This window comes from Raphanus sativus, chromosome 9 (assembly GCF_000801105.2).
Source record: "Raphanus sativus cultivar WK10039 chromosome 9, ASM80110v3, whole genome shotgun sequence".
Lineage (NCBI taxonomy): Eukaryota > Viridiplantae > Streptophyta > Magnoliopsida > Brassicales > Brassicaceae > Raphanus > Raphanus sativus.
The window spans coordinates 13,796,903-13,868,991 of NC_079519.1; the positions used below are offsets into that span (position 1 = coordinate 13,796,903).

A 72,089-nucleotide genomic window follows, 5' to 3' on the forward strand; every position below is an offset into this window, starting at 1 on the left:
ACATCTTCAAAACTTAGGCTTACCTCTCAGATGGAGACATGGAGTAGGCGAACTGATCTAGAGAACTGTTAGAATCTTAACACAAACAAACCAACGTCCAAGGATTTTTTTTTTAATAATTGAGAATCAGTAGGTTGCATTTGTTGATATCATCTACGACAGTCTAGACTGCTTTTTCTAGAAAAGGGATAGGGGTTCGTAAGATGAGATGTTTAAGATGAGATGTTTATTTACGAAGAATCAAAGGTAAGAAATCAATTATACAATAAGCAAAGATCAAAAGAGAAACCAAGCAATCATGAGAAAACGAAACTAGGTATGAAATCTCCAGGGTCCAGAAGAGTACCAAACTTGCTCTAAGCTAACAACCTGTCTGTCGATGAAATACATAAGATGTGAGAAGGAAATCCAGGCCTTAAAATTTTCTCTAAGTAAAAAAATAATTATTGGTAAGTAGAGACTAGAGTCTCAAAATAAGACATGACCAAGTGACCAGCAAAAGACGTGTTATACAAGATGCAGCTTTTAGAACTGTAGAGAACCCAGATGGTACGATCAAAATTTGAAATGATGACATAATCGTTGATCGTTGCTATCGGGATGATTCTTTTCCCTTTCCCTACGTTGAATTCTGGCGGAAAGCAAGACAAATCTATGGAATACATGGTTTCCCATGATCTCTTGTCTATGTCTAGACCCCATATCTTGAGAAAACAGTCCTTATCATCAACAAATCTCTTGAAGATGCATATACGATGGTTAAGAACACACATGCTTAATTCATGGCAGTATCTACACCCGATATCGGGAGGAATTGAATTGATTTGAAACGTCTCTGTGTGAAGATCAAAAGCTAGTAGTTTGGGATCCTCTTCAAATAATCTTGGCTCTTCCATGTAGGCAAAGCAATACATCACTCCATCCAAGTGTATGAGAGAATGACGATAGTGAACTCGACAATGAGGTGGATCTACGTATCTCCAAGTGTTAGAGTCAAGAGCAAAGACCATGCACCTAGTAGATTTATTCACCCGTTTGATATCACACTCGAAAAACCACACTAGCTTATACCTTAGACTCACACTATTCTCTCTTCCGATCCCTAGCAAAGTAAGAACCATATCCCCACCTGTTACAATAAACAAACCCTACTTTATAAACAAGCTTAATTATAAGAAGAACAAAACAATTGTTAAATCCTGTACCGTTAAAAGAGTAAGGAGGGGTTGGATCAGGGATTCTGCGGCGGCTAGTGGTGGCAGGATTGACAAGGTTAAATATACGTGAATAGGTATAGAGACAAATCAAACCGTCGCAAGGCTCAGAGATTTTGTATCCATCAAACCGGTTAAAAGCCCTAATGGGTAGACATGGAGAAACATGTACGATTCCACTTGCAGAAACCAACAGATTTTTTAAAGCGAGACCATTGTATCTTTTTTCTTCTGAAAATAAGACGATTCTCACTTGTCCTACTTGTAATGATTTCTGGTACCGATTGTGTTTCTCTATGAAATACTTTGATTCTATGGTTCTTTCCCATTCTGTCGATACGGCTTTGAATCTCGCCAGCGATTTCACCGGAAGCTTCACCAAAATTTCTTGTACAATCTCTTGAGGAACGTTTACACATCTTCTTTTCTCTCCCTTCATCTCTCCCTCTGACCCTAACTAAGGTCTCTCTTTTTCTTTTTCTTTTTCTTTTTACAAACTGAGTTAGGGTTACTCTTGTATTGGATATCTATCTCACATATATATACCATTTTAAATTTTTATGTCAACAAGAAAAGGCAAAAATAATTAAAAACTAGATTTTAACATTGGGTCAATTTGCTTAATATTCATAGCAACACCACATATGAAGAATATAGCCATGCATGAAAAGCTATGTCTATTTGGTACAAAACTAGACAACGCTCTCCTTCTCCGCGAGTGAGAGATAATTAACACAACGCTGGATATCATACTATACTATATTTGTTCAATATATAGTACAGAACAATTATTTTATAACACCAACCATTATGAAGTGGATGAAGAAAATAAAAAGGCTGAAAAAGATGAAGGGTTTGTAGAGAGTAAACTATACCCTAAACCTAAACTATATACCCTAAACCCAAAACAGAAATCCAAACCGTATACACTAAACCCTAAACCCAAACCATATATCCTAACCCAAACCCTAAACCCAAATCATATACCCAAACACTAAACCCTAAACCCAAACCATATACCCTAAACCCAAATCTTAAACCCTAAACCCAAACCCTAAACCCCAACTCTAAATCCAAATCGTATATCCTAAACCATAAACCATAAACCCAAACTCTGAACCCTAAACCCAAACCATATACCCTAAACCCAAACCATATACCCTAAACCCAAACTCTAAACCCAAACCATATACCCAAACCATATACCTTAAACCCAAACCCTAATCCTAAACCCTAAACCCAAACATTTATCCCTTTCGTGACTATGCTATACATATTATGGTATGGAATACTCGACACTTCCATAAACTTTGCATATATGAAATTCTCTAAAATTTCCAAAAAGAGATGATGAGTGGCGACAGTGTTGGAGAACAAAACAGTGTAACTGATCAAGTAGTGAGTAAGAAGAATCAGGAGGTAGAGAAGGAGATATAAATTACAAAAGAAGAGAAAAAGAAATTTATCAGACTATACTGTAAATTAAAATAGTATGGATTCAAAATTGCGATTATGAAATATTATATAAAATTTATAAAATATATGTTTGTTTTGAAATTTTTAAAATATATTATGTGTAGAAAAAAGACTTGTTTTTATTATATAAACAACAAAATTGTATAATTGTTTTTACAGAAATTGAAACCAATTAAGAATTGAAGGGGAAACCATATTTATAAAAAAAAAAAAAAAAAAAAAGAAACCCCCATTCAAGGGTAATATAGCAAATATTTCACAAATATCATAGCCTATGCTTTGCTATGTACATATGCTTCATTTAAATCATACAATGTATATGTGATCAAATTTCCCTTTAACATTTTTGTTAATTTTTTCAGTTTTGAAGTTCCTAACTTTTTTTTCGAATTTTAATATTTGAGCTTTGAAATCTATAGAGTGTGATGTCTTATAGATGGGATTTAGAGTTTTAGATTCGCCTCGGGTAGGATCATATATGTTCTGGTAATGTTGGGTTCGTATCGAGTTTTATTTGTTTCATTAAACTCAAAGTGAACTGAATTAAAAAAAAGTTTGGGTTTAATCAATACTATTAAAGTTGAAGTGTGCCCTATTGATAAAAGTTATGTCCACCTTTTAAATTTTATAACTTCTTTTTAAATTTTATAACTCCCTTTCAATATACTTCATTTAAATTCTATAACTGCCCATTACTAATCAATAAAGTAACTGCCCATTATGTTTTTATTTGTAGTGATATGTTAATAACTGCATCGATCCATATTTTATAACTGCATTGAACTGATTAAATAGAATATATTTTTATTTATAGTGATATGTTAATAACTGCATCGATCAATATTTTTATAATTGCATCAAACTCATTAACTGCATGAACTTTTTGTTCGCTTCCTAAGTTGAGAATATCCTTACAGTTACTTTTTTTTTCCGACAAAACTTAACTTTATTAAAAAAATCATAATATATGTATACAAGGTTGGAGTTAACCACTTAGGTGGATAAATTTTACAATTTTCAAAAATAGAATTTTCTGGTCCATGTTGAACAATTACATGGACAGCTTTATTTCCATTACGTTTAACAAACATAAATGTTGATGTAGAAAGCTTGTTTCTCAAGCTGGTGATTTCTTCGAAAAGATTCTGAATTGGTGAATCTGTAAGTTGTGCATTGATTGTTTTAACCAAGATTTCTGAATCCCCTTCAAAAATCATGTTACGGTATCCTCCTATCCAAACATTTTGCATTGCTACAAGTAAAGCCATTGCCTCTGCAACTAAACTAGAATTCGCAAACCCCAAATTAGCTGATCCCCACATATAAGGATGGCCATAACAATCCCGAATAATCCAGGCACCTCGTACTTGGTTTGAAATTAGATCATATGCTGCATCGTAATTGCACTTTAGAAAGCGTTGAGCTGGACGTTTCCATGATGATATAGCTGGGGAAGAAACACCTGCACTTGTATTGCTAATTGTAGTAGATGACAAACATAAGTGTGATATCCATTCTCTAACGTCGGCACATGCATTGTCAACTGTGACATTTGGAGATAGTATTTGCTTTCTAAAGAGGAGAAAAATTCTCTTTTTCCATATACGCCATAGTAACCAAGAAAGTAACAACCGTTGATAAAGTGAAAGAGAGTCGAGACCTTGAATTTGCAAAAGAAACCCAATTTTATTGTCCATAGAATCACTTGTGCATAATAGAACTGTAAAAGGTAGATTTGCACATCTCCAAACACTAATTGAATCTGGGCAAGTAAAAAAACAATGATCAATTGTCTCTTCTGCCAGACCACACCTCTGACAAATAGGATCTAAATGCATTCCACGTGAATTCAATCGAGTAGCTGTTCCTATAGCCTTTGACAAAAGACGCCACAGAAAATGTTTAAGTTTGGGCATTATATTTAGTTTCCAAACTTTATTCTTTAGAATAGGATCACCATAAGGAACCGGAGGAGCTTCTACCAAAAACTCTGGTGCATGCCGAGCAACCGTATATCCAGACGACACCGTATAGTTTCCATCTTGTGTATGACTCCAAATCAACCTATCTTCTTTATCTGTTTGGCTTAAATATATCCGTCGTACAAGACGTTGGTCCTCATCGCATAAATAGGATTGTAAAGCCATAGGATTTCAGTGTTTGTAGGGAGATGTTGTAATCAGATCACTGACACGTAAGTCACAGTTTACTGTTGTAGAGGCAGGTCGTGGTGAATTAACCGGTAACTAGTTATCTTTGAAGACTCGTATATCTTTGCCATTTCCCACAATATAAGTACATCCTTTCTTTAGAAGCTCGATACCAGCAAGCAGAGATGCCCATCCCTATGATTGACGACGACATCTTCTTCCTTCTAAAAGTTGTTTGTCTTTAAGATATCGGGCTTTATAAAGTTTGGAAAAAAGGCAATCTGGTTTGGAGTAGATTCGCCATGCTTGTTTGGCAAGCAAAGCATCATTAAATTTTGGTAAATCTTTAAATCCAAGCCCACCTTCTTTCTTTGTATACTGTAATTTTTTCCAAGCTACCCAAGGTAAACCTTTATTATCATTTTTTCCCCACTAGAATCTCATTAAGGTGGTATCTATCTCTTGAGTTGTAGCAACAGGGAGTTTAAAATGAGACATAGTGTAGATAGGGGTTGATACTCCAACTGATTTAATCAAAACTTCTTTACCAGCTGGGGAAAGAAACTTAGTACTCCAATGGGACGTTCTTTGTTTAACACGTCGAACTGCCGCACTAAACATTTCTTTTTTCTTTCGCCCAAATTGTTCTGGGAGACCAAAGTACTTCCCACCACCACCATGATTTGAAATTCCGAGAATTTGCTTCAAGGAATCTTGTTTAGAACATGGACCTTAGAACCGAATGTTATTACTGATTTATCTTGATTTATTTTTTGACCAGAACATTTTTCATAGATATCAAACACTTCTTTCAAAGCCTTGCAATTTTTTTGATTAGCAATGCAGAAAAAGAGAGAGTCATCCGCAAAAAATAGATGAGTAATAGATGGGGCTCCATTACCAATTTTAATACCATTTATGTTCTTGCGCCAAACTTGAACATCAATAAGATGACTTAGGATATCAGCACAGAGAATATATAGATATGGAGACAACGGATCCCCTTGACGTAACCCACATTGTGGGATAATATGTCCTTGAGGGATTCCATTAATAAGAACTGAATATTCGACAGTAGTGACCAGAGCCATTACCCAATGTATCCATTTTTCCGCAAAACCAAATGCTCGTAAGGTACATTCGAGGAAATTCCAATCGACCCGGTCATAAGCTTTAGTGATGTTCGTTTTCACCGCCATATATGTCTGAGACACCCTCTTCCGTGATTTCAGAGAATTCATCAGCTCATGGGCAATCAAAACGTTGTCATTGATTAGTCGTCCTGGAATAAATGCTGCTTGTGAATCCGAAACAATTTTGTCGAGCGATAATTTTAGCCGATGAACCAAGATCTTGCTTATGATTTTGTAAAGGACATCACATAAAGCAATTGGACGAAAATCAGACAGTGTTTTAGGACACTTATTTTTTGGAATCATACATATATTTGTATGATTTAGCCCTCGTGATAATTTTCCGGTAGCGAAAAAACTTTTTACCTCCACACAAATGGCTTCTCCTACGATATCCCAACAATCTTGATAAAATCATGCCGTTAGTCCATCCAGTCCTGGTGCTTTGTCAGCGCCTATATGACAGATTGCTGCATGAATTTCTTCATTTGAAATATCCCTAGTGATATCTTCATTTATCTCAGCTGTCACTGTTGGTTTGAGATCTTTAAAAACTGAAGGGAGAACCGTTGTGTTCCCCACACGATATACTTCTTTAAAAAAACATTCGGCATGTCTACCAATAGCCTCATCTCCTTTATATACGAAACCATTTACGTCTTGAACAGAATATATTTTGTTCCGAGAAAGTCTTGCATTAGTTGTGGCATGATAAAATTTAGTATTAAGATCACCACAACATAACCAAGTGTTTCGACTTTTGAGGTACCAGTAAGTTTCTTCATCACGATATGCTTGAGCTAGTTCTTTTTTAATCCTTGGAAATTGACTCCGAATTTGACCCATAGATGTTAAAACAAAGTCCAACTCATATTGTAAATCTTCTATTCGTTTAGCAGCGTTTAATCTATTTTTATGTTGACAAACTGACATTGCTTTTCTACACTGCAACTTTTTTACCAATTGAGATTTGTCGTCCACCACTTAAAGAATTCCATCCCGATTCCACATACGTTTTAAAATCTTTAACTTTGAATAAACGCTTATCAAAGCGGAATGGCTTCTGATAACGTTGATTAAGAAAAGAAACTGTAGTAACAACTGGACGGTGATCTGATCCTGATAGTTTTAGGAACTCTGCTTCTGATGCTGGATACAAAGACAACCATTCGGAATTTGCTACCACTCTATCAAGACAACACTTGATAACATGTGTGTTACGTGTACCCACCCAGGAAAATTTATCCCCAATGGAACGTAAATCTCGTAAGTCACAAGTTACATAAAGATCACGAAAGTCTTGAAAAGAAGATTCATCACGTACAACACCTCCATCTTTTTTTGTGTTATTTAGAATTTCATTAAAGTCCCCAACTAAAAGCCAAGGACCATTTCTAGAAACTCCAATTCTTTGTATTCTCTCCTATAATACATGTCGATATTGTTGTTTTGGGTCACCATAAACACAAGAAAAATAGAAATTTAAACCATTGTATTGAACATAAAGATCAATGAGTCTTGGTGATTCATACAACTTAGTAACAACAACATCTTTCTTCCAAAGGACTGCTAAACCCCCACTTCTGCCACGAGGAGGAACTAAACATGTGTAATCAAAACCTAAAGTTACAACAACATCTCTTACTACATCATTCTTATTCATAGTTTCTATAAGAAATAAGATATCTGGAGAAACTTTGAGACAAAGCTCCTTCAGACGATCTTTCGTCAGCGGCGCACAGAGTCCCTGACAATTCCAGGAGATGATCTTCATGGAAACAGTAGGGGTACCCCCCCCCCCCCCCCTCCACGAGGAGGAACTAAACATGTGTAATCAAAACCTAAAGTTACAACAACATCTCTTACTACATCATTCTTATTCATGGTTTCTATAAGAAATAAGATATCTAGAGAAACTTTGAGACAAAGCTCCTTCAGACGATCTTTCGTCAGCGACCCACAGAGGCCCTGACAATTCCAGGAGATGATCTTTATCCCCCCCCCGCGCCTCCGTCATAGTCATTACCAGAACATGAGTCAACCGACTCGATTCTCTCCTTCTTACAAACCGGAAACAGGTCCAACCGATTTGTTGGTGAATCTTCAGTATCCACCTTCACAAACTCCATACGTTTACGTTTTTAACGCAGAAGTCCTCCTCTTCCTTCACGTACTCATCAAAGCCGCTCATATACTCCTCCTCAGGGTCACGCAGTTCCATAGGATGGTCGTAAGTCTCATAAGGCTGAGTAACCGGCCAATCTGGTGACATAACAGTGAACTCGTTCTCTTTGACTTGAGTTTGAATGTGATCAAGACCTGGTATATGGACATGATCATCTGGGATATTAACCCGCACAAAAACAGAAAGCAGTGGTATCGTTTGCTTATGCTTAACCTCCATTGGCTCTTCCTGTGACATATATGTCTATAATCAAACAAGTATTAAAAGTAGAATAAGAGCCTTATCTAGGCTGTCTACGTCAAATGGAAAAATCAACCAAAAGTAGAATAAGAACCTCATCTAGGCTGTCTACATCAGATGGAAAAATCAACCAATTAATTTTAAGATTTTTGCCACATCAACTCAACCAAATTATCTTCTTCTTTGCGAATCGATAGAAAGGCTTTTGACATCACTGAAACTGCTTTCACCTTTCTTTATGTCTCTGTTTGTCTCACATTTAAAATGAGTTATCAAAATTCATCAGAAAATGAAACAAATCTCGGACGCCTAGATCTGGAAGCCATCAAGCATCTGAACCCAAAACTACGACAAAGGTTCACCGGGATGCCGCTACAAGTGAACGGCAATGACGGACGGCAGAGAAGAAGGGACAACAATCATTGAGATATGTAAGAGACCCTCTTATAAACTTAACAAGTAAAAATATCTTTATCATTTTTTTGTCTCTTATTCCTTCCCTTTCTACGTTTTTCATTTCGATTTGGCAGTAAAATATCAACTTTTGTGAGAGAATACTCCTAGAAAGGAGACAAAAATGAGAGGAATTGTAGCGACAGTTACGTGAATGCTAATGTTTTGAAGTCCAGAAAGTATCTTCAAAAACAAGGATATTCTCAACGACCAGGGTTGTATTGTAGCAACACTTACGTGAATGCTCAGTTCATATGTTAAGAAAAACTTTGACATGTTTGTAATTTTCTTCAGATACATTTGGAGTTTGATGTTGAACAAGTATTCATGTGATTTATGTTTTGTTTGTTATAAACTCGAGTTTAATACAGGTACAAGCAATTCTTAGGATTAGTGATCTCTCAATATTGGGAGAAAACCAGTTGTGAAACCAGAAGCAAGAAGAAAGGAGAAGAAGTATATTGTGGTAGAGGAAGGCACATATCTCCGTACGACCGTTCGGAGCATGGATTGTGGTTTACTTAGCTTCTACAGCCAGCAACAAGGAAAGGAACTAGCGAGAAGTGTGAGACTATGACGGAGTGGTGGGCTTATGGAGGATGTGATGAGTCGGCGGAACTCAACGGTATTGCTGTGGAGATGAAAACCATGGATCTCAAGCTTTATTATGAGCAGATCACATGGAGACCAGATAAAGGTACTCTTTATGAAAGAGAATCACCGCAGACAGTGTCGCTGATGTAAGTAAACATCTCTGTTTTTCATTAATATATCATAGATGCTTAAAGTAACTAATTAAGTTAATACATAAAAAGGTAAATGCTTAATGTGGACATGAGTTCTTTTTTTTTTTAATATAGTGTGGTGAAATATGTGCTTAATCATATCACATTGATTAAGTATATCAAGTGTCTACATACAAATATCTCTATATTCTTTGACCATCAAAGTCAAATTTCTTGGTGGATTGTCTTTTAGCGCTTGATGTTGCTGTTGCAATTTTCAGGTTTTAAGAGTTCTATGTGAAGTTCTATATTTCCAAAATGTGATGCAAGTTGGTTTTGGCTACGGTCTGCAATGGTAAGCTAAAGTTTACCATCAATTTTGTTTTCATCCTTTTGATGTAAAATATGTGCTGCTATGTTTTCTGAAAGCTGTAACAGGATATTTCTTCCTGCTGATGAATTTCTCCTTTAGTAGATTTCTGCTATGTTCTGAAAGTCGCTGAGGGTAACTAATGAGAGACCGGAAGAATTTTGAAACAATAAAATAACAAATTTAATGACGACTGCTGCTAAGTCGCTTTAGGTGTCTATGTATTATCTACATTCTCCTCCTTTAGCTTTATCTGCTTCTCGGTAACTTATAAGAAACTCAAAAAGCATTCGACGCCAATTTTGACAACTCCGACGTCAATAGCCTGCCACAAAACTTGGATCCCTCGATTTGCATGTCTGAATCCCTAAACAGATCCCATCAAAAGTCCTGATTTTTTTTTACCCTCTCTCTAATGTTCAAAAACTGTTTAATAAGATCTGATTTGATCAATGGATTCTACTTACAACATCTTTCTCATAGGTGTTTTGATGATTTTAACATTTAGTTGCTTAGTTTTTTTGTCTAAACTTGGTCAATAGCATATTCTTTGTGTTCATGAGCTAAAGCTCTTACCTTATTTGATAAATCTTTGTTCCTTGCATTCTTTTCAGTACGTGCATATGATGAAGGGAAATTCAATTTCGAGCTTGAGGTTTGAATGATAAGTGTCTGCATTGAGCTTTAATTTTGAGCACCAGTCAGACACTAACACACTTCTGTGCAAGGTCTTTATCAAGATATCAGTAAGAGAGGAATCAAAATAGAGAACAAGGCAGTATAATCTAGGATGCTGAAAAGTATCTTTCTGATGTTGTTCTCTTTCTTCTCTTAATATGTTAGCCAGATAATTCCGTGCTAATATCGTATGATGAGAACATTTATTTGGGGATAATAATTTATCTATGAGTATAGATATCTAATATGTATGTTTGATGACTTAACTATATTTAAATACAAGTAAGTCATATGGAAAGATTTCCAAATTCATTTAAATATCCTCTCTTGGTATATCATTCATAATCTACAAGGTGTATTTGTACTTCTCTCCACATCCTATAATAGCCCACAATTCAAGAGAGGATATTTAAATGAAATTTATATTTTTGTTTATAATTTTTTAACACTGATTTTATTTCATAATGTTGTGAAGTTTAGAAAAAAACAACAACCTCCCTAACAACACACACCTCATATAAGAGGATTGGGTGGAACAAGCTACCAAAAATAAAAAGAAGAAAAAGCAGAAAATAAAGGACACCAATAGGTGCCAAAACAAAACATGAACAAGAGAAACATGCTAGAGTGTTTGTCAGCCAGCGGGAAGCTGCTTCAGCCTGTCATGAAAATTAACGGCCTCTGTTCGGATAGTGGATTACTAGCCAGTGAGGAGTCCCAGTCGCCAGATAAGATTGGTAGCGATGGATCCGCGTAACGCTGATAGCAATGCTTGTAGCAACAGCATTCTTAGCAAGAGATACATGCCCTAAACTCCAATCATCATATGAGCTTAACTCCTTTCACCAGCATGAAAGAAGGAGGTTTTATGTCACATGTTTGTCATCAAATATCTAAGATTAGGGGATAAACTGTTAAGCATAAGTAGACTTTTCAAACAGTTTGGTTCTTCTATTTCCACAGTAGCAGCTTAAGAAGAAACCATCATTTTGGAAATCCATATCTAAAAAATTAATCCCACCAATTTTGAATTTTGATAGCATAACAGTAGCCATTAGCTTATTAAGCTAAGAGAAAAAAATTCTGAAACAATCGCGGTCGAAACAAATTGACACAGACAGTTGTTCCATAAGGATCCGGGAATAATGATAAAACTGTAGCTCCACCAAGAGCCAGCAATTCTCAAAATAACACCATACAGAACGAGAAGTGGACCATAACCGTTTACCGTCGCAAGGGATGGAGCTAGGGTCACCAAGCCCCACACGACACCACTAGAGACCAAGGCCGAGACTCGAGACCACCATCCAGCCCAAGCGTTACACAGCTCTATACCAAAAGAGCCATCTATTGTCACCTATCTGAAGAGACAACGAACTTTTCAGCCACAAAAATTATAGACGACGAGGTACAGACAATCACAGAACCCTAGAGCCCTCTACAGCGTGTCAACCAAATCTGGTTACGACAGGAGTTTCATATTCTTTTATTTTGTTTATGGTTTTAAGAAAAAAAAACAAAAAAATATAAAGAGTACAACAGCTTCTTTGACATGAACCATCAGCTTTCGTAAGACTTTCAGACTTTCAGTCATGCAACATACAAAATTTACACCAGTATCTGCTCTACAAACAACCAAGATCGTTAGGTTCACTGAAACTAATAGAGAACTATATTTTAGTGTGTGTAATTATCAGCATTTCAAGTTTTCAACAGCAAAAAGATTCAAAAGATAGATTGGAAACGCAGGATGCAGATACAACAAACAACATTTCAACCAAAATATCAGAATAATCAAAAATAGAAAATATATACAAATGTATAATTGTAATCTTGAAAATTTGAATGAAGTATAATTGTAATTTTGGCATTACAATCTAAAAATTATTTACAATTTAAAGTAAAATAAACATTTCGAAACATTCACTAAAATTTGTGATATATTATATATTTTTTGCAATTTTTAACCCGCCCGTAGGGCGGGCCAAACCCTAGTTACTTTAAAAAAGGAATAACCCGAAATACTGTTTCTGCAATGTCGAAACAGTATTACTTTAATTTATCCAAACTATCTCTTTACCAATGCAAAACCTGTCATAACCCGAAGTTTTATTGAATCGGTTTAGCATTGTTCTGTTTTATCTTCAATGCATCAACACTGAAGGTGGCAATCTCTCAGGTTTTTGCTTGTTGTTTGTGCAGGAACACGACTCAGCGTTCTACTGTACCAGAAGCAGAAACTTTAACCAATGTGAAAAACGCGGATTTGTTTTCGAAATTAAATATACTAGATGATTACCCGCACCTTGTGCGAATTAATTTAATTTTAGTGTTATTTTGTAGTTTAAATGTAAATTATTAAATTTGATACAAATTTTGAGTAAATTATTTAATTTCAGTATTTATATTGACTATTATGCATTAAATTCTACTCCTTTTTCACCCTTGCATTTATAAGTGTATATTTTGGATACAAAATTTATCACTACTAACAACCAATTGATGATTAGGAAACTTGAATTTGAAATTAAACACTTATTGTAGTTGTAAATTAAAAAGATCTCACCAGCAATAAAATATTAGAAACAATCACGGCTAAAAAAACATCAACAAAAATAACAGGGACTAATAAGCTTATATATATTATTAACAAATTAGATTTAAGAAACTGTGAGAGACCAAAAAACCAATAACTTATAGAACATACCTTTTTATTTGTTTAGATTATACTTAAATTATTTTATACTATTCAATATTTTATTCTTGTTTTATGTTTCTTTATATTTTTACTAAGTTTCCTATTTCTTTTATAGATTATATGTATAAGATTTAATATTTTGGTTTTAGTACATTGTTGTGATAATGTTTTGTGATTTTCAAGATCAAAAAATAATTTAATGTTCGACAATTACAAATGAAATTTTGATTTATTTTAGTTAGGAATGTGTTTTACCCACCCATGCGGACATAATCTTTTTAGGGGAATTATCAATACTTATTAATGTATGTCTTATTAATCTAAAAACCAGCATAATAAGTTATTCTTTCTGTTTTAAAATGATTAAATCGAACATCAAAGTATTTATATATGTCAAATATTTTTTATAAAAATACATACTTATTATTGTGTTATTTTTTAAAACATTCATATCTTAGAAATAGTTTAGAAAATATCTTTATATACACGTATTTTCTTGACTAAAATTTAATTATAATATTTTTGCATCTTAATTTTTTATTCTTTATAATAAAAAATTGTTTTGAGATAGCAACACAATATATATAAGAATAATCTTATTTTATTTTTTTGATAATTTTCTTTTATTATTTTAGAATCAATTATTTAATATTTAATATAACATATAATTTTATATGTTAAAATAAAATTTGTTTTTAATTATATATAAAATTCATTACAGGTATTTATTTAAATTAAAAATTAGCGAATCAGTTAGAAACTAATAATAAATAAATAACCTAGCTAAAAGTCGAAAATCTTAAAAAATATGAAAAATAAGGAAAATTAAATAAATTTTAATATAACATATAATTTAATATTATTAAAACTAAATTCGTTTTTGATATTTATAAAATTTATTAAGGGTTTTTGAAAATTAATAAATTAGTGACTTAGCTAAAAATAAATAGTAAATCAATGATTTTTGCTAAAACTTAATAAAAACATGACAAATAAGTAAAATCACCTAAAATTAGGGAGAATATGACAAATAAACAAAATCACATATCATTTAATATTATTAAAACTAAATTCGTTTTAATATTAATAAAATTTATTAAGGGTATTTTAAAATTAATAAATTATTGATTTAGCTAAAAATAAATAGTAAATCAATGATTCTTCTATAACCTAATTAAAACATGACAAATAAGCAAAATCACCTAAAATTAGGGAGGGTATGACAACTAAGCAAAAAATAAATTTAAAACATAAAAACCTAAAATCAAGGAGAAGTTGACAACTAACCAAAATAGTTAAAAATTAATAAGAATCTTGTGAAAGTTAAAATAATTATAATCATAATTACAATTAGAAATTTCGAGATTTTTATGTTATTTAAATTAATATATTAATTAGAAAGTTTATAATATTTATATTATTAAATTAATAGATTGATGATTTAATCTAAAAACTAATAAGAATATGACAAATAAGCAAAATTAGCTAAAATCATGGAGAATGCGATAAATCAGCAAAATCACTTCATAAATAATAGTATGGAAAGTTTATAATATTTATATTATTTAAATTAATAGATTGATGATTTAATCTAAAAACTAATAAGAATATGACAAATAAGCAAAATTAGCTAAAATCATGGAGAATGCGACAACTAAGCAAAATTACTTCATAAATAATATAAATAAATAATAATAGTATAGATAGTGAATATGTGTGTTGTATGTATAAGATAAAATATATAAATAGTTAATTAGAAAACTTTCTATTAAAAATAAAAGAGTTGTATAAAACACTTAAGGAAAAAACTAATAACAATAAAATTAATTTTCCTTTTCAAATGTCTAAATATAATCTTATTTTTTCTTATAGTTAGCTAAATTTTGTTTTAAATAATTTTGTGTTAAAAATTATAAACTAAAATAAATTCAATTATTTCATCCGATATGATTGTGACATGTGTCAATTGAAAGAAATTAGATTGTGGATGTGTCAATAAAAGCTGTCATTATGTGAAAATAATTTTGTTTCCTAAAATCCTAAATAAAATAGTTTTGTAACATGTTTCTTTCTCTTTTAATCTTAAACCAAATAAGATTGTTTTTGATTTTTTTAATCGTGACTAGAGATAATTGCAAAATTTTATTTAATTGTGATTTTTACTTAAATATTCAATGATAAATATGATATGAAAAATTATTTAATTAACATGAAAAATTGTAATAAATTTATTGCTATTGAAAAAGACGAATTTTGAAACTGGCAACTTTTAAAAACAGTTAACTGGAAATATTTGTTAGAAAATTTATTTTCTAAAATTGTAGAGAAAATATAGTCATAAAAGATTATGTAATATTAATTTCTTTTTCTAAAATCCGAAAAAAATCTGTAAAGGATATTTGATAGCTGTTTTAATTTTTTATTAAAAAAAAATCCTAAGAAAAAAGAAAATTTGTATCATATTATTAAGTCCTAACTAAAAGAGAATTGTAAAAAATTATTTGATAATAGTGTTAAGAGATTACTTGATGATGAACATGATACTAAAAATTATTTAATTAACAAAATAAGTGTAAAATTAGTATTGATACAAATTATAAAAATAGTAATTTCAAAACCATTTATTAATAACTAGAAATAATTATTTGATAGCGATCTGTTTTCTAAAATTCTAAAGAGAAGATAAATTGTAAAAGGTATATAACAGAAATTTTCCTTTTCTAAATCCTCAACAAAAAATGTTTTATTATTATCTTAGTATAGTTATTTTAATTAAGAAATAGTTTAATACATATCACAATATATATCTTCTATACCATTATTTGCGAAGTGATTGTTTCCAACAAAACTCTCACGTTAAAAATTAGAGCTGTTAATATCGATATTACCCTTAATGAATTTTTATATATAACTAAAACGAATTTATATTAATCATATTATTTTTTTAAAAAATAAATTAATTCTTATATATTTTGTTGTTATCTTAAAATAATTATTCAACAAATTTATAATAATAATATTTGTTTTAAAAATAAGACAATTTTTATATATTGTGTTTTTATCTTAAAGTAATTATTTTTATTATAAAATTTGGAAATTAAGATAGAAAATAATTTATCTATATTTATACTATTGTTTTCAAATTTATTATTTACTAAAACGAATTTATATCAATAATATTATTTTTTAAGTAAGATAATTCTTATATATTGTGCTGTTATCTTAAAATAATGTTTTTAATTAGAAAATTTCAAAAATAAGATATAAAAAATTTATAATTAAATATTAAAACAAATTTGTATAAAAAAATATTTTCTAAAATATTTTAATATGATATTGACTTCAAAATTTTAATACAATAATAAGCATATATATATATTAATGATAAATTTTATCATATATAAATAATTTAGTTGATTTAGAAATTTTTAATATATAAATAATAAATTGTAAGGATGGTTTTTGAATTAATAAAACATAAATTAATAAATATTCGTAAGAAAATTATGTCCGCATATGCGGGCCACATACCTAGTTTTAAATATATAACTGATATGTAACAATCATGTTAATTAACAATTTTGAAGAACCAAAATCAATATAATCTTTTTTCATTGTAATTTCATTAGGACTTTGAACTTATGTGTGCATACAGTTTTTTATTATAAAATAAATCTCACACAATATATGCAAAAACAATCATAAAATTATAATAAAATGATTTATTATTTTATGTTTTTAATTAAATTAAAACATCAAACAAATCTGTTGTAATGCAACGGGTTCATATCTTGTCCTATACTAAATTATGTAAAATCGTATTTTGCAAACAATTAAGCGAAACTTAATTGAACAAATCTCATATAATTGTGCATATCAACATAAACGTATTTGTATAGATAAACCAAAAGGAAATATCTATACAATTTAAAATTATATATAGTTTCATATAAAATTCATAATTTCACAAAAGAATCAGAAAGCAAAATAATATAGGTGTTTATTAAATAAAATTAATGCTTTTAATAAATGTATTTTGATGATATGGTTAGAGAAGTAAATAAAAATATTTTAAAACATGAACATATCATCTAATTCCTAAGAATAGCCCTTTAGGTTTTCTTTTTCACACAGAAACAACTTCAAAAAGAAAAATGACCTAAATTTATTTCATTAAAAGTAAATATACAATATTATATCTAGGGTTAACTAATGTAGACTTACGGTGTAAAGTTGAAAGTGTGTTTTATGATATGATTTTTTTTTTAAAAGAAATAAATAAATATTAAAAAATTTAAAATAGTTTTAAAAATCATCTTCAAATTGCATAAGGAAAATTTGAAAAAAAAAATCAAATAAAATATAAAAAGATTGAATTTGAAAACATATAATTCAATATTTTCTATTTTATCCTTTATTTAAATAATTATTTATATACAAAGCAAGGGATAGAATATTTTTTTCTCGTTGATGGAACTTTTTATTATTTTCCTTCTTGTTGATCTTTTGTGACAAAAAAATTAAAATAGTTATTTGATAGAATTGTCCAAGAATACATGCAACTTAATATATTCAGACAGTGAATAACTAAATCAATCTAAATTCTTATAATAAAAATATATGTCTAACTAAAACTAAACAATTTTTCTATTGAGTTATACATAATTTTCTGAAAGATATTCTACAAAATAAATAGAACAAACAAAGTGAAACTAATTTCATTTTTATTTTCCTGTAATTAGAATAAAAATTTTTATGGTTCAATTTAGAATAATAGATGCAATGTAATAAATTTAAAAATAATCAAACCAATAATACAGATTGTAAGAAAAAGTAGTTTAATATTTTAAAATAGTTTTCTATTTGTTTTTCATGAATGTAAATAATAAAACAATTAAAACTTATAAACCATCAAAACAAAAAATTTAATCACTTATTATATTTTTGTATTTTCAAATATTTAGTAATTTTATAACAGAGAAACATTCTTAAACAGTAAAGGGATAAGCTTAACATAGACATGTTATCTGTATATTACGGTGGTGAAGGGAGATAGCAAGAGAAAAAACTATTGGGAATGAGATGGTGAAGAAGAAGTTCTCACACAAACCGAATTAATTATCACATACCAAAAGAACACAAAAAAAGAAACATCACACGTTCTTGTTTCGTCAGAGCATCTACACTGATCAACCCAAACTTCCGAAAGCCACAATATTACTACATAACCATACCAAAATGACCGCTTCGGTTCGGCTTTAAAATCTTCCTTTCTCAGCTCTTGTTGTTATTATTAGTCTTAGGAGTTGCGTTGGGCTACGTAAGATGGAGGCGGTGGTGGCGGAATGACTGGAGGAAACATTCTCGGAACTCCGGAAGCTTCCGGCCAAGCTGATAACTCCGGAACAGGAGAAAATGCAGCCTCATAAGTTTTGTAATAGCGTTCAAAAGTGTAACAGTCGTCTACATACTGCAAGGGGTTGATTTTCAGCTTCTTGCAGACGGCTAGAGCGTGTAGACATGGGAACTTGTAGCTTTGAAAATCACCACACGTGCAGGTAGAGTCATTCAACTGAATGACCCATTTATCATTTTGTAATGGTGCTGAGACCTGAAACGCGTTATTGTCTAACGGAATTACAGCATAAGCAATAGAAGCTTTCCTGAACTCTTCAAGCTTATCCGTAACAGGTTTAGTGTACACATCGCCCCAATTAAGACCTGCACGGCTAAAAATAGAACAGTCGTCAAACCAGTCTCTCAGCTCATCAAACAGAAGCAGAACAGAACCTGTCACTACATGATCAGCCAGCTCAAAGCCTCTACAAAATGAAAATAGAGCTCCGGTATCTACCTCCATGTTTCCATATCTCCGACCACTGTCATGAGCCAGAGCCCACTGATTTTGAGGGATTTGGTCTAACCTTCTCCTAGCTTCTGGGTACAGATTTTTAATTCTCTCTATGTGAGTTTCAAATTCCTCCTCCTGACCTGTGGATCCAGCTTGCTTCACAAGACTCTCCAGTTGGTTGTAGCCTGGAAAATCGCGACATAATTGGGATGAGAACTGTTTCAGACAGAACCTGTGATAAGCCCAGGGTTCTTTCCACTTAGACCCGGGTTCGTTCACAACAGCGAGTATGTCCGGGTGGTGCCTTGATATGAGGCAGAGGCCTTTCCTTTGCGTTACCTTCTCTCTGATATTAGTCAGAAACCAGCGCCAACTATCTGACGACACTTCCTTGGTCACCGCAAAGGCAAGAGGGAAACAATTGTTGGCTGCATCTAAACCTAAGGCGATCATCAATTTCAACTGGTACTTACCACTCATTACTTTGGTGTCCACTACGATCAGAGGTCTACAGTGTTGAAACCCTTGGACGGACTGTTTAAATGCCCAAAACACTCCAGAGAAGGATGCAAACTTAGGATTAGGAAAAAGATCATATTTCCAATCCACGAGCAGTCCATTAGATGACTGAAAGGCAGACATTAACTTGGGCAAATCTTCAAAACTCTGATCCCAATCTCCAAATACTCTTTTAATAGCTTCCTCTTTAGCAGTCCGCACGTCCTTAGGTTCAAGCTCATACCCAATATTTGCTTTCCACCAATCGTTCAACTCTTCAACGGATAGAGTTGGATTTACCCTAACCACACGTTCAGTCTCATCTGCTTCCAACTCTGATTCAAACTTCTCTGGCTCGAGTGGACGACAAGTATGTGGGTGGACCAGTATACTTGACTATCTCAAAAAGACCGTGCTTTCCCATTTTAGCAGCCCCAAGTGACCACTTGCATTTCCACCTGACGCACTTAAACACACACTCGTCTCTTCCACTCTCTCCTGCCACACACTTTCGCATTCCTTTAATGGAACACCAATACACTGCCTTCTTCAGCTCACCAGCATCTTTGAAGCACAACCCCACACGCAAGTCATGATCTTCAAGCCACAAAGTAGAAGACAGACAAGGCTTTGAAACACCAGAACTGTACTCTTTATTCGAATCCTTCTGAGGATTGCTGTTATTATCTCCTCCTGCCACCTGCTGCGCCACAGTATCTGATCCTGAGCTTTTATATGTCAAGTCACCACCTGCTTCGTCTTCAGTCAACAACATGTTACTGCTATCCCTCTCTAAATCAATCCTCTGTCGTTTCGAGGAACAAGCAACAGGACCAACAGATTTCACTTTCAAATACAACTCCACATTTTGGATAGAAGGGTGTTTGCTTGGAACCTCAAGCATTGTCTCCAAACTATGGTTGTTCACCACGGGCAGAAGCAGATACTCAAGCTTCGACTGCCCAACAACAGAAGGATATCTACCAAATATTTTAACTTTGGATCTCTGTTTGTCAACATGTACTCCAGTTAGCACATACATCTCATCTAACAATCTGTTTAATGCAATCTTAGGGTGGACTATAATCTTCTTGGGAGTGGATCCTTCATAGTATACACCTTCCGGGCCATACTTGATGCAACCGTTCCAGTAACAGTACACCGGAACCTCTATTTCAGCCATATCTGCAACGAATTCAAAGTAACAACAAAAAAGAAGCATCACATCTGTAAAATAAAAGCAAGGATGGGATAAATCCCTAAAATGCAAGAAAATCAAAGTTTAAATATAAATAAATCCCTAAAATGCAAACCCCATAGTCTCTGATTTTTCGGGCCCTAAAATAAACAGAAACGATTCTTACTTCTAAAAATAACATCATGCAGCAACAGAAGCTCATAAATCAAGCAACATAAGAAAAACCCTAATAACATATGTCATGGAAGATGTCTAGTAGATACCTGAGAAAAAAAGGAGATACTCGTCTTGGTAGTCCCAAGTAAGCTTAGATGTTCAGAAATGGAAGTAATTTCAGTTGCGCTAAGGATTTCACAGGCGGATGCTCGGGGAGGCAGAGGAAACCCCTTTTTTTACAAAAGGAGGAATATGAAAAAAAAGACAGAACACCGATGAGCTGAAAAGGCCTGTTAATTTGCGAGTGACGAAAATATAGCCCACTAAACTTTTTTTTTTTTTTTTGAAACTCACTAAACTAAAGTAATGTTGTTCCCAACTATGGATGGCAATCAAGGACCTGTACCGCGGGCTTGGCCCGTAAAGGTTTGCTGCAGGGGGGGATTGAGCCTCTATTTGATAAGCCCTCAAAATTGTGGGCCTCGCGGGACGGGCTTAAAGCAGGACGGGTTCAAAATGGGATGGGCTCAATGCAGGACGGGCCGAAAGCAGGATGGGTTAAACCGCGGGAATTTGAAGACCCGTAATCCTAAGTCTCCATTTCCACTTTCACTTTCAAACCATAAAGAAATTTGAATGCTGAGAGATCTCGCTCGCTTTCATAAGTTGATCTAAAACTGAATTGTGGAGTCGTGCAATCTTTTCCTTCCAAAAGGAGTCTAGACTGGCTTGATAGATGAAAAAAAAGTGAATGGTCTTGAGAATATTTTGAGAGTACTTGTGGTGAAGCAGCCATAACCAAGCAACCAAGTTGTATCCAGTCACGTGCTGAGCTGATATAAAAACCTCTAGGTAAACAGGTAAGCAACAAAGCGAGTAGAAAAAGGCTAGAAGGGTCAACAAACCTCTAGGTAAACCGGTAAGCAACACCTCGCCTCAACAAACCCTTCAACAATGGATTCTCATTCAGCAAAATTGTCTTGGGACAAAGTACTGTGACTAAGCAAGAAGGAGGATTGAGTATTCCAAAATTATCTATATGGAACAGAGCCTGCAAACTAATGTTAATCTGGCTTCTTTTGTACAAAGCTATATGGGTAGCTTGGTTTATCAACGAAATCCTAAATGATAGATTGATAGGTAGCAGGAGGTATCTCAAAGCACCGCACAACCACGTGGCTAGCTATTTACTCTCAACAGAAACCCCACTAGAGACCGGATCAGAGGCTGGGGTCTCCAGGTAGATGCAGCTTGTCTCCTTTCTCGATCTATGATTATCTGGTCGTTCATCTGCAAGCGCTGTAACTGGATTCCTCATCGTTCTTGTATGTCCCAATCAACGGCGTCAGATGCTCAAAATCAAAGAAGAGAGTGTTTCTCCTTGCTTGGCAATGCACCACTTACACTTTCTGGAATAAACGCAATTTAATACTCCACCAAAGCGTTTTCAGATCGCCGGAACTGTTAACTTCCCTTGTAGATCAAACGGTTAGAAACAGAACATTGCGAGCTTGAGATCTCAGAATGACCGTCTCGCCTCAACAAACCCTTCAGCAATGGCTCGTCTCATCTTAAACCCACAATCTTCTCATGTGATGCCTCTCTTCTCCTTTCTTGCTGCTTCCTGATCCCCGGCTTCTCTTTTGATATCCTTTTGAATCTGTTTGAAGAAATTAAACAGCTCAAATTCCTGGTTCGACTAAGAATATGGTTCAAGAACTGGTTCTGTTTATGTTTTCTTTTTAAATGGGCTTCCAATAATACAAAGCCAAAAATGGGCCTCTACAAATTTTCCATAGAAAATCTTTCTTTTAAGAAAGAAAAGAAAAATATTTACACAAAACTACGTCAAAAAAATCATCAATACAGCCAATCCACACACATAAAGAGATATACAAATGTATAAAGCCATTTAGGATGAATGTCTAGATCGTGCTCTTGGTAATGAAGACTGATATGAAAAATTTCCATATTCAAAAGTTCAATATTTAAGAATGTGGGGTTCGGATCACCGGCCAGTGATGGTCGAAATTCTCTGCAAACCAACTAGAAAGATGAAATCCTTCAAATTTGATAAGCTATGGTTGGAATGTGAAGAAATCCAACAAGTTATCTTAGATGGCTGGAACTCTTCAAATTTCCCTTAAAATGCGAACATTATGGAAAGAATATCTAGTTGTCGAAAAGCATTGGGACAATGGAAGAGGGAAAGAGACCTAAATACGGCAAAGTTAATCGAAGATCTTAAGTCTAAAGTTGATAATCTACATTCAGATGACAATGCTACTACCGAAGAAATTAGAGAGGCTATCAAGGAACTAACTGCAGCTCTTAAGGCAGAAGAACAGTTTTGGAAGAAAAAAAATAGAATTCTATGGCTAATGGAAGGAGACTTGAATACCAAGTTATTTCATGCGATCACAAAACAAAGACGAGCGAGGAATAAAATCTCAAGCCTCTTAGACTCTACAGGGAATCTGGTGGAAGAGGAAGAAAAACTAGTAGCCGTTGCTACTGGATATTTTAGAGAACTGTTTCGGTCGTCCAATCCTGAGCTTATTGACGAGGCACTGGCAAATGTTTCTATGACGATAACTGATAGGTTGAACGAAGATCTAACAACTCCTGTTTCTGAATGGGAAGTTAAATCGGCTCTTTTCGCGATGCACCCAGAAAAAGTACCAGGATCAGATGGATTCACAGCCTATATATATGCAATGTTTGACATTTTAAAATGTTAGTTTTCTGTTTATTTTCTTTTCACTTTCTTTTAATTAACCCATCATATAATTAAATATATGACTCAAAATTTGATAACATTTTCATATACAAATAATTTTGACTTGGATTCACCAATTTACTATTAAAGATTTGGCATAGTTATTATTAAAGTTTATAATTTTAAAGGGCTATATGACTCTCTATATATAAATCAACTAGGTGATTTTTCCGTGCTCATGCACGGAGATAAATATTTATAAAGAAGATACATTATAATAATTTTTTTATTATTTTCAATTATTCTGTTATTTATATTGTAATCAATATGCATGTTTATTTTAAACAATATTTTGCTATCTTAGTTAGACGTATAATTTTTTATATAAAATATCTTGACTGTTTGGTTATTATTTGGATATATTAAATAACATTTAATTTTCCGATTCATCAAATTTTCTGATTCAGCTATAATATTTTTGTTATAGATATTATATTTTGATTAATTTCGTTATTTTCATGTATTTTTTATCTTAGATTTGTAAAATTTATTTTAGTAAGATTATGTACAATTTAATATATTTCGTTTTGAGAATCAAATAGTAAGAGTGTTGATCTATTCAAAGTTACATAAATATATATAACAATGATAGTCTTTTGAAACCATATATTTATAATTTATTCAAAATACTTAATTGTGATAGTTGGTTAATATATTTATAATATTATTTAAAATTTTCATATTTATTTAGTCATATGTTGATTAATTCTATAATTTATATGTATAAAATATTACTATAACTAAAAATATATTATTTTAATTTAATGTTTGACTTTGTATGATTGGTCTATTTACTCATTTTGTGAGTATATTGTGTTACATATAATCTGTAAAATTAAAGTATAACTATTTTAATCTAATTCAAGCAAATCACATCCAAGAGGGAATATTTTTCCGGGATGGGAAGAGGTATACGTCAAGGAGATCATTTGTCTCTTTTCATCTTTATTCTATGCACGGAAGCGTTCATTAGCCTTCTTAATCATGCAGAGAACCAAAGGAAGATAACAGGTATGCGCGTTACACGTGCGTGCCCTTCGGTATCCCACCTTCTCTTTGCTAATGATAGCTTTTTCTTCTGTAAGGTGGAGCCCCATGAATATGAAGAAGTGATGAAAGTGGTCAGGAAATATGGACATGCATCATGACAATGTCTTAATTTTGAGAAATCTTCTCTACTCTTTGGTAAGAGGATTGAAGCGGATGTTAGACAGCAGATTAAAAACACTCTTGGAATTCAAAATGAAGGTGGAATGAGGACATACTTAGGAATTCCAGAAGACATCAGGTTCCAAATGCAAACTTTTTGCATTTCTCAAAGATAAATTAATGCATAGAGTTATGTCAAAAGGAGGAAAAGAAGTCCTGATCAAATCTATCTTACTAACCCTTTCGACTTATGTCATGTCTAGCTTCTTACTCCTGATGTAGATATCCAAAAATCTTGCAAGTGTCATTGCACAATTTTGGTGGAGCTCAAATCCCCCCAAGAGAGGAATTCACTGGGCAAAATTGAAAAAAGTTTGCTTACCAAAAGAGGAGGGCGGGATTGGATTTGGTATGATCCATGAATTTAATTTGGCTTTACTGGTAAAACAACTATGGAGGCTGGTGCAATATCATGACTCTTTAGTGGCTCGAGTGTTAAGAGGAAGATACTACAGAACGAGTTCGCATTTGTGTGCAATCTCTGTTAACAGCTCGTCCTATGTGTGGACCAGCATATCGGAAGCACATAAGCTATTACTCCTGGGAATCAGACAAAAGATACACTCTGGATATGAGGTCAGGGTGTGGAAAGACCCCTGGATTCCAACATCGCCTGCTAGGCCGGCTCACCCTTCTCCTCCTGTCTGGAATCCAAATATGAGAGTTAGCGACCTTATTAACCAGGAAACGAAAGATTGGGATGTTGGATTATTGGAGGAATATATTACACCAGATGATATACCCTTTATAAGAAGTTTAGTCCGTAAGCTCAACTCATCGAAGAGACACATTTTGTTTGAACTTCACTAAGAGTGGTCAGTACACTGTTAAATCTGGATACTTGGTGGCTCAAAATTTATGGAACAAAAAGGAAGAGAAAGAGATATTAGAGGCAAGTATAACCAAGCTCTACAGCTTTGTTTGGAAAGTGAAAGCACCGAAGAAGATATGCCATCTTATGTGGCAATTTATAACACGACATGTGGCTGTAACGAGAAATCTGACACGCCGCAATATGAGATGCGATAATTACTACCCAAGATGTGTGGGAACCAGAAGAAACTGTTACCCATACCCTCTTTGAATGTCTCCCAACTATTCAAGTATGGGCCCTTTCAGCTACACTGTCTTCTCCTAACATATTTCCACTACCAAGCCTATATGCCAATATGGATTACCTCTTCTGGAGAAAAAATAAGATTGTTGAACCAGAACTGGATAGGGATCCTTATCCCTGGATAATCTGGTATATTTTGAAGGCTCGGAATGAAAAACTCTTTAACAGAATTGATAGGGATCCTCTGGAGCTGGTCCGATATACAGAGAGTGAGTGTCAAGCCTGGTTTAATGAAAATGAGTTGTTAGCTCCTGAGTCACAAGAATCTATTCACGACGAAGACCAGATTATAAGTCTTGATAATATATGTATGATAGATGGCTGAGGGATAGACACAGCATAGTACAGTGGATGCGGATTGGTTTGGAAAGATAACTTTGGGAAGATTCAGCTTATGGGGATGTGAAACGTAAGAAGACGAAAGACGGCTCTACATTCCGAAGTGGAAGCTCTGCGATGGGCTCTGGAAAGCATGTTACAACACTCTTCGTGATTTTGGGACGGATTGCAAGGATCTGATCACGATGATAAAGGAACCACAAGCCTGGCCAAGCTTTACAACGAAACTGGAGGCTAATGTTGCTGATTTGCTTCCCAGACTTAGGATATCTCATGTTCCCAGAAACCAAAATGTTATTTTTGATTCTTTAGCAAAGTCTGCGAGGACTTTTCATAGGGATCTTTGTTACGTTGGTTGTTCTATTCCGGTCTGGTTACCCAGACCACCTCAAGTTTGAGTAATAGAATAGCAGTTTGACGTAAAAAAAAAACTTAAATGGATATCCAAACCCAAACTGAATCCATATAAATCTGAACTGAGCCCGAACCAAAATATAATATAGAATGAAGCTTAATTTTCTAACACAAACATCTGAAACTCTAATAATTCTGAATTGAATCCGAGCAAATACTTGAACGCCCAACCTTAGATAAAATCCAGACACAAATTTGAAAAACGTTAAAGAAAAAAAACAGAATTAGTTAAATAAGAACGCAAAAAAAAAAAAAAGAACAACATATTTTCTGTTAAAATCACTTTAAATTATCATAAACAGTTTTAACAATTTATCATTGCAATTAAAATATGATTTGTTTTTTAATTTACCATTTAATTTCTTTGAAATATTACATTTTGTACCATTGCTGATTTACGTTCCAACAAAAAAATGTAGTAAAGATAAAATTGCAAAATATAATAAGTGAGAGTATGCATGGGCATTCAAGTCTTCGGATTGGTTAAGAGCCATTTTTCAGGTTCAGATACTTTAAGTCTTAAATATTTGAACTCAACTAGATATCTAAAAGTTTTTGGGTCTGAGTTCGGGTTGGTTCCTTTCAAGTTTAGGTTGGTTCAGGTCCATAATTCAAATACATATAAAAATAATATATAACTTTTGGGTAAGTAGCGGGTCCGTATCGGTTTATTAAGGACCCGGAAAAGATTCGAAGTACCCAAAAACCCGAGAAAATACCTAAAATCCGAAAATGCCAAAAATAAAACAAATACCCGAAAAATATTCAAATACTCAAAAGACCCAAAATTTTACCCAAAATCTTATTTGAGAACCAAAAAATACCCACAAAGTTTAATCCAAATAACCAAAATATATTTGAAGAAAATTGAAATTTAACATGAAAACCCGAAACTGTAACCGAAAACCCAAACCTGAAACTTAAAAGGATATTGGAATACTGAGAACATATTCGAAATACTCAAATATACCTAATATACACAAAAATTCGAGGTACTTAGGTTATCCGATCTGGTCTTAGCTAAGATGTGGACTTGAACCAAGATCACGGGTCCCAAAAATACCCAGCATGTTCTTTGCTCCGGATCCAAATCAAACTTATATTTTTGGGACAGTTTTGAATCCAGATAAAATGTCAAAATCTAAGAGAGAGTTGCATAAAAATTTACATAAATAATCTCAAATAATCTTATTCATAAATTATATAATTTCAAAAAAAATTTCTTCTTTGATATAATACAGTTTTATAACATAATAATGTATATCAAAATACTAATTCACATGAAAACAAATTATAGTAAGAAAATTCTCTACTTCGAAAGCGCAAATCAAAATCTAGTATATATCTAAATTATGAATATTATCGATGGACTCATAATGGCTTTACAAATCGTGTTATTTATTAAACAAGTTTCTGTTTTATTTTTGTTCTAAAAAAATAATACATGAAGGATATAATATTGGTGAACACTCTGATGTATTATTGTATCTAGAAAGATTTAAGTATTTAAACTATATTAAAGTGAAAATTCTTAAAGTTAGTTAAATATGCTGTTTGAAACTTTCATATAAATACGATGATTTTTCGATAAGTAATAAATTATCACACCTATGTTATGGTTATTCGCAATGAAAATTTTATGGAAACTGAAATATATTTTTAAAACAGAAAATTTCAAAATTTAGAATAGATATAACAACGTAGAGAATATACCATCATATTACAAAATTGTCCAATATGGTTATAACAAATGTTTCAAAATATCAATTAAACATTAAGAACAAGATTATCGATTTAATACACCAAAATAGGTTGAGATTTTGCTACTTTGTAATTAGGAGGCTATTTTATGTAGTTTAATGTGTTAGTGTTTTTAATTGCATAGTTTATTATTGTAGAAGCTTATTTTAAAATTATTACAGCTAATTTTAAAATAAAAATACTATAAATAAAAAGCAGTTGAAATAAAATTTTAAAGAAAAAGAAAACAAATGATAAAACATTTACAAATATAAGTACATAAAATATTTTTAAATGAATGTAATGATATACCACAATATATTATATATATATATATATCTTTTATGTATATGTTGGCACAAGAACAATTACGATTGTACACATTTTTAATACTATTTAAATATTTTATAATATACAAAAAATTCTACGCTTTTGAAATGTGAATAAAAGTTTAGTTTAAAATTTAATATAAAAAATATTTGCAAAATCATATCAAATGTTACCTTCTATAATTTTAAATGATGAAAATTCGTGATTACTATACGACTATTAATTATGGTGTATTAAATGCACAATCTATTTACAATCTAAAGTGTGCGAATGAGAGGAAAAAAAGAAAAAAAGAAAGAAAAAAAGAGTGTGAATGGGAACTAAATCAACAAATGATAAATACAAATTTATATCTGAATGTATATGAGAGAGAGTATGCAGGTGTTTGTTATTATTAGTTTTATTTAAAATTCAACAAATATTTTGATCAAAAAAAAAAATTCAACAAATATAGGGATTTCTCGTCAGTCCTATTAAACAGTAAACAAATATATAAGGGGGAAAAGAAAACAGGTTGTATTTTACAAGAAAACAGAACTGTTTGACCTTCCATCCCTAAGGCAAAAATATCTTCTTTAAAAAAAAAAGGCAATAAAGAAAACGACTTTATGCCTGAGAGCGCGAGAAGTGCATGATTCCCGGAGACACGAGCTCTTAAAACCAAATTATATTAAAAAAAAAACACGATCTTCTCCGAATCCATCTGATCGTGAATTCGTGATCGAAATAGTGTTGTGGAAACGGGGCGATGGATGATCGGAGCGACGACCATGATATAGAGGTGGAAGGAGGAGGAGGTCTCCACGCGTACGACAGGAAGATATCTGGTATCCTCGATGATGGATCTGTCGGATTCCAACAGCCTCTGCTCGCAAGGAATCGGAAGAACACTACTTCGCAGATGGCTATTGTCGGAGCCAATACTTGTCCCATCGAAAGCCTTGATTACGAGTATGTCTTTTGTTTGCAACATTTCTGCATCTATGAAGTCTTTGTTTTGGTGACACAGAGAAACTCAATGAGATAAGATTTTAGCGTTTTGGGTCCCCCCCATGGTCCTTTAAACCCAGTGTTGTTTTTTTTTTTTAATTATTCATTGGTCAAAGTCGAAGCTGAGGTTACTTTTTGCTTTTTTTTTTAAGGATATATCATCATGGTTATTTGATAAAGGTGCAAATATGTTGGATCAATATTTATTGTCTTGTCTTATTTGGTAGGATAGTTTGGTGTGTCTTGTTATCATGTTGATGATGTTGACTTGGCAGGATCTTTGAGAATGATCTTTTCAAGCAGGACTGGAGGTCTAGGAGGAAGATTGAGATACTTCAGTATACCATTCTCAAATGGGCGCTTGCTTTCCTTATCGGTTTAGCCACTGGCCTCGTTGGCTTTCTGAATAACCTTGCTGTTGAGAATATTGCTGGATTCAAACTCTTGCTCACCGGTAACCTCATGCTCAAGGAAAAGTATGTTCTATCCTCTTCTTTTTTTTTGTTTTTTTACATATTACTTTCAGTTGATGTTGTGTGTTTTAAAATTGAAAACTGCTGCAGATACTTTCAGGCATTCTTTGCATTTGCTGGTTGTAACTTGATATTGGCAACCGCTGCTGCTTCACTCTGTGCTTTTATTGCTCCCGCCGCGGCAGGATCTGGAATACCTGAGGTTAAAGCATATCTCAATGGTATAGATGCTTATTCAATATTAGCTCCGAGCACCCTCTTCGTTAAGGTAAGATCCAATCTTCCAAAGCAGTCTTTCCTCAAGCATTGGTTTCTAATTTGACAAATGGCAGATCTTTGGCTCTATATTTGGAGTTGCTGCTGGATTCGTAGTAGGAAAGGAAGGGCCGATGGTCCATACCGGTGCCTGCATTGCTAATTTACTTGGGCAAGGTGGTTCCAAAAGATATAGATTGACATGGAAGTGGCTCAGATTCTTCAAAAACGATCGAGACAGAAGAGACTTGATCACTTGCGGGGCTGCTGCTGGTGTTGCAGCTGCTTTCCGTGCTCCCGTTGGTGGAGTCCTTTTCGCCCTTGAAGAAGCCGCTTCATGGTGGAGGAGTGCCCTTCTTTGGAGGACCTTCTTCACAACCGCGGTTGTAGCAGTGGTGTTACGAACTTTGATTGAGCTCTGTCGATCTGGGAAATGTGGACTGTTCGGTAAAGGAGGCCTCATCATGTTCGACGTAAACTCTGGACCAGTGCTTTATAGCACACCAGATTTGCTAGCAGTTGTGTTCCTTGGAGTTGTTGGTGGTGTTCTTGGAAGCCTTTACAACTACCTCGTCGACAAAGTCCTCCGCACTTATGCCTTAATTAACGAGTAGGTGGTCACTTGTCAACAACATATCCGTGCCTGATCTGCTTTTAATGTAATTTCGGTTTAGGGTTTAGGGTTTAGGGTTTAGGGTTTAGGTTTTGATATATATATATTTTTTCTTAATGTAATTTCGGATTATGCAGGAGAGGTCCGGGATTTAAAGTAATGCTTGTAATGGCAGTTTCCATATTGAGCTCGTGCTGTGCATTTGGTCTTCCATGGATTTCACAGTGTACCCCTTGTCCTATTGGATCAGAGGGAAAGTGCCCAAGCGTAGGTCGATCCGGGATCTATAAGAGTTTCCAGTGTCCTCCAAACCATTACAATGACCTTTCCTCCCTACTTCTCAACACCAATGACGATGCAATCCGCAGTCTTTTCACATCAAGGTCTGAGAATGAGTTCCAAATCTCCACCCTTGCCATCTTCTTTGTCTTTGTATACTGCCTTGGCATCATAACATATGGCATAGCTATACCCTCTGGGCTTTTCATTCCCGTCATTCTCGCCGGAGCTTCTTACGGACGCCTAGTTGGTAGACTCCTTGGTCCTGTATCTCAGCTTGATGTTGGTCTTTTCTCTCTGCTTGGTGCTGCTTCCTTCCTTGGAGGCACAATGAGAATGACTGTCTCTCTATGTGTCATACTTCTCGAACTTACTAATAATCTCCTCATGCTCCCGTTGGTGATGCTTGTACTCTTAATCTCTAAAACTGTTGCCGATTGTTTCAACAAAGGGGTCTATGACCAGATTGTGACAATGAAAGGACTGCCTTACATGGAAGACCATGCAGAGCCCTACATGCGCAATTTGGTTGCAAAGGACGTTGTCGCTGGACCCTTGTTGTCCTTTTCACGTGTTGAGAAGGTTGGGGTTATATGGCAGGCTTTAAAGATGACCAGTCATAATGGCTTCCCCGTTATTGATGAGCCACCTTTCACCCAAGCTTCCGAGCTTTGTGGGCTCGCCTTGAGATCTCATCTCCTTGTGCTTCTCCAAGGCAAGAGATTCTCCAAGCAGAAAACGACTTTTGGTTCTCAAATTCTTCGGAGTTGCAAAGCTCGTGATTTTGCCAAAGCAGGGTTAGGGAAAGGGCTCAAGATTGAGGATTTGGTTCTAAGTGATGAGGAGATGGAGATGTATGTTGATCTCCATCCCATCACTAACACTTCTCCTTACACTGTGCTTGAGACTTTGTCTCTAGCTAAAGCGGCTATTCTTTTCCGGCAACTTGGTCTTCGCCACTTGTGTGTGGTGCCCAAAACACCAGGGGTTAGTCTCTCTCTCTCTCTCTTTCTCTTTGTTTACGTTTCTAACAGCATATTGTTCTTTTTTTTTGTATTGAAAAGAGACCTCCTATTGTTGGGATACTTACAAGGCATGATTTCATGCCGGAACATGTTCTGGGACTCTATCCACACATTGATCCTCTCAAGTGAAATATGGTTAGCCATTTATTAAGTATTCCTTGTTGCATTTGTTATCAACTTTTTCGTTTGTCTTATTAGAACTTTGATATTATGCAGGTGATAAGGAATGGAGAAAATGCTCCCTAGAGTTCCCCATTTTTATACTCGTTGTGATCAATGTGCATATCAAAACTAAAACCCCAGATAAACAATTGGATTTTCCATCAATCCCATATTTATATCATTTATTTCAATTATTTGTTCAGAAGAATATTGGGATACTAGGGGAAAGGGATTGTGCTAGGAATTAAGTTGGTTAAAATGTTTGGCTTGCTTTGCTTTCAGAGTTTCAAACCAAAATATTTCTTCAAAACAAAAATTACACATGTCTTTTCTGTTATAAAGTAAAAAGAGAAGAGATAAATTAGTGTGCATTATTCCATGAGTAATATATCTTTTATATAAAATTATAATACACTAGGTGTTTTACACGCACTTACATACATAATATTTTAAGGAATATTAATAAATAGATGCAATATCAATTTAAAAATCATTATATTATTCATGCCTTTGAAATATTTAATGATAATATGCAAACCAGTTTTACCAAGATGATGAAAACAGAGAAACCTATCAACACAAACTATCAAAAACATCAGAAATCAGAAAAAACTACAATACTGAAAGTAACATAAACACTTAGGGGGGTGTATTGAATTGTGGATTTTAAAGTGTTTTGGTTTTGTTTTAAAATCATCTATTATTCAACTAAGGATTTCTTGTTATGTACCGATATATATGATCGACATATTCTATTTCATCATTATCTACTTCTAGTTTGGTGTTTATCTTATAGTTAGGATAACTACATGTATCATGTATATATACGACTGTTTAGTCGATGATCAAAGTAAGCTTTCCCGTTCATTATTCAACATGTTATCAGCACGAGACTCTGAAATCCCGAGCTACCTCAAAAACCCTAATTGACGGCGGCACTTCAAACAGTTCGTTCTCTCAAATCGTACGGATCCAGAAGACGAGTAATATATAAAATTAAAGCTCTTGACGAGACGAATCCAACGCCGTCGGCCTCGCCTCTATCTGACTCCGGACGCGCCCTCACGCGCTATTCTAAGACGCGCCGTCAAATGACCTAAAACTCTGAAATTCTAAAACTCATCCGACGACTTCAAACCGTTCGTTCTCTCAAATCCGATCTCAAACGCTCCCTCAAGCTCCGTTCCAACCCGCGCCGTCAACTACCCTAAAACCCTAATCAAAAGCCTAAACCGCAGCCTCTCTCTATACTTTGTTACTTTCTGCGATTTACTTCATCTATCTATACTAACTTGTTTTGATTCGTTTTTGCTTAAGGTTTCTAAAGATACAAGAGGTTTTTGCTCAACCCCAAGACACGCGACCAGCTCCTGATCCGTTCCGGTCATGCAATTCGTGATCCGACTTGTTCCAGTTCTCGGTGGTCCAAATCTACACTTCAAAGTTCTAAAGGTAAACTTTGAAACCCTAAAAGAACTCATAATCGAACATGGTTGATTGATCAAGGAATGACCATTAAAATTTTGCAAAAGCCCAAATCAAACCCTAGCAAAGATTAATAGGTCCAAACCCTTCCATGAGTAAATCGAAACTCTTAAACCAAAAGTTCGATATGAGATTGTTTTACAATTAAAATCAAAACCACAATGGTTTCTGAATCTCAAAACCACCTTGATCTGAATGATCAAATCAAATCCTTAAACCTAGAAATCGATCAATCCCCTAAAACATAAACAAGATCGGTTTTCATCCAAAAACATCTAATTTTTTTTATGATTCCGACTTGAATATTGATCTGATTGTCTAGTTTGATTTTTTAAATGTTGTTCTTGATGTTTAGAACTGCTTAGGATTGAGAATTATACAAACCCTATTTTTTTATGAAATCCGATTGCAAATAGGTGTTTTTCGATTGAAATTGTTAAATTTTAGTCTACTTGCTAGATGATTTCCCTGATCAATGTCGAAATTGACTTGAATCATTAGGGATTGATAAAAAAAAAATTATAGAAATTTTCTAGATTGCTAGATTGAAAGAAAAATCGGATTGCATTGCATAAATTTAAAGGTTGAAAAAAACCAAAGCTGCATTGCTATATTGATTAAAATAAATCGGATTAGATTATATAATTTAGAGGTTGAAAGAAACCAAATCACATTGCATAACTAAAAGGTTGAAAGAAACCAAAATGCATTGTTTGAATCTGATTATAAGTCAAATAATAAGACTCTAAAATCTATATTTTCAGATGTCAAATTTGGATTATCCAGCCCTTAATCTCTCTGGAGATAATTATTTAAAATGGGCCATGAACACTGCAAGTGTCCTGAAGATAAGAGGACTTGACAGATGTATCATCAAAGGCGAGTATGCAACTGAAAATGAAAAATATGGGGCAGTAACAATTATTCGCCAACATCTCACTGAGGATCTCAGAGATCAGTATCTAAATATTGAGAACCCTGTAGACCTTTTGGACATAGTTAAAATCCAGATACACAATACTGTTATTACCAAATGCTAGGCATGAGTGGATAAATCTCAGATTTCAGAACTTTAAGTCCGTAGATGAATATAACTCAGCTCTAATCAAAATTGTTTCTAAATTGAAACTATGTGGTGAAGAGGTAACAGAGGAAGATTTACTGGAAAATACATTCCTCACAGCTGATCCAAAAGATCTATTGTTACAATATACCTATATATAAAAAAAAAAGGTTTCACCACTTATACGAATTTGATCTCGTATCTATTACAAGCTGAGAAGAATAATGAGATACTAAAGAAAACTAGTGAGATGAGACTTCCTGAAGCCAATAAGGCTGGAGAGAATAAGGATGAATCCAAAGAAGCCACGTCCAGAATAATAAAGGGAATTGTCGGCTTGATTTATGTTTTGATTTGTTTGTCATTTACAATTTTATTATAAGAGTTGTTTTAGTTTTATATTATCTTATTTGATTTGCTTGATAATTTTTTGATTGATAAATGACAAAATGAAAATTTAAAAATGAGTATAGTAATTAAAATCATCCGACCAAAGGCATTGCCTAAAGGGGCATGAATTATTCACCCAAATAAAAGACCAATTTGAGTTATAAAATTTTGAAAATGAATGGTTTCCACATTGAACCATTAAACAAAGGAAATAAAAAGTTCCTTCAAAATTATAAATAAAAATCGCCCAAGGCATAGAAAATGGTCGAGACTGTACTCCCGACTAATCTGAACTATGCTAAAAGATCAGTATGATAAAGGCAAAAGGCCTAGGTAACCAGATAGGTTGACCACGAAATTTTATACACTTTATGGCATGACTGGACTAGCCATCCAGGTCTTTAAAATTGATGCAAAGATTGATATCAAAAAAGGCACAAAAGAGTTATCCCATAGAATCTCACGTTGTGTAACATGTACACAAGGGAAACTCAATAGGCTATAATGTTCCAAGCATCTAAAAGATTTATAAGCATGTTCATGAGGGGGAGAAATGACACTCCCGTGGTACATGAACAACACTAAAAATCCGAGTGACATGGTCTATGACCATGATAGAACTTGGCCGAATTCTTTGTGATACAAAGATCACTAGCTAATGCTTGGGAACACATGGATTTACATGTAATAAAAATATGCATCAGGCCATATAAAGTGAGCATAGATATTTCCATCTAAGAATGATAAAGGGTCATGATCCAGACATAGACCATCCTAAGAGATTATGTTTAGACCACCACAATAATATGTGCCGTCTAGGATGGAACTTCATAAGAAGATGAGATAAAATTGGGAATATATGTTGGATATGAGAATGTCTTCCTCCCACGATTTTATAAGAGACCTTGAGCCAAAATATGGGTGATCAGATTAAGGCCAGGTTTACGGATTACATGATGAATCTGACTATCCAACATCAGGGGGAGAAAGAAATAAGCTGGTACAAGTATAAAGAGAAATGGAATGGTATTAACCATCCTTGTCTTGGCAAGATCCTCGGACCAGAGAATATGATTTAAGACGTCCAAAGAAAGATCATACAAAGATAGCTAAAAGAATGCCAGACAGATTAGACCCGAAAAGAAAAGAAAAAGAATGATTAAGTCATACCAGCTTAAGCACTACAAAATTAATGTCCTATAAGAGACATAATCAAGTTGCTATAAAGTCTAAAGATAGACCAATATGTTCCATAAGATAAGGAACCTCGGAAATAAAAAGAAAGGTGCATAGAAATGACATATCCGAGGTCATAAGAGAAACCAGACCAGACATTGAGATAAGGCTGCGCAGCTAAACATCTAAGATACCAGACCATGTAGTTTGGGACGCCAAACTGCAAGGTAAATGAAGGTTCTTAGTAAGAATGAAATCTCTAATCGATTAGTTCATGTCTGGAACACAATGGAACACTATAAAAGAAGTGTCGACACATAAAAGATAAAGATGCATAAGGAAATAGCACTTGAGTTTAAAAGATATAAGCGAGGATCAGAACCCACGAGAATACAAGAATGCATTCATAGACTAAAGGAAACCGTGGGGGTTCAAAGAAAGATTCAAAGAATCTATAAAAGAGATGGGTGTATTGGCCATATATAGAAACACCATCTGATAAGATAAAACTAGTGAAAAATAGGTCCTGTGTGGACATGGACTAAGGTGTTCATATTCCTATTTAAAGTATTCAAGGAATGGCTTGATTACACAAGGATACTCACAGAGACCAAAAAGGAACAGATTATAAGGAGATATACTTCTATGTGGTGGATGCTACTACAAATTCGAAAAGGTCTGGATATAAGTAAGAAAGAAATGTAGTAAGTAGCATATTGATCACTGGATAAAGAAATGATAAAAGTATCAAAAAGATGAGAAAAAAATTCTCGTAGAATAGTTTTGTTCCTAAGCTATTCATGGACCGAAAACAAAGCAGCTGCAAGTGATATGAAAGACTAAGAAAATACTTAGTACAATCAGTCCATAGATCCTTATAGAGGATATTATAATTCCTTGTGTTTATGTTTATATCAAACCAACCTAAAGAGAGGTTCAATGGTTCAATGATTTCAATGATATAAGTTATCGATTGATTTTGGACAGAATATGATGGGACTAGAAATCATAGCCGTGTATGAGTTGAGATCAGCACGCCACAATTAGATGGTGTAATGTGAGATGGTCGCAGGAGAAGGCAAAGAGAACCATTAATACTCGTGCCAAAGACCATCCGGCTCCATACTTCCCAATCGTCCATAAGAATAACCAAAAATAGTGTGGTGAATTGGTTCAGGCAAATTATAAACCATTGCTGCACAATTAGCCAAATAAATCCGAGTGTATACTTGTGAATTGATTGATGTATCATCATGAACCGACCAGATCGACCAGATCGACCAAGATCGACCAGCATATGTAATGCGCTAATGAAAATATCGACCAGCATATGGTAGTATCATAAAACGTGTGGTCAAGTACCAAATGAAGTATATGGGACTAATGAATGTCTATACATCAGTAAAGAAATAAAAGAACCAATCATCATAAGAGTGGTCGAGGTTTATGGTCCGACCAAGTTCCACCAAAGTATAAGGTGGACCACACCATATAATTGCAGTATCATATCCGGACCATATCTTTATATCAGGCTGCAATACCTTAGCCATATATGAGTATATTGGCGTGTGATGACAAGGTCTATGACTTAACATGTATGTTTTCGAAAACATAGCATTGTCTACGACAAAATGAAAGAAGTCATGAGACATCATCTAGAGATAGTGACCAGAAGAATGTCTGAGTCAATAATAAAATGAAAGTATCCACGGTATGGCAAAGCCATGAGACTAGAGGAACCGTGGGACATGAGAGGACCTGCAAGAAAGATTTAATCGCAGGATATAGGTACATCCAAGTACCGGTCGAGTACTATCCGAGTACTGATTGAGCATCATCCATCCGACCAGAACATGAAGACATTGTCGAGTGGTCAGCATCAAAGGAGCACGTCTTGACCATGTCCAAATGAAGTTCCAGAAGGCCGGCGAAATTACAAAGTATTACAAGAAGCTCATCGACCAGATAGGAATGCATCGTCCAAAGATCTTCAGTGATGCATTCATCAGGGGGAGTTCATGTGTTGTACTCTTTTTCCTTATCCATGGTTTTGTCCCACTGGGTTTTCCTGGAAATGTTTTAATGAGGCAACATCAAAAGCATGAATGAACCCTGAACCAGATGTGTCGATCAAGGGGGAATGTTATGTACCGATATATATGATCGACATATTCTATTTCATCATTATCTACTTCTATTTTGGTGTTTATCTTATAGTTAGGATAACTACATGTATCATGTATATATACGACTGTTTAGTCGATGATCAAAGTCAGCTTTCCCGTTCATTATTCAACATTTCTAATTTTTTTCTCAAATCATCTGTTATTGAATATGACATTTATCTAAAATCACCACAAATCACTTGTAATCCACTGTTATTCAATTAACAATTTATTAAAACTAAATCAAATCTACTGTTATTCAATGACAAACAATTCTAAAAAGAAAAAAACTAGAAAAAGGATTTGAAACACGCTTTTTATCAGTTTTAGGTAGAACTATATGTAACAAAAATCACACTTGTATACCTGTTATTTGGAAAAACCCAGAATTTTTTAATAATATAAAATCTGGCAGCGAAGAAAAAAAAAGGCCTAGCGCTGGTGATGCTTCCAGACGCTATTCCCCCCAGACTGCTCTGTTTCCACTCCATTCCGACGCCTAAGGAGCTTGAGCTCACCGGCTTCGGGACCTATCTCGCCTCTGCATATATGTTGTGTCTCCGACCTTTCATATGGATCTCCTCTCTGCTCCATTCTCTCTCTCTCTTCTCTGATGGGGAAAAGGTTCTACTTGACGTACATCACTCGTTCCGGACTCTGTTGCTCTGGAGAGCTCCCGTCAGACATGACTGAGGGCCGCCTCTGTTCACTGTGACCACCGCTGGAGCGTCTCATCCTCTTCAAAGTCCCAAATCTGCTATCCTCATTTCCCTCGCCGTCAAGGCCTTCACCGTACGTACGCCTCTCCTTCCTTTGCAAATTGCAACCCCTAGCCACTCGCCTAGCCATTGACGTTCTGACGACGAGATCCGCCAACTTGGCGGAGCACCCGAAACACCTCCTGTCCATCTCCTAGGAAGATCGATCTGCTCTGGTTTACTTTGTGGTGTCCCCTGCTGCCCATTCGACAGCCAACTCTCCACCTCTAGAAATTGCTCCATTCCGTCCAAGCCTCCTTTTGATGCAGCTCCTGGTACATGCGCTTTCATGTAAAGTTTGATAAAGCTTGGTGACAAGCGATCTTGGTTGGTCTTAGGCAAACTACAGATCCATCACGGAAATGTTGAATTCCAAAGTATCTGTCTGAATTTAACCATAGCTTACTCTTCAACACTTGTCAAGGTCACATCACGTACCCGTATTTACACAAGCAAATTTTCCTCTCTACATCTCTCAATCTCAGGGACGTCTCTGAACTTTTCTCTCACAAGCAGGACAGTGAAGATGAAGCTTCTGCCTCCTCGTCCATTCCTTAACAGGATTCTCTATAACGGAGCTTCTGTGAACATTATTTTTTTTGTTGTTCAGTGATATGTAATGACTGAATCAACTGCAGTTGAAACAAGTTGCATCATCACGTTCTTAAATATATGAATGATGCTTTATTGGAAGACGAAATAATTTTTGAATTCTTACTTCACGTTCTTTAATATATGTAACAAAATAGATTATTGATATCAAATGATTTAAAATACTCTGAAACTTTGGAAGAAATCCCACCCAAATCCTTTTTTTTCTTTTTCTAAATCCTAACCATACAAATGAGATTTATGAAAAATCTCTTCAAACTCCATTTTTTCACAAATCCATCCAAGCTTTTAAAATCCACAGTTCAATACACCCCCCTAAAGTTAACACAATCAGAAGAAGAATACCAAACCCATCATTCAGTTTCTACTGACGATACTAAGCCCGTCATTCATTTTCTCCTAATGATACTAAACTCATCATTCAGTTTTTTCTCCTTCCTCATAAAACAAGAAGTGACACAAACATAAATTCTAAGTATTATACCTTTAATTAAATCGGGTCTTCTTCCTTCCACTTTCTTTTACTTCCTCATCTAAGGCATCTTCTTATTTTCCTCATCCAAATCACATCTACCTACAAAATAAGAGAAGTTATTCAATAGTTTCATATATCAAAAATCAATTATAAATTAAGCACTAACCAATTACTTCAAAACCATAAAGCCAATTTCTAGCATATATCAGAGTTTAAACATTTGATGGGAAAAGCATGCTCCTGTACTTGCTGAACCCTACTTCCAACATTAAGAAATGACTCAGACGACACTGTTGTTATTGGGATGCATTGGATATCACATTCCATCTGAGACAACTCCTTAAACCGGTTTGAATTATCCTTCCATTAATACTTGATGACATCTAAACTTTTATTTGCAACCATAGCACCAGTTTACTCAAATACAAATTCAGTGCAGATTTCCGTGTTCATGCTTGTTGAGAGAAGAACGCATCGACGCCCTGCAAAAAGATAGATTATTAGTTGAACTTAAATAACTTAAATACACATCTAAAGCATTGCCTTTAAATAACTTACACCATAATCAGCTGGTAGAGCATTTGCTTCTGCTTCTTGTGAACTCTATGCACTAGTATTCTTCTTCTTGTAGATTCCATAAAGCTTCAACATGTTTTTGCGTATGTAATCCATTTTGGATTTACAACTTGTTGGATCTAGACTGCGGTAGCAGTATTCTAAAACCTTAAACTTTAGCCTATGATTTAACAATGATGCAATGGCTAAGAATGTCGATGTACTCTTTCCAGTACTTATCGAACTTCAACCTCATGAAAGCCACCATTACACCAATCACTTCATTTCATGGAACTCGTTTGATCCCAACCAATTTTGAATTTTCCATACTTCCATAAAGTAGAGATTCGCTGCAGGGTACGAAAATGAGCTTTGTCATTTGATCAAACGGCTGTAACAAATCACAAATCAGCCCATCTCTTAACCAATCTGACTCTGTAGGTAAACTCTGATAACTTGACTCGTTCCGCAAGATTCTTAAACGCCTCTTTGTAGTAAAAAGCCCTAGACAACATCAGAAAGGTTGATTTCCACAGCGTAGTAACTTCAAAAACTAACACCCCCCCTTTCTTAACAATCCCAACAGTCTCCACGCAGTCTTGAAACAACTGCTCTTTAGACTCGATAGCCTTGACATATTTAAAGATGTCCCTGATCTTCTCCAAGGCCTCACTTATCACTGCTAATCCATATTGGACCATAAGGTTCAAAATATGTGCATCACATCTTATGTGAAAGAACTCTCCACTGCAAACTAATTTCTTTCTAAGTTGCCTCTTTAGAACTCTTTGCATGTTGTAATTAGAAGAAGCATTACCTACGGTTATTGTGAAAACCTTCTTATGCAAAGCTCATTCTTTAATCAGCTCCATCAGTTTCATGGCAATGGCAGGACCAGAATGGGCTGGAGGGAAAGCGCAAAAAGAGAGGATCTTAGCTCTAAGGTTCCAGTGAGCATGATTCATGACTCATCAAGTTACAAGTTTACAAATTATAACCCTTCTAAAGCAGTCGATATACAAACCATCAACAGAAGCATAACTAGCTAAAGCAATCATTAGAAACAAAACTATCTAAAGCATGACTCATGACTCACAAAGAATTATCAAGTACCAGTTTACAACCCTTCTAAAGCAATGAACAGAAACCAAACCCATCACCCATCAGCCATCAGATACACATACCATTATCATCAAAAGTTCAAAATAAATGAGTTACAACAACAGATCACAAACATATTACAAAACAATGAACCATTGGAAACAAACAATATTACGAGCTAAAGTAATGAACCATTAGAAAAAGAAACAGAAACTAGCTAAAGCAATCAAATCGCAACCCATCAGAAACTCGAAGAGACAAACAATCAAAGACGAAGATAGAGAGAACCAAAACATGCAAACCCTTTTAAAGCGAAGATGGAACCGGAAGACGGAGAGACGGACTGATGAGAGGCGGAGAGATGGAGGTCAGAGAGACGGAGATTGGAGTCTCACTGAGTCAAGACAGAGACTCGAAGCGAAGAAGAGGCTCGAGAGAGAGAGGCACACTGAATTGATTTTTCCTCAAAATAAAATTAAAAACCCTAATTTTTTGCTGTTTATTGGAAGTCAATATCCAAATAGGTAAACTTATAAAATTTCGGATTTAATGGATTCAGTTTAATTGGATAACTTAAATTTTTGGGTCTAGTGAATTCAGTTCAATTGGTTTTGGTCATGGATAACCAATGGATCTAAAGTGCATCTAACATCCCTATGGTAACTTATGTTTTTAGGTTCAGTGGATTCAATCCAATTAGCCAATTAGTTTTGGTCATAGATAATCAATGAACCTCAAGTCCATCTAACATCTCTATGGACAAATAAATGTTTTAGATGTAACCATTTTTTTTTTTTGAAACACAGATGTAACCATTTAAAAGCTCGATTGGCAAATGCAAGGAAATAAAGTTTAAAATTTACATTTTTTCTTAAATCATAATTTCAGATAAAGTTAGATTTTCACTTAACATTTAGATGCCATAGTGATACAAATCATTCTAAAGGTATAGGAATCTTTAACACTGGGTTGGCGAGATCAAGGTCTACCATCAAATCAGATCCTCTAGCTTCTAAAAGATGCAAACAACACTGATCTAAATAACGTCAGCATCTTTTATACCAAAATAGAATGTTACCAATCACCACACTTCCCGCAGAGATAACACAACCACAAAGATGGATAATAATATAGATGAGTTTGGTTTTAAGCCTGCGGCCTCTCAGCGGGATTTGTATTTATACAAAAAAAAGAACACGGGTTGGAAAGAATGACTCGGTGCTCTCAGTATAGCGTGCGGCGGTTGAATGATTCCATTGTTAAATTGGCTGTAAAAGCTGGAATCGAGTTGAATTTCCTGATAAATATTTCTACCTGCAATGACAAACATAGAATGAGGATTGTACACTGCCATACTAAGAGGACGATCATGTTACCAAGGAAAAATACGTCTCAGCAATTTACCTGCTTCGCTATCTCACCCTGAGAGGTGTATTGATTGTCCTGGTGGGATGAAATCAGTAATTACAAAATCAACCGAGACTAAAATAAAAGAAGCTTCAAATGCAACATTTGAAGTGTATATATATAAGTGATGCGCTATAATGACTTACTAGGATGCTGGTGTTGCCAGATTCATAATCAAATTCAAGTTTTTCATCGTCACTTTGAGCATAGATTGACTGGAGAGTAAAACGAGTAGCTGGGATTCCATTGGGACGCTGATGTTCATCCATTACAATCTGCCACGAATAAGATAACAAGTTTCTGTAGGTGAACAAGGGTTTAGGATCATCATGAACAATGGAAGGAATCACAATTAAAGACAGTACTAGCTGAGTCCCCACTATCTAATATGACATTTTCGAATTTGATGGTTTGAACATTTTATCAGAAATTTTACGCATACATAATCATATTGCCTTCATGGAACCATTGTAATGCTCATCAAACTTAAAGACATGTGAGTGCGACGAGCAAGGGACATACCTTATAACCGAAAAGCTCACAACAAGCCCTTCTAAACACGGAAATCCTATCAGCAAAAACAGTTTTGTACCTGTTTCCATAGGCTCCACATGCTTCAGTAAAGGTTACAGTTCGGGCAAAAAAGTATGTATTCAACATTTACCAACGACATACCTCTCTTCACGTTTTTCAAGTGTAGCAATTTGCTCTTTTAGTTGAGCAATCTTTCCAGTTATATGAGAATCAACTAGCTTACCAGCATCGCCTGTGAAAAAAACTCAAGAAAATGAATTGTCAAAAAGCTTACTAAGATGACAATTTTGTGAAACACTGAAATATTTGCAGCAGTACACAAAAAAAAATATGATGCAGAGTATTATTTCACAGAGAAATCAATGCATGCTTCTACAGGCTTAAGTTAATTTGTAATTGTTGACTTCTGGCAACATCAAGAACAGGAAAATGTTAGACAATCCGAAATTTACCGGACTGGCTCTTCAATTCTTCAACAGCTTGAAGTCTTTCTTTTGTTTTCTGTAACTCTGCTTGTAAAGCTTCTATTGTTTGTTTTGCCTCATTCTCTACACCAAGAGTATTCACCATGCGCAAAACCCTTGTATTTGCAGCGGAGAAATCACCATGACCCAGCTGCCGAATGAAATGCAAATCATATAAATGTTAAATTGCTTTTTTTTTTTCTTTTACAATAATGGAACATTTCATGACACCTTTACACATACAAAAGATGCAGTACATAAAAACTCACTTCAATCATGAAATAGTTAGGCAAAGAAAGAGTCAGTGTTCAATTTTCAATAAAAATGTCAAAGAGAGTTGATCTTCAACATTGTGCTACAGTTAAGTACCTTTGACTCTAGCAAAGAGATCTCAGAACGAAGGCGATCACTATCCCTTTCAAGCGACTTCATTCTCCTTGCTTCACTAACTAATTTATCATTCAGATGTTCTATTTCATCGCGTTGACGATTATTGACATCTTTAAGTTGACTTAGCTCCTGCTCCAACTCCTTAAGATAGTTCTCCTTTTTCGCAAGAGAAGATTCAAAGCTCTGTACAAAAGTAAAAGGCAAACTAAGAAAACGCTACAAACAAAAAAAGAAGTCAATATTGGTATTCTAGAACCTGAGCAAGGGTTGCATCTGTTGTCGCGGACACAGGTCCGTCACTGTCGGACTTCCTTAGTTCACTAACAACAGCTTTTAGTTGTTCTTTCTCTTCTGTGACCAGAGCAAGCTGTCATAATAAGATAATAGATCTGTTAGCAAGAGTGCAAAAATAAAAGGGTTGTATCAACGATGTCCCGGTAAAACACTTGAGATATTTTCCTATGTGTATTGACTCTATTTACATAGAGTTAATTCGCTTCTTATGAGTGAACAAACAATTTAGCAACATGAAATACAGATAAGAGCCTTGTGACCCTTACACAGAACAAGTAACAAAATTCAACCGTACCATTGCTTCAATCCTCTTCACATCAGATTTGAGTGCCACAAATTTCTCTTTAGCTAATGCAGCCTCAATTTCAGCATTCTGCTTGCCAAGTTGTGTAGCATCCAGAGCCGCCTCCAGTTGATTGAAACGTGTACTTGCTTCCCCAATCTTCATAGTGCTATCAAGCACCTCCCTTCAAAAGACAGAACAAAAGTCACTAGGAAGTCATAGATACAGGGGTTACCTCAGATTAGTATACTAGAAATCAGTATAAGACTACTCTAGGTGATTACTCTCAGGCACACTTACCTCCTAAGATTTACACTAGCAATACAGAATATACCTAAAATATGAAGTTACATCTATACAAAGTGGTGTTGCAAATGTCTATGATAATAATATCTTGTTCACCTACGAGAAATCGGGAAAATGAGTAACAACAACCACCTGAGTTCTCTCTCCACATAATTCTTTAATGGCAGGTATAGTTATTTGAAACAATACCAAAAGAAGACTAGTGATAAGCTTATATTCTGCTAAAACCATGTTGACATACTTTTGCAGCGCCGAGAATTTCATAACAATGTCATCAGGACAGGATACACCAGGAATGTTGTTTAGCAATGACTTCCAAGACGACAACTCATTCTCCAACATGTCAATGCTTATCTGCAATTCAGGCAATTTTGATAACTCTGATTCTGCTCTCTCCCTACGGCTTTTTTCTTCCAGTAATTTTACTTTCAACAGCTCAGCATCTAATTGCTGTGATTTAATCTTTCTAGCTTCTCGCACTTCCGCTTCCTGATACAATTACTAAGAATCAATATTGTTAAGAAATACAATATGGAAACTAGTGTAACATTTGTCAAACTTACACAGCGCTTAAGTTCCTCCTGGAGAGTTTTAACCAATACATTGTTATCTGACGTAGAAGCTGCTTCAGAAGTGAATGACGAAAGCTTCTTGTATACTTCAGTTTTTTCGTGCAAACACTGCAAACAAACAAACAAAAAAAATCAAATGACTCAGCGAGAAATCTACCAAAATAGTTGATACATATAAAGACTTAATTTTTTTTTTATCACATTTAATATATACGTCAAAAACAGTCTACCTCGTCAAATTTCTGTTTAAGATCCTCCAGCTGTGATCTTAAGAGATCTGACTCCGTCTCTGCACTTTGCGCTCTACACTGCATCCTTTCAAGCTAAAAAAAGCAAAGAAAAACTCCAGTGAAGATATCATGAGAAACAAGCCTTGAGTAAATACATCAAGTCTCCTAATTGGTACTACTTACATCTGCACCAATTCTAGAAACAGAAAGCTTTGCTTCTTTACCCAAGTGGGAAATATCATTGCTGAGACGTTTTCTCTCCCTCTCCACACTACCAGACAGCTGACTTAGTTTTTCTTCCAAAAGTTTAGCTTTTTCTTCTGATGTTGCAACTGAAGACTCGGCTTTGCTTCGGAGGTTCATTTCGCTTTGAAGCTTTACCTGGTGGTGACGGAAAGATATTATGTTAACGATATTGCCACCAATAAAACAAATTAAAATGAGAGATGAACAACCTCGAGGTCATGACAAGACTGTAGCGCTTTTGAATACCGCTCTTGAGAATTATCCATCTCCATTAGGAGCTGCTCCTGAAGCACCTTTTCACGCCCTTTGGCAGCAGCAAGTTCTTGCTCCGAGTATAAGAACTTGTCTCGGAATTGCTTTCTTTCTTCGTCTGTTGTTAGTTAGTATAAGAAACGAAACCAAATCAGAGCTGCAGGAACCTAACTAGCATTTGGAATCAATCAAGACTATGAATAAAAACCTCCTCCACAAAACCTGCTTGGGTGTAATTCTGATTAAGAGTCTGTAACATAGTCTGATACTCCTGCGCTTGTTTCTCTGCTTTGCTCAAGGCATCTAAAACGTCAGATTTAACCTACAAAACAAGGAGAAAAAAACCTTTAGATTTGAGATTCGCTAGGAAGAAGGATATGATTTTAATAGAACCATTTGGCGGCACTGATAGGTGCAAAGGTGCTGATCGGAGGAATGTTCATGAGAAGTTGTTTGAAGCGGAGCAGGAAGAGGAGAATCTTCGAAGATGACGAGCTGGTTGCCGGTGGGGGTGGAGCTGCCGCCGGCGTCGGAACGGGGCTTCTTCGGCGGCGGAGTCCTTAATATCATGTTGGACTTTGAATAATTAGGGCTACGAAGAAATCTCTAGCTTCTCCGATTTGAAAACCCAAGGCGCCACTGCCTCGAAAACCAACCAAGTCTAGCTTTCGAACGAGGAAGGAAGCTAGACGGTCTCTCCTCTATGTGTAACTGCAGTTTCGAATGGGCTGTTTCTTAATGGGCTTTCAATTGTGGGCTTACATCAGCACGATTTCACATAAAAACTAATTTCGTTAAGTCTCATGGGGTGTTATTAAATTAAGGGAAATTGCATTATACAGCCATCAAACAAATATTAATTCACTCCATAGCTAAAACTCCTAGATTATCTATATATTAGCTCCACAATATAAAAAATAGCCATATTACCTCTTAGTTGTAACTTGTTTAACCTGCTGAGAAGTATTTATTAAAATAAATATTAAATAAACAATATGATAAATTGTGGCTACCATTGATACACATCTCTTCTCTTCTTCTTTCTCTTTTCACCAAATCTTTGTTTCTTCTTGGTACGTACAAACGCACATCACTTCATCTCAAAGCAAGGAAGAAACAAAGGTGGAGAAGAAGATGGCACCGTAGAGATTGTGGTGATTTTACTCTGTTTTTGTTTTTGTTTTTATACTATGTTCTGTTTTAATTTTTATATTGTGTTTATGTTTCTGTTTTTATCTATCTTATTAAAACAGAAACATTCTATTGGACCTAACATTTATTTTGTAAGTTTTTAAATTAAATACACTTTTATACTTTATAGTTAAACTTACATTAAATCATTAATGTTTATTTCTTTATACTACTATCTATGTTTCCAAACAATATATTTATTTCTTTATACTACTATCAATATTTCCAAACAATATATTTTTATACTACTATCAATGTTTCCAAACAATACAATAATTAATCTTAGTTATGTTATATCTATCATTTTCTTTTTAAAATTTTGTAGAAACGTCATAATTTCATAAATTGTAAAATAATGAACTTTAAAATTTGGAGTATAAGATTACAAATTATGAAATTATTACAATTTAAATCAAATTAGATTACATATCGTTCATCCAACAGTTCAATCGGTTAATCTCGGGTTTTAGTAATTTTTTTAATATTAATATTTTTAAAAACCTAAATTGAATTGTCAGATCTCCGAATTAACCGGTATAATCACAATCGGATTGAATTTAAAAACGCTGATTTAAATGCAAAAATATTTTAAATGCACACTTTTAAAAATTACCAAAATATTTGTTAAGTTATTAGTGAAATATTTTATCGTAAAATATTCTGCGCTTTCAAAGCGCGGATCAAGATCTAGTATTCTATTATTGTTTCTGTTTCTGATTTTTACTCTGTTTTTGTTCTTGCTTTAGTGTTCCAATGGTGAAAAACAACGACGAAAAGTATACTATACTGTCGTCGTTGTTTTTCAGAAAAAGCATCGTTGTGTCAGAAAAAAAAAGAGAAATGAAGAAGATGAACTCGTCGTCTATACTATATTCGGTGAACGAAATAGTATACTATATATTCTTTAGTGTAGTTATTTATTCAAGGATACCATACTATTCGTGATATATTTCTATACTATTTTTAAACATGTAATAATCTGGTTACTGTCAATATTTCTGAGCAGAGGGAAATTGTTAATATTCTGGATGTGGGTTGACATTTCCGGGTTAGGGTATAGTTTTATCATCTAAGTTGAATTTCACTAACTCACCATGAATTATAAAATGAGCCTGTACACTTTAAAAGTACTATACTATATGCACCATGTAATATAGTATTATGAATCTGGTGAATGTCATAATTTGAAAACGGGAAAAACTGTTTATATCTTGGATTTGGGTTGACATTTCCAAGTTAGGGTTTAGTGTTATCATCTGGATGAAGGTTTCACTAATTCATCCTCGTTGCTGCGTTACTTGTATTAGTGATATGAATTCATCTATATCGTAATGTCAATCTATCTATTCAATAATATATTAATATAGCATATATTTAACCTTCCTCATAAAGTCCCTTGAATTATTGAATGAAACTAGAATTTATTTCACAGTACACTGTAAACGTAGTATACTATATCCACTATGTAGTATAGTATTATGAGCGCATGTGATTTATATGTGTGTGATGTGGCCTTATTATTAGCCATATTTAATTTGATTGATGTGGCATTATCTTCTTCCTTTCACATGCTACATGTATCAAAGAAGGTCATAACCGGATAAAAACAGACACAATTGTTAGTTATTTAATTATGTCAACATCATAGACATTCACTTAATTTCACTTATGATTTATGTTATTCAACAAATAAGCCCTTAAATTAATGAGTTCGTTGGAATTTAATGGAATTCAAATTTAAAGTGATACTAAAGGGCAAGTATATTTTTTGTTTTAATTTAATTCTCATATTTGTGTTTTTTTGTGATTATATTTGCATTTTTCTTTGTAATCATATTGTGTATAAATCTTAATCAAAATATATTTTATTGAATAATAGCAATTTAAAAATTGATCCGGTATAAAGCTTAAAATTGATCCGTCAACCTGCAGGTTTCAATTTTGTTTTGGTCAAAAATATGACCCGCACAACCTGCAAACAAATAATTTGTACTGGTCTCGCCCCATTTAATTTTGCGGTTATCCGTAGTTATAAGTTTTTCAAAAATAATTATTTAATTTAATTATTATAAAAATATATTTATAATAAAAATTATATATCTTTTTAATTTTTTTTTAAATTACCATAATTTAAAAAAAACTGTTTACTTTTCTTCTTACTTTTTATCTTTTAAATACTTTTCGGGTCGGCGGGTACCCGCAATCCAAAATCTACCAACCCGCACCCACCCCGAATAAAATACTCATAACCCGCATCTGCAAATCGATTTTTTCAAATAGTTGAACCAAATTTATGATCCGCCTTTAAAAGGACGGAGATACTCTTTGTCTATATTTTTTAAGAAATATAATTTTTATAAAATCCAGGTTGTAACCAATTATATCTCTCAATATCTAATTTTTCTCTCACATCTCTGAACCTATAAATATAGCTGCAAAAATATACAAAATTTGAAATTGAGGTTAGTATGATAAGGAGTTCAATATAGATAGGTCCTTAAAAAATAGGAGTTTAAGTTCCACGATAAAAAGTTCGATATACAAAAAATATGACATTCCTAAAAAATAGGAATATATCATCATGGAACTTCTTTGTTGTTGTTGCAGTTATATCTCGGTATATAAACATTTATATATAGGTTGTTGCAGCTATATTTATTGGTTTCATGTATTTTTTAAATTGGACTCAACTATTATCAATTGGTTGCTAAATTAATAGAATAGATTTTTTAATCGAATAAACTATTTAACCGTTAAACTAAATACATTTTTATGAATATTTATTTCTATTAAAAGTTCACTTAAACCTTATTAAACTCTATTTTAACATGTGCTTTGTTAATTGATAAATTTAATGTCTATGTAAAATATTCAAAATGTAAATTAAATATTGTCTAGTTTGAATAAATTCTAATTTTTCAGACTGAAATGTAAGTTCCGTTGTTGTGGTGTGATAATGATTTTTGAAAATATATCAAAGTTTATTATAATTAAATATTATACTGTAATAGTCGGTGAAAATAATAGTTATTTTTCTTTCGTAATATTAGAGATAAAATAAAAAGGACGGAGATACTCTTTGTCTATATTTTTTAAGAAATATAATTTTTATAAAATTCAGGTTGTAACCAATTATATCTCTCAATATCTAATTTTTCTCTCACATCTCTGAACCTATAAATATAGCTGCAAAAATATACAAAATTTGAAATTGAGGTTAGTATGATAAGGAGTTCAATATAGATAGGTCCTTAAAATAGGAGTTTAAGTTCCACGATAAAAAGTTCGATATACAAAAAAATATGACATTCCTAAAAAAATAGGAATATATCATCATGGAACTTCTTTGTTGTTGTTGCAGTTATATCTCGGTATATAAACATTTATATATAGGTTGTTGCAGCTATATTTATTGGTTTCATGTATTTTTTAAATTGGACTCAACTATTATCAATTGGTTGCTAAATTAATAGAATAGATTTTTTAATCGAATAAACTATTTAACCGTTAAACTAAATACATTTTTATGAATATTTATGTCTATTAAAAGTTCACTTAAACCTTATTAAACTCTATTTTAACATGTGCTTTGTTAATTGATAAATTTAATGTCTATATAAAATATTCAAAATGTAAATTAAATATTGTCTGGTTGAATAAATTCTAATTTTTCAGACTGAAATGTAAGTGAACTTTTATTTAAATATATGTTGGAAATACTCTTAAAATACAGTTGTTGTGACAATTATACAACATCACCGTTGTTGTGGTGTGATAATGATTTTTGAAAAATATATCAAAGTTTATTATAATTAAATATTATACTGTAATAGTCGGTGAAAATAATAGTTATTTTCTTTCGTAATATTAGAGATAAAAATAAAAAGTGGAATTACTATTTATTTTGTATTTATTAACAAATGTAAAATGTCTATAATATAATAATTAAATTTTATGCTTAGAGATAAGTGGATTTTATACTTAGAGTTAAGTGGGTTCGCGAGTTACAAATATTAATAGTATTAATGCTTATCTCATTCTCCTCGACGTACCTTAATCAATCCAAAATTAAGTATTAGAGCACAGGTTACAAAAAAAAAGAAGCATAAATGATATTTGATTATTAATCAACAGGGAAAAATGAAGTGGGTCCCGCCAATTACAAATAAAATGCAATTCGTTTGTTTTCTGTAGAAAAATTATGTAATTGCCGTCACTTACAATTCAGTTGTACAAAAATAACTAATTAGACCCAGTTATTATCAACATGGCATGTTCCTATTTTAATAGTATCGATATATACTTAACAATCTACATTTGTTAAAAACCCAAAAGAAAATAATAATTGTTGTATATGTATGTATCTATCTATATAAAGAAAAGGGGACTCTCTTCTCCGTGTTCCAATAAATAGTGCAAGGAGCACAAGCCACGAGTCCCATTAATCATCCTCTGTGTTTTGTTTCTAGCACATTAAACATTATATGTGCATAAATAATTAGAGAGCCCAATAGCATAAGCCCCTTCAGTATTAGGGTTTCCTCTTTCTTCGAATTCAGCCATCAAACAATGATCTTCTGCGTTCTCTATCCTCTTCAATGGTGTTTCTATAGTTTTGCTGACTCAAATCGACATGAAGAATCTCTTTGTTGGTCTGCAGTAGCGTCGATTTGTCTTCTCCTTTTAGTTACAGATTCAACGCCTTTATTGCTTTCTCAACTCCATATACCAACATGAAGCACGATCTTACATTGAATGAAATCTATCGCTCTGCAAGGCGGTGTATCCACAACTATTTAAAGGTTAGCCTCCTCACTCCGATATCATCTTCATTCCGTGAAAACACCAAAGTTCAACTATTTTCTTTGAAATAGAACTCATCAACTCTCTTTTCTGTTTGTAATCGAAGATGGCGACAAGCTTTCACCTATAGTTGTTGCTTTCACCGATGAGCAGACCAAGAGTTTAAGAAGCATTCTGTGTCATCAATAAATACTCAGATGGTCTGTCGTTGTTTACTTTTGTCTTAATACACAATCTTCTATATGAACAGATCATCGAACTGATGATAAGATGGATTAGCTGATATTTATATATGTTGTTTCTGTGAAACAGGGTTCATCACGAAGGATAAGCTAAAGGAAGTGATGAAATCGATGGCAGAACTTTGGGAGATGATGATCGGTGTAAGACCCGATCCCGGCCGACTAGGCCGCGGTCGACGCCTCACGTCGCTCGGTCCACTTCCTGGCCGAACCTCTTAATTTTTCGCCCTTTATTTATAATATCGCCTAAAGGCGAGGGCTAACTTAGACCTTAGCTAAAGACTTCCTTTGTCATTAATAGGTTAGATCATTTCAACAAATACGCAGCGGATTTCTCTTTAATTAACCATTGGTCTAAAACCAATCTAACACTTGTGTGGTCGAATTACCTTAGCCTTGGTTAGTTTACTCAACCACCAATCAACTTAAAGGTCAATCCTAAACCCAAACCAAGTCATACGATTTTGAGGTTCCATTCCCCTAAACCATTCTATCTAGATCTATGCAAGTATTGCAAGATCTTACCTTTGCCACATTTTCGGAGCTGGTTAGCTCATCGGACCACCTTTGACTTGAACTACACTTGCTTGTGTACTGGACCACGATCACTCAATGATCTTACTTAACGTCTTTATCTTAATTCCTGCATTAAACAGCTCCCCTAGGTACTTAGTCATTCAACCAACCATCCCCATAGACATAAGTAACCTTTCAGAAGTCTTCGAACGGATAAGAGATATGCATCTGGCCTTTTAGGCTCATGCACACTCCCTTGACTTATAGACAATAGTACCAAGTCAATCTCCTGGACTAACAAAGCCCATCATAATCCTAAGTCAATCAACCAACCATCCTCACATGGTTTTGGATTCAATGAGTCTTCATCTGGCCTGACCGGCCTTGGGACTTAACCCAGACAAAGATATGACATGTTCATACCAACCGATGTATTCATTAATCAGGTTAGTTTCGACACCTTGTTCCATTATCTATGGTCAGGTCGTCCATACTCAACCATGATCAATCCTTACACAGCCTTCCTTGAACAGTCACACTTAGGCTTAGTACTTATGGTCAACGACACATAATACTGGCCATACACTTCGTCATGACTCTTAGCCAATCTCGAAGTCATCAACCCTGAGGTTGATGTCTTGGATCATCACGTCAATACTCATCCTCCAGCAACGTGACTATCCCTACTAGTGCTCGGCCATTGAACCACCGTCATGAAACATGAACCGACCCTTAGTCATGATAAGCCATCGTCTACTTAGAATGTACTGACATAACCGGCCTTCCATTGCCATCATGTGGATCTACGTCCTACATAAGGCATATGGCGCCTATCCTACTTACCAACCAGAGTTGATCATAAGATATCACACTTAGCCCTTGCAGCTAGAACCATCCATCCATTAACCATGGATCATGGTTCAGACATCAATCATGACGTATGGATTGCACTAGCCATTAAGGCCTTCGCTATTTCCTTACACTCATGTATTGACCTAACTGACAACCTATTGCCATCGTGTGAGTCCAGGCCCAACACAATGTAAATGGTGTCCTTATATCAATCGTACCCTTTCGGTCCCGACCCGTTCGTATCCTTTCGGTCACGACCGGTTCACATCCCATGGATCATGATACGTCCGTACCTTTTGGATCACGACACGTTCGTACCTCTTGGATCACGGCATGATCGCAGATCTTGGATCACAGTACATTCGCTTTTGGATCACAATGCACCCTTTGGTCATTGGTACTGTTTGGTCCTTGTACCCTTTGATACTTGCAACCCTTGGTATCTCGTACCTTTTAATTACTTGCATCCTTTGGTATCTCACAACCTTTGGTAACTCATGACTCTTGGCAACATGCAACCTTTGGCGACTGGTACCCCTTTGATCCAACAGCAACTATAGCCCTTGCCGATTGGTCTGCTCGTCTCCCGGCTAACCGCCCTTGGACCCTTGGTCCATTGCGCCTAATTTCTTTCAGGAATAAATCTTCCTATTGGCTTTAGTGACTTCTATAAGCCACGGCCTCATTTGGCTCCAGCCATACGCCCATCCGGTTTGTACCAACCGTTAGACTGAACCGAACAGTCCCGCATAACCGACCCATGGTCTAGTTAGCGGTTAGGGTGTGACCGTCCTAAGTCTAAGGACGAACCTTTGGACTTAACCTTCACAACCTGACGTGTATAAAAAGGAAGAAGAGAAAAAGATAGACTAGAAACAGATATGGAGAAACGGATGGGACTAATGAACCGACCAGATCCTCGGTTTGACCACAAGGGCTAACCGTAAGGTCTGATGGGACCAAGGCCCATACCATACCTTCTGAACCACGACTGGGTTCTCCAGGTTCTTCTCTCTATTCTGATCCTCCATATTGATCATAGGTTGTTTCACAAACGATCAGAGTCGCCAGAAAACTAACCACCACTCAAACAGCCTCAGTGTTGACCGGAAACTCTCTCTTTCTCTCTCTCTCTTTCTCTACGACTTTCTCTGAGTATTTTACTCTGGAACTGGATGAGAAAAACGAATGGGATGAGCCCATATTTATAGGAAACGAGGGGGTAAGTCTTGCCCCACGAACAGACACGACCTGTACCGAAAAAGCATGACTTGGAACACAGGTTGCACCCTTTTGTCCCTTTGCACTCCAACGCCTATCAGACCCATTTATTGGGTCAGGCTGAAGCCCAAACCATTCCCCAGGCCCTCTAGACACAGCCCACAGACTTGGCCAAGAGCCCACCAGTCCATGGACCACATGGCCGGACCAACCAGCCTGCTACCGGCCCGGACTCGGACCACTGTCCCGAAACCCGAACAGTCCGTCTAGCTGAGATGAGTTGACTCCCAGGTGACCCAGCTGAGTGAGCTAGTAGTCCAGCTAGTGGAGCTGACTTAGTACTGATCGAGCTGGAGTACACTCTACTGAGCTTCTCTGAGCTGGTCGAGCTACTCGTACACTTCGTCCAGCTACCGTCTAACTCGTTCAAGCTGTCTATTTCTTTCTCACCTTTGTTTGGCTAAGTATTTATCATACTTAACCTTGTTTTTGGACTATGGAACGCTTGCCTTTGATCACAAGGATCGGCTGGTTCGTTTCCTAGAACCATAGTCCGTCCCAACAATCCTTCTCAGGATTGGGGGTGTGACAAGTCTCCCCCCCCCTTAGGGTGGATTTGTCCTCGAATCCTGATTCATTTGTTTCCTCGAAAACAAACTGTGCAAACCACTCTGGGTACTTGGTTTTCATTCTAGCCTCTGTTTCCCAAGTGATTATCTCTTAACCAACCATAGCCTTTTCCGGCTTGGTCACATTGCGAACTTAGTCCCTACTAGACTAACCCGCCAGACACTTGACATCGGTCCATCACTGGACCTTGTCAAAAATTTGATCCTCGTCCATTTATGGACTTGATCATATTCTGGTCTTGGTCCACTCTGGGACTCGACCGTTACACCCCGACCATAGGTCCAACTCCGAATAGGTCGTGGCCTGGTCCTCATCCATTACTGGACTTGATCATTCTCATCTCAACCTTAGGTCAAACTCCGACTTGGTTGTACTGCGACCCGGATCCTTTCTGGGACGTGGTCGACTTTGGCTTGGCCATCTCGGCAGGAGCCATCAGATACAGACTTTTGGATAACATAATATCCAAAACTGTATCAAGAGTTACCATCCTTCTTTTTCATAAGGAGGACTGGTTAACTGTCATCAGATACGAACTCTTGGACAGTAGAGCTGTCCATGGTTCTAGTTCAATCATAAATGGTTTCGGCCTAACTGTATCAGGGTAACTCCCTGTAGCGCCTGAAACACATCTCGGAACTCAGACACCAACGAATCCTCTGCAGGGTCTTTCAGACAACAGAACAGTCAGGCTCTGTAGTGGTGATTGTGGCCAAAATGGACTCGCAACCCTGTTTCAGCATCCGTACTGCTCAGACTGCTGATACCACTACTTTTCCTAGAGCCGGACTAAGACCTTGGCTGAATCGGGTGAAGTCCATTCTCCAATTGCACACGAACCCTATGGCAAACGAAAGTGGCCCGATACCTTCCCAATCAGTCTATACCTAGGATCACCTCGTGATTCTTTAGGCGGACACAGACAGATTCACAGGGAAATCTCTTCCCTGAATTGACACTGGGATATTTGACATATTACACAGTGAATGCATTACTTGCCCTCCGGCTGCATTCACTATCACCAAAGTATCCCCAGCGTCCAGACAGAACAGACCCTTTCCGACCAGTTCCGGACTCACAAAACTATGTTTAGCCCCTGTGTCGAAAAGTACGTGTGTTTTCACACCACTGATCATTAAGGTTTCCAGATGAGTAGGATCTCGGTTTGATTACACATTTGGAAAATGTCCCATACCATTCTCCAATGCGTCTTACTTTTGTGAATGCTCACACCATTCACAAGAGCAATTTTAATATACCTCAATCCCCCTCATACTAAGATACTTAAGATCATGTTCTTCCATTGATTGGAACAAACATCATGAGTTTCCTCATTATTTCCTTGGACGGATTAAGATTGGAATGGGTTCATTCCATCCAACTCGATATAAGGGAACCTATCTTGACTTATACCGAGTCATATCTGATCCATCTGACCAAAATTCCACTCGTGTAGTCATGTAGTGTATCCCTTAAATCAGCAATAACATCGCATATGCTTACTCGTTATGAATGGCCAGCAAAGGATAACACTTAACATCATTAGAGTGCTGCACGTTTATTTCAACTTAAGCCACTCTCTGGTCCATGTTACTCCCCTTGTCCACATCATCCATAAACAAATCTTGCATTGCTTCCATCCCTTCAATCCGTATATTACTTCTAAATAACTAGATCGACCAACCTTTCTGTTTTTAGGATCTTGCCCTCGGAGAGTCATCTTAGCTAAGCTGGCTCATCTTGGAACTTCTCTGTTCACAAGCATGATACCCCTTACCTCAGCTCTCTCTTGGCTAACCCCAACTAAGGTTTCATAGTCATCATAGTTTTCAGAAATAATTTCGGTTTGGAACTCAACATCTTTGAGCGCTGTCCTAACAGGATCAAGCATGCTCTGATACCAACTTGTAAGACCCGATCCCGGCCGACTAGGCCGCGGTCGACGCCTCACGTCGCTCGGTCCACTTCTTGGCCGAACCTCTTAATTTTTCGCCCTTTATTTATAATATTGCCTAAAGGCGAGGGATAACTTAGACCTTAGCTAAAGACTTCCTTTGTCATTAATAGTTTAGATTATTTCAACAGATACGCAGCGGATTACTCTTTAATTAACCATTGGTCTAAAACCAATCTAACACTTGTGTGGTCTAATTACCTTAGCCTTGGTTAGTTTACTCAACTACCAATCAGCTTAAAGGTCAATCCTAAACCCAATCCAAGTCATACGATTTTGAGGTTCCATTCCCCTAAACCATTCTATCTAGATCTATGCAAGTATTGCAAGATCTTACCTTTGCCACATTCTAGGAGCTGGTTAGCTCATCGGACCACCTTTGACTTGAACTACACTTGCTTGTGTACTGGACCACGATCACTCAATGATCTTACTTAAGGTCTTTATCTTAATTCCTGCATTAAACAGCTCTCCTAGGTACTTACTCATTCAACCAACCATCCCCATAGACATAAGTAACCTTTGAGAAGTCTTCAAACGGATAAGAGATATGCATCTGGCCTTTTTGGCTCATGCACACTCCCTTGCCTTATAGACAATAGTACCAAGTCCATCTTCTGGACTAACAAAGCCCATCATAATCCTAAGTCAATCAAACAACCATCCTCACATGACTTTGGATTCAATGAGTCTTCATCTGGCCTGACCGGCCTTGGGACTTAACCCATACAAAGATATGACATGTTCATACCAACCGATGTATTCATTAATCAGGTTAGTTTCGACACCTTGTTCCATTATCTATGGTCAGGTCGTCCATACTCAACCATGATCAATCCTTACACAGCCTTCCTTGAACAGTCACACTTAGGCTTAGTACTTATGGTCAACGACACATAATACTGGCCATACACTTCGTCATGACTCTTAGCCAATCTCAACCCTGAGGTTGATGTCTTGGATCATCACATCAATACTCATCCTCCAGCAATGTGACTATCCCTACTAGTGCTCGGCCATTGAACCACCGTCATGGAACATGAACCGACCCTTAGTCATGATAAGCCATCGTCTACTTAGAATGTACTGACATAACCGGCCTTCTATTGCCATCATGTGGATCTACGTCCTACATAAGGCATATGGCGCCTATCCTACTTACCAACCAGAGTTGATCGTAAGATATCCCACTTAGCCCTTGCAGCTAGAACCATCCATCCATTAACCATGGATCATGGTTCAGACATCAATCATGACGTATGGATTGCACTAGCCATTAAGGCCTTCGCTATTTCCTTACACTCATGTATTGACCTAACTGACAACCTATTGCCATCGTGTGAGTCCATTCCCAACACAATGTAAATGGTGTCCTTATATCAATCGAATCACTCGTACCCTTTTTGGTCCCGTTCCGTTCGTACCCTTTCGGTCCCGACCCGTTCGTATCCTTTCGGTCACGACCCGTTCACATCCCATGGATCATGATACGTTCGTACCTTTTGGATCACGACACGTTCGTACCTCTTGGATCACGGCATGATCGCAGATCTTGGATCACAGTACATTCGCTTTTGGATCACAATGCACCCTTTGGTCATTGGTACCGTTTGGTCCTCGTACCCTTTGATACTTGCAACCCTTGGTATCTCGTACCTTTTAATTACTTGCATCCTTTGGTATCTCACAACCTTTGGTAACTCATAACTCTTGGCAACATGCAACCTTTGGCGACTGGTACCCCTTTGATCCAACAGCAACTATAGCCCTTGCCGATTGGTGTGCTCGTCTCCCGGCTAACCGCCCTTGGACCCTTGGTCCATTGCGCCTAATTTCTTTCAGGAATAGGTCTTCCTATTGGCTTTAGTGACTTCTATAAGCCACGACCTCATTTGGCTCCAGCCATACGCCCATCCGGTTTGTACCAACCGTTAGACTGAACCGAACAGTCCCGCATAACCGACCCATGGTCTCGTTAGCGGTTAGGGTGTGACCGTCCTAAGTCTAAGAACGAACCTTTGACTTAACCTTCACAACCGGACGTGTATAAAAAGGAAGAAGAGAAAAATATAGACTAGAAACAGATAGGGAGAAACGGATGGGACTAATGAACCGACCAGATCCTCGGTTCGACCACAAGGGCTAACCGTAAGGTCTGATGGGACCAAGGCCCATACCATACCTTCTGAACCACGACTGGGTTCTCCAGGTTCTTCTCTCTATTCTGATCTTCCATATTGATCAGAGGTTGTTTCACAAACGATCAGAGTCGCCGGAAAACTAACCACCACTCAAACAGCCTCGGTATTGACCGAAAACTCTCTCTTTCTCTCTCTCTCTCTTTCTCTACGACTTTCTCTGAGTAGTTTACTCTGGAACTGGATGAGAAAAATGAATGGGAGGAGCCCCAAGTTATAGGAAACGAGGGGGTAAGTCTTGCCCCACGAACAGGCACAACCTGTACCGAAAAGGCATGACTTGGAACACAGGTTGCACCCTTTTGTCTCTTTGCACCCCAACGCCTATCAGACCCATTTATTGGGTCAGGCTGAAGCCCAAACCATTCCCAAGGCCCTCTAGACACAGCCCACAGACTTGGCCAAGAGCCCACCGGTCCATGGACCACATGGCCGGACCAACCAGCCTGCCACCGGCCCGGACCCGGACCACTGTCCCGAAACCCGAACAGACCGTCTAGCTGAGATGAGCTGACTCCCAGCTGACCCAGCTGAGTGAGCTAGTAGTCCAGCTAGTGGAGCTGACTTAGTACTGATCGAGCTGGAGTACACTCTACTGAGCTTCTCTGAGCTGGTCGAGCTACTCGTACACTTCGTCCAGCTACCGTCTAACTCGTTCTAGCTGTCTATTTCTTTCTCACCTTTGTTTGGCTAAGTATTTATCATACTTAACCTTGTTTTTGGACTATGGAACGCTTGCCTTTGATCACAAGGATCGGCTGGTTCGTTTCCTTGAACCATAGTCCGTCCCAACAATCCTTCTCAGGATTGGGGGTGTGACAATCAGTATCTACATTGATGGCAATGGAGACATCTATAATGGCCCATAACACCTCTCAGGTATAGTATGTATACACTAAAACCTTTTAGTTACAGTGAAGATTAATTAATCAACGAGCTCAGATACTAAAAACTACAAATGAAATTTGGTTTAGGAATCAGCATGGGATGAACTAATAGAAATATTCAGTGTGTTAGATGGGGCAGTTTCACATCGAAACTTGAGGTAATATTATTTTCAGATTCTTCTTTTTAAGTTTTATATCATGTATATTAGTTCTTTATTATATTTAACCATGGAAGATTGAAAATCGTCAGCCACCATCCCTACTTTCAAATGGATATCTAAAACTGATACCACTCAATTTACCCTAATGAGTGCCTTAGTCTCTCAAATAAGAGGTTCAGCTGTAGTACTTAGGGATCGAATCACGAGGAGTTAGGGAACCAATTAAATCTAATCAATTAATCAATCCTATGTGAAGTTGGTTTTTATGATGAAATGTAAATGACAATCCTAAATATGAGTAAGGTAGTTGCTCTAACTAACAATATGATGGTTGTTTAAATGATAATGAAGAGTGCTAGACATAGGGCTATTATTCAGGAATGGAGATTATAATATCTATAAATGCCTAATAAGTTGTTTGCATGATATTAAAGAACTCACCGCTTAACAATCAGTGATGTCTCACTGGTTAAATATCTAGATCTCTGATCTCAACTGTCGTCTGTTGACCAGAAAAAAAGTCGATCGATATCCTTTAGAGATATCGAGCGATACACCTTTCGCAGCGCCGATCGATTGTCCAGTTGGGATATCGATCGACGGCTTCTAGAAATGCCTAGGCGCGAGCCGATAATGAACACTAGGTCTCAAGGAGGGTTGTCGCTCTTCTCAACAGGAGACAAACTAGTTCAAACAGATAATTCAAGATATAAGGATCCTAGTGATCTATGCTCTAGTTAGCTACTCTAGAACAAGCATAGGGTGCAATCTATTTGATGAATATCACAACTTAGCAAATATATTTTGGGGCTAATCTCATAAACCTATTTAAACCCTAGATCTATCAAGTAGACTACTTAGACATAACTAAGCAATTCATAACACAAGATAGGTAAAACAATTGCAATAGATAGAGAATATAAAACAAATGGAGTTCAATCACAAATCTCTCAATGATCTCTCCAATCTCTCAAAACAAATAAAACTCTAGCTTTCTCTCACACTCTCTTCTTGCTTTTCTCTCTGGTTGCAAAAGCTTGCTTGCCGTCAAAAACACTTAGGCAAGGTATTTAAGCATTTACATTAGGTTAAAAACTCGTCAGGGGCAATCTCGTAATTTTGTGAAGTCTTGGTGAAGTAGTCGGCTAAACTATTTCATCCTCGCTATCGATCGACAACACTTGATGTGTATCAATCAATTATAATCTTCTAGTACGCGGATCTTCTCAGCTACATCGATCGACAACTCTGAATGAGTATCGATCGATTCTTCTCTGAATGTTGACTTCCGACTTGGTCTTAGATGGTCAACTCGGGTGTATTATCTCTTTTACCCCAAAATGCTCCAAAAGCATCACTTTATCACGAAACATTCCTGAACCTGAAAACATAACTAACAGGCTAGAAAACACATTAGTTATATAATAAAACATACCATTATACCATGGTAGAAAATGGGTGAAATCCATGGTATATCAACTCCCCCAGACTTACTCCTTTGCTTGTCCTCAAGCAAAAAACTTAGTAGTCTTTGGAAAAGGTTTGAAAATAGTAGGAACTCAAAGATTCAAAACACTGAAGTCATCACTCTATGGGTTTGCAATTCATATCTAAACATCCTAATTAGAGAAGTTCATTATGCATTATCCTAGCTTAGCAACCAAATTCATCTAGTCTACAACTTAGCAAATCTTATCTGACATTCCCCTCTACTAACCTCATTTCTTAACATAAAATAAAAGTGCAGGCTTTACCTTGGGAGTATTGATCAAAAGACACTCAAACAAGTATCTGAACACACAGATAGTCTTCTCTTATCCCTTTCTCCCCCCATCTCTCTTCTCTAGATCTCTTAGTAATTCCAATTTCAATAGGTTTTGATGCCACAAAGGTCATCTAGTCTATCTCATTGACATTGCAATTGTAACTCATACATTTTGACAAAATGTAGCGAATAATGGGGTGTCAGGTAATTTACCTATCCCTCCTTTCCACAATGTGTGATCATTCCTGAGATTTAGAATAATCGGGTCGCAGGAGACACTCTTACCCCTCTGCCTCTCAAGAAATCATTTCAATCTTTTATAACATAAACTTAGATCTTTGAGATGCCGAAGAGAGAGAAGGAAGGGAACCAGAAACACACAGACTTTTTACCTTCCAGACTTGTAAGAGGATTCCGATCTAGTGATTACCAAGCCCGTCAGTATTAGTGTTGGAGGTAGCTTTAGTTCCTTCAAACAATCTCAGCTAGTGTGTATAGGTGACAGGTTGATCCACTTTAGCATCTTTAGTACTATCTGCAATCAGTAATCTAGAATGGTGCTAAAGAGTGGTTAGATAATCAAGTATAAATCAATACCAATGTCCCCATTTTAGTACTTATGTGAAAAATAATTTTGAAAACATTTTAAATAAAAACCAAAATAAAAAAACATATTAATAAACCTCACCAGACTTAAATTTCACTGTTCCAGTGTAACACAGCCGAAGTGAAGGGAATAAATAAATCATAAGTACTTAATTTAACAAGATAGAACGACTAAACCTGACCGCGATGGCGTTGATCGACACATATAGGTATACGTCGATCGTTAGTGATGGTCGTGTGGTGTCGATCGATGCGACTTGATTGTGTCGGTCGACGGAATCATCATTCTACTTGGATCTTTAAAATCTGCAAAATCAATGCGAAAAATAAAAATAAAAATGTAAAAATAAAATAGAATAAATCCTAATAGTGGGTTGCCTCCCACTCAGCGCTTTGTTATAGTCATTTAGCTTGACTTGGTGGTGTGTGACTCAGTTGGTGCAGAAACTGCTACTTGTTAGACAACAAGCATCAATTTCGTGTCTCTTCCTATCAAACCATGTAGCAATGAAGCTTCTTGTGGCATCATCACTTCTGAGCTGTTTCTCATCCATCTTGAGGACAGCATCTGTGAGGTTCCTCAGAATTCTTTCAATTGATTTGATGCTGCCAACATTCCTGTAGACAGTGTTGTAGGAGTATTCTGACATTTCCCTCAGTTCATTCTACATAGCGTCGATCTTGTCATGAATCAGCTGATCTCGGTCTGTCAAGGACTCGGTGTCGATCGATGCTACAACGTGTGCGTCGGTCGTTTCGCTGGGAGTTCTGTCGGTCGATCCAGTGGTAACTGTGTCGATCTCACGCTAAAATGATTTTGCAGTCTTAACTAAAGAATCATAAATTTCATTTTCCACTCTCAGGACATGTAATATCTTGATGTCTGAGAAATATATCAGCAGTATCTTTATCGCCTTTAATTCTGTTGTGAAATTGACCAAGCTCGAGGCTCCTTTATCATCACGATCAGATCCTTGCAATCCGTCCCGAAGCTCGGACATGATAAGTTTTGTAGTATACTCTTTGTTGCCCAGTGGAGTGCTTCCACTTCAATATGTAAAGCAGTCTCTTTTCTTCTTTAATTTTGTGTTCCCATTAGTTGATTTTTTTCAAGCTATCCATCCATACCCATCCACATCCACTAAACTGATCTGTGAAAGTCCATAAACATCCACCATATATATATTACTCAAACTTATGGCTTTGGATTCCTCAACAGTCTGCTCTTGAGGGGTGCAGATTACCACTTCATTTGAATTGAACCAGATTTGACATTCACTTTTCGTAGATCTGACTAGCTCCAAAGGGTCCATGTATATCCCTCAGAAGAATTTATCATTACGAGAGCTTTCCAAATATACCAAATTATCTAGGAATAAGGATATATGTTTAATTTTTGTTTGGCGATACTATTCTTCCTCCAGAAAAGATAGTCCATATTGGCGTAGATACTCGGTAGCGGGAAGATGTTGGGTGTAGATTGTGTTGTTGAGAGGGACCATACTTGCAGAGCTTATGACATTCAAAAATAGCATCAGTAACAGTTTCTTTTGGTTCACCACACCTAGGGCAATAATTATCGCATCTCATATTACGGCGTGACAGATTTCTCGTTACTGTCACATGATCTTTTATCAATTGCCACATAAGATTACATATCTTTTTGGGTGCTCTAATTTTTCAAACAAAGGTTTGGAGATTTTTATACTAAGCTCCAAGACCTTCGTCTCTTCCTCAGTTTTCAGTAAATTATGAGCTACTCAGTAACGAGACTTAACCATATATTGACCGTTATTTGAGTAATTCCAGTAGAAGGTGTCTCTACAATGAGTTGAGATTATGGCTAAACTTCGGATAAGAGGAATGTCATCATGAACAACATAGTTCTCAAGTAATAAAACATTTCATTCCTTTCACTCTCCATTGATAAGGTCGCTCACTCGCATTCTCAGTTGTAACACTGGGGCAGAAGGTTGAGCCGGCCTAGCCGGTGTAGTGGGGATCCAAATATCTGTTGTTATTTGATTAAGTATTTGTTAGATATGAAATGAAATAAAATCTCACGTTATTCAGTTTCCATTTGATATTCTTGCCCATACAGTTGTATAATTCCTTCACAGAATCGACGCAAGCACTCAAATGTTGTAGTACCTCCTATTTTGATGTATTCATCGACTGTATCGGCCGTAACTCCATACGCTAGCATTCGCATGGCAGTGCTAAATTTTGAAAAATGAGATATACCTTCATTTTGGCTGCATCAACTTGTTGGGTGAAGTAATTGTCAATGCTTGATAGGTCTCCAACGATCCGAAGAAAAACATGTTTTTGCATCCGGAATCGCCGACAAAGTATTACGTCATCATTTGTTGGTTGATTTTCAAAGTAATCATCAGTAAGTCTTTGATTTGCCGCTTCATGATCTCTTTTGAAGTATTTTCTCTTGCTACGAGGCATCTGATCTTCATCAGATTTCTGTCGACGCTCTCTAATCCGATTAATGATATACCTCTCTTTAATTTCAGACTATTTTTGTAAGTTTCAATATCAATAGAAAATTTTGATGGATCCACTGATATTTTTTGTAAGCTAAAATTTTTGTTGTTGGTAAATCTATATAATAAGGAGTCCTATTATAAGTAATTGAGTGGCTGAAATTTTTGGAATTCAAACAGATATAAAATTGACATAAATAATAGATAAGATTGGATTCTTCAACTAAATCTTAAAGTGACGGATTGCATATAAACAAAATTTGTAAAGTAGAAACAGACATACACATTATTTAAGTAGAATAAAACAAGACACATTATTAAAGTAGTAAAAAAACAAATGAACATTAATAAAGGAAAAATAAACACACATAACTAACGCAGAAAATACAAACATATTATTCTACTCAAAATTAAAACATAAAGATATATAAACATATTATTGAAAAAAGGAAAAAATACAAACAGAAACCTAAACTCAATTAATTTCCAAATAGATCGTGGTTAAACTTCTCCAACGGTTGTTTGTTCTTGACACTGAGATGCTCTTTTCACGTAGCTTCATGTACATCTTCACAATTTTAGATTGAGTCTTTTTTTCATCAATTGGTTTGATTCCTTTTGTCTTTTGGCTATTGTATGCAATCGTTTCAATTATTGTTCTTTTAATTGTTTGAATTCATTCCAGTCTTCTTTGACCATTTCCAAAGTTGCGCCCTTGTTTTATTTTACCTTTTTTGTTGCGTCCCTCCCCATTGATTGAGCACTAGATCATATAAAGTTTAATCCAACAGAGTTGGAATCACTTGCATCATTCTCGTGGAATCTCTTTGATCAACTACTTGAGCCACTATTTTCTCCTACCTGATTATCATAATGTGGTTGATCATGGGCAGCAAGCTAATATGACTTTAAATTGAAATGTTCATTCTTACCACCTGAATATTTTTCATGCACTTTTGCCAAGACATCATTCTCGGACCACCCACTTTGTTGCATACGCTCAACATTATCGCACGCGCCAATCAGTTAGCTCAACTATTTGTTAATATAGTTGTAATGGTTTATGCACGGAGATCCATCTCGTAGATGATCAAATGAGCAATGCTCATTAGAGCACTCATCATTTTCCCCCAAATTGCTTCACTTTTTTTGGTTCCTACCAACAGCACTGTTAGTTTCATATTTAATCCAACCACTAATTAACACCAAATTTTTATCAATAGTCCTTTTTGAACTTTTCTGGCGAGTATGAGTTGAATCTCTTCCTTTTCCTTTCAAGAGTCTTCATTGACATAGCTATTGCCACCAAGAGCTATTTTGTAGAAAATTCTGGAAATTATTTTGTTCCAACATTTAGAACAACTTCATTACCCATTGAAGTTGAAGAAATAGGAGGTCTTTGAAATAAAATATGGCATCATCAATCTATAATATGGAGGATAGCTTGGAACAGATGATGGCATAAAGAAATTTGGTACAAATCCATAATTTGGTATATTTTGGGGTGTGTTTGCAAATTAGTTTTGAAACTGATAGTTGTTGAGATTGGATAGTTAAAAGGAAAATTACCCAAATATTGAGTGTTAAAGAGATCATTATTGTGGTCCGTTTAACCAAAAAGGAATCTAAACATAAAAGGGAAAAAAATAATTGGAGACTTGTAGATTTGTTTTTGTGAAATTGACGTTTTTCTGTATCGAAATGAAGAGAAATTAGTCTCTATTTATAGACAATAAAAATTATAAATTTTAATAAAATTATAAATTTTAATATATATATATATATATTAATTTTAAGTTGATTATTACAAAATAATCGAGTTCCATTAATTTGAAGGGATAAAAATCTCCAAGATTTATAATAGCCAATAAAATGACAGCTTAATTAAACCTTAGCTAGAAAATAGTAGTATTAAAGAAAAATATAAGATAGAAGTATTAAAGAAAGAATATTTATATTCAAGAGAGTATTACATTTAAATCAATGTTCTAAAATACGCTATGCGCTCTCTCCGTGCAGTGACCTAACGCCTAGTCGTATACGTGGACGCCTAAACGGGTCTACGCGGATATATATTTAGTGAATAATACTATATTTAACTGTATAATAATATATTTATCAATATAAATATCTTATAAGTTATAACTAATATTATAATCACAAGGTATGAATACTAAAATAATATAAATACTAGAAATACAAACATATAAAATTAATAATAGTTTAAATTTCAGAAACAAAATAATTCAGATCTCAAAAATGATAATATAAATATAAGTAAAATAAAAAACAATGTCTAATTCTAAAAAAATGTAAAGAAACATAAAGAAAATCAAAGTGAGAACAACATAATTTAGGTTTTTCTTTTCTTTTTGCAGCAAGAGAAATAAATAAAACAATGAATTGAAAGTGAGGTATGAGTTAGGGTTTCTGGGTTTATATTAAAACTTAAGTTACACTACCTAATTTAGTGTATTTGATAAAACTTCATTTAACCTTTATTTTAAGCAAACACAAACGCATATACAGTGACAATAAGCGAACACAAACGCACATAGAGTGATAATATGCCAAGTATGCAGACTATACGGCAATATATACACCCGCAGTTTAACAAACTGTATAACATGACATACTTGATGAGTTCGGTACGTTTAGTAGCTGCGTAGCGCATACGCACTGTACGGCGTCCGCACGGGGCGTATTTTAGAACATGGATTTAAATACAAATCTGCATATATAATTTACACAAAAGCGCATTTTGGCCAATTGGTTTATTTTTAAATTTTCTTGAAACTTTTGTCCTTATAATAGTTTGATTTTTGTTATTTTATTTTAATATATATTATACCCTTTCATTTGTTTTTGATTTTTTTTTTTATTTTTAGGATACATAAAAATTCTTGGTTGACACAAAAATATATCTTTTGTATTTAACATTTTGATATCCATATGTATAAATGCATTTTGATATTTTGATTTTCTTAAATTTCAATTACAAATTTTGTGGATAACTTATTATGGATGATGATCTTGGACGGGTGTATTATGAATGGTGTATCGTGAATAGATATATCATAGATGGTGTATCATGGATGGGGTTAAAACACAGTTACCAAAAGAGGAAAACTATTAAATGAAAAAAAATATTGCCAAATAAAACCCTCTATCCCACACTTTATTTATAAATATACTATATTGATAGTTTCCAATCACTTTAACACAAGTTTACAATATAAAATATACTTAAGATATCAGTCTATCACATAAAAATGTTTCAGTGGTCGGTTGTTTGGTGGATGGGTAAAGTATAGATGGATGGATGTGAACAGATGAAGTGCGGATTGAGGAGATGTGTACATGCGAGGTGAGTATAGATAGTTGAACATGGTTTAAGGATTCAAAATGAGAAACCTTCAAGGAAAGTAAATAATGTGGTGAGTGTTAGGAAGAGAGGTTTTGAGATAGTGATGTCGTTGCCGGAGTTTCTGGTTTCATCTTCGGAACTTGGAAAATTATCGTTTGAACTACCGATGTTGTCACTGGAGCAGCAAATATTTATTCACTATACTAGAATCTGTGAATCCAAATTCAAAATTTATTGAGAATGTTACAGTTAAAAATAAGTATCTATTAATTTTTACGATTATTGTTTTAGTGGATAAATACAAAAAGCTGATGCATTTGGGAAGTTTTGATAAACTATGCTACAAATTGATATATTTATTCAAATTATCTAACTATTAATGTATCCAAAATTAAACTATTTTGACTATGATAAAACATGTATATTTTATAGTGTAATTTAAATAATAATTTTATTATAGCTATAGAAAATTTTATAAAATAGATATGATGGTAACATTTGAATAAAAAAGAAGATATGGTGGTAACATGATATCATCTATCTTATTAAAGTAGAAATACCTTTTAGGTTTGTTTGGCAACATGATTTGCAGAGTTAAAAAAAAATTGTTGTTTGGACACAAAGATAACATCTATCTTTGGGCTTATAGAATTAAACTATTACTATAGAATTGGGTCATATATGCTATTATGAACCATTTTGATAACTATATTATTTATTGGGTCATTGTAATTATTGGTTGTTTATTATAGTTATTGGTATTTATTGTTTATATATAATACATAGGTGAAAATATATTTCTCTCAAACAAGATTTGTTGTCCACTAATATGATAGATATGTCATTATTAATTTAAAAATTACATTTTCTACATTATTGTTACAATATCAATAAACTATAAAAAAATGTTACTATAGAATTGGGTCACATTAATTAATTTGCTATTGTGATCCATTTTGATAACTAGATCATTTATTGGGTCATTATAATTATTGATTGTTTATTATAGTTATTGGTATTTATAGTTTATATATAATACATAGGTAAAAATATATTTTTCTCAAACAAGATTTGTTGTCCATTGATATGATAGATATGCCAGTATTAGTTTAAAAGTTACATTTTCTATATTATGGTTACAATATCAAATTAACGATGCAAAATATATACATATATATATACACTAAGGTATTAGTATTTTTTCGTGTTACAAGTACATTAAATATAATAACAATCATATGATAACGAAGAACATGGACTATACTTTATAAAATCTAATAATTTCCAAATTGGTATAAGTTGATAATATTTTTACAAGTTAAAGCAAACAGCCGCCCAGTTGGGCAGGTCAAGATCTAGTTCTCCATTAAATGTGAACCAATTCATGTCTCTTTTTTTTTTTTTCTCCCTTCTCTCTAGAACCAAGATCAGCTTTCTCCATTCTCACGCAGACGAAGTTGGCTCTCTTAGCCACTGTAGGTCCGGATTTGTGTTTTTCGTGTTTCTCTGTTTGCATATCTTTTCAGGTAGGTTTTTAGTCTTTTAAAGTGTGGTTCTAGATTTAGACCCTCATATATATATATATATATATATTTTTGTTGGGGTTCATCGATTGTGGCTAAAGCAGTGCTTATCCTCGGGTTTTTAGAGTTTTCTTCGCTCTGTTGTGTTCTCTGCTTGGACTTCTATCAGA

At 35.1% G+C, this 72,089-nt stretch overlaps 3 protein-coding genes, 1 long non-coding RNA gene and 1 pseudogene across 6 annotated transcripts; 2 read left to right on the forward strand and 3 right to left on the reverse strand.

Annotated features, from left to right (window-relative positions):
- Positions 1-328: 328 nt before the first annotated feature.
- LOC108824794 (putative F-box protein At2g02030) lies at positions 329-1,706 on the reverse strand. The gene is made up of 2 exons (XM_056993851.1): positions 1,206-1,706; positions 329-1,129 (listed from the first exon to the last, which is right to left on the reverse strand). The coding sequence occupies exons 1-2, from the start codon at positions 1,651-1,653 to the stop codon at positions 444-446; spliced, it is 1,134 nt and encodes a 377-aa protein (XP_056849831.1). The 5' UTR covers positions 1,654-1,706; the 3' UTR covers positions 329-443.
- A 6,912-nt stretch (positions 1,707-8,618) lies between these two features.
- Positions 8,619-10,830, forward strand: LOC108826499 (uncharacterized). Of its 3 annotated transcripts, XR_008938432.1 has the most exons (4): positions 8,619-8,829; positions 8,929-9,591; positions 9,858-9,931; positions 10,561-10,830. It is a non-coding gene; the product is annotated as an uncharacterized LOC108826499 (long non-coding RNA). The 3 variants fall into 3 exon arrangements; XR_001945463.2 differs by having other exon boundaries at positions 8,929-9,931; XR_001945462.2 differs by lacking the exon at positions 10,561-10,830 and having other exon boundaries at positions 9,858-10,341.
- A 7,552-nt stretch (positions 10,831-18,382) lies between these two features.
- On the reverse strand, positions 18,383-21,307 carry LOC108828666 (uncharacterized; annotated as a pseudogene).
- Positions 21,308-29,436: 8,129 nt separating this feature from the next.
- On the forward strand, positions 29,437-33,031 carry LOC108828511 (chloride channel protein CLC-c). Its single transcript, XM_018602230.2, has 7 exons — positions 29,437-29,904; positions 30,219-30,419; positions 30,507-30,684; positions 30,749-31,281; positions 31,422-32,550; positions 32,628-32,723; positions 32,805-33,031. The coding sequence occupies exons 1-6, from the start codon at positions 29,702-29,704 to the stop codon at positions 32,715-32,717; spliced, it is 2,334 nt and encodes a 777-aa protein (XP_018457732.1). The 5' UTR covers positions 29,437-29,701; the 3' UTR covers positions 32,718-32,723; positions 32,805-33,031.
- Positions 33,032-43,567: 10,536 nt separating this feature from the next.
- LOC108828744 (mitotic spindle checkpoint protein MAD1) lies at positions 43,568-48,191 on the reverse strand. The gene is made up of 16 exons (XM_018602518.2): positions 47,902-48,191; positions 47,731-47,830; positions 47,466-47,626; positions 47,194-47,391; positions 47,011-47,103; positions 46,772-46,888; positions 46,450-46,697; positions 45,915-46,086; positions 45,582-45,692; positions 45,305-45,508; positions 44,924-45,086; positions 44,613-44,703; positions 44,460-44,529; positions 44,084-44,212; positions 43,935-43,973; positions 43,568-43,844 (listed from the first exon to the last, which is right to left on the reverse strand). Exons 1-16 carry the CDS (start codon positions 48,076-48,078, stop codon positions 43,755-43,757), a joined length of 2,163 nt encoding a protein of 720 aa, XP_018458020.1. The 5' UTR covers positions 48,079-48,191; the 3' UTR covers positions 43,568-43,754.
- Between the last annotated feature and the right edge of the window lie 23,898 nt (positions 48,192-72,089).

Coding starts and splice junctions, on each gene's coding strand:
- LOC108824794 (XM_056993851.1), bottom strand. CDS start 1,653: ATGAAGGGAGAGAAAAGAAGATGTGTAAACGTTCCTCAAGAGATTGTA. Junction 1,130..1,205: donor CCCTCCTTACTCTTTTAACG/GTACAGGATTTA, acceptor TTATTGTAACAG/GTGGGGATATGGTTCTTACT.
- LOC108828511 (XM_018602230.2), top strand. CDS start 29,702: ATGGATGATCGGAGCGACGACCATGATATAGAGGTGGAAGGAGGAGGA. Junction 29,905..30,218: donor ATCGAAAGCCTTGATTACGA/GTATGTCTTTTG, acceptor TTGACTTGGCAG/GATCTTTGAGAATGATCTTT. Junction 32,551..32,627: donor TGGTGCCCAAAACACCAGGG/GTTAGTCTCTCT, acceptor TGTATTGAAAAG/AGACCTCCTATTGTTGGGAT.
- LOC108828744 (XM_018602518.2), bottom strand. CDS start 48,078: ATGATATTAAGGACTCCGCCGCCGAAGAAGCCCCGTTCCGACGCCGGC. Junction 47,392..47,465: donor AGTCTTGTCATGACCTCGAG/GTTGTTCATCTC, acceptor CGTCACCACCAG/GTAAAGCTTCAAAGCGAAAT. Junction 44,704..44,923: donor AGAATTGAAGAGCCAGTCCG/GTAAATTTCGGA, acceptor TTTTTTTCACAG/GCGATGCTGGTAAGCTAGTT.